Here is a 53,572-nt window from a genome sequence, read left to right on the forward strand (position 1 = left end):
AGTCCATATATCTGTTATCACAACAATGTAAACAAAATAAATGATTCTATTCCAAAAGAGATACTGTACTGTAATTGAACCAACAAATCCAGCTCCATACCATGTGCATGAGATATATTTAAATCATAATGACAAGAAATAAAGACTAAGCAAATACCAAAAGAAAGCCTGTGTAACTCTATTAATATCAAACCAAAGAGACCCTTAAGGCAAAAAGCGCTATTTGGGATAAAGAGAATCACAACATATATATAAAAGAAATAATTCTCTAAGAAGCTATTTTGCTAAAAAGCAGAGTTTTGTCTATAAAGCTTTTCTCCAAACTTCAATTGCACCCTTCAGAGAAGTAGCCCTACTGGAAAAAGATAATAACACCTTCCTATCCCACCTCCCAAATAGATCAGCTCTAGAATTACTAGGTGTGGTTCTTTCATCTCTCCTTTTTCATTAACCCCACGGCCATCGAAAGGGTTTAAGGACACTTGAAAATTTTAACAGTGTCAAAGGAAACGGATCCATGTTGAGTGCTCGTGTTATTCTAGTTATTAAATTCGATTGCAAAGAGCAGCAAAAGGAATTATAGATTTAAGTGGGGGTTGTTTGCAGGTTGGGAACACTGATTCCAGCGTATTAGCAATTATATTAAATATTAACTATTATAAAATGGACGTTTCCAGGCAGAACAGTAGGTTGTTTCAGAAACTGCATTCCTCTATGCCAGGTTTCAGATACATTTGTTATAATGCACGTACAATACAATTAACTTTAGTTTTTCTGTTTGTGAAAGAATATAATTTCACTATATATAAAATAGAGGCAATAAAACTTGCTCTATCTAGTGCAGGATTATTGTGAGAATAAAACAAAATAATGCATGTGAAAGCCCTTTGCAAACTTTTTAGTACCATGCAGATATAAGGTATTATGCATCCATGGTCATACGATGAACTGTTAGTATTAAAAAGCTTTCCCCACCATTTCTTGAACAAGCCTGCAAAATCTCAATTACCTGTTATTGTGCTTTATCTAATCTTCAAAGTAAAATTATTCCCATTTTATATATTTACACAAACATTAGCAAATCACGGCCCAGTAAAACAGTTCTCACCATTCGCCTTTCTCTCATGGGACACACATGGCGAAAGCTGTATATATGACCAAAGCGGAGGAAACTCATTTCAGTGTTTAGCTTAAAGAAATGTATTTTCTTAGTAATGGCTTTTCTAGCTTTTGTAAAGATGACTAGAAAGTCTTGCCATACTTTGCTACAGTGTGATCCATTACTCTTATTTAGGTAACCCTGAATTCTTGAGATGGAGACAATGAATCTGGAAAAAAAAATAGTCAAAATTGCAGTGTAAAGGGGATGAAACAGAATATGCAGTGAACCTGATACAGCAATGCTCGCTCCAAGGCCATGGCCTCCTTCGCCTGGAGAATCCATGGCCCCACACAAATGTATCTACAGAAAGAGCAAGGGCTCTGGAGGTGGGCAGACCTGTCAGAAAGCTGAGTGAATAAAGGCAAGTTCCTTCATCCCTCTGAGCCTCCATCTTCCCATCTATGAAATACAGGTAAGAAAGTCTACTAACCGGAGTCTTCAGTCTCCTGCTCGGTCTGTCCGCTCTGGCACTGCAGGAGGTCAGGACCTCCTTGTAAGCTACCAGTGCGGCCTCTGGTTCTCACACTTCACCTATAACTACTTGTTCCCAGCCCTCAGTTTCTCAGACCTCTGCAGAATGTCAATCACCTTACAAGTAATGAGCCAACTCTCCTGTCTTTGTATGCATCCCTTTACCCATATCTTCCAAATGCCGGAATCATCCAGGATCATCAGAACTGCACTGGCACTCCTACCACAAGGACACTTTCCCAGGTCACCGCCAGTGAAATCTTTGGCAACTGGGCCACCACCTTGTATCTGTACAGCACCTGCCACTCAGGACGGCATCCTCTTTGCCCACCAGCAACGAGTAAACCAGTCCCAAGTTTCTGTTTTACCACTTGTTTCCTCCTCCCTCTTTTGGTTCAGACCCTCCAAGAAACAAATGCCAAGACAGGATTGGAAATGCAAGAGAATTTTTTGGGGGGGACCCGTGAGGGAAAAAGGGGAGTGAGCAGGGGAGGCAGGGAGGGCTGTCAGACTGCGATGCAGATCTGATTACAAAGGAAAGAGTAAAAGATGAAGCACTGGGTAGGAGAGTCTTAGATGCAGCACAGTGCTCAGAAGGATTCAGCCAGATTGATGGGGAGTCCATCGGAGGGGTCTCCTGCCTGGCAGGACCGGGCCTGCCTTAGGACGGCTGTTGCGTCACTTGCTGGCTGAGAGCAGCCAGTGGGAGTGGGCTCTCCATGCAGGATTAGAGCACAGCAGCTGGGCAGCCAGCAGTCATGCTTCTCCCTGCAGGAAATCGGAGCCATGTGCTTTCATGGACACCACAATGATGGAGAAACCAGACAAGATCTTGACTGGGCAATCAAAAGAAATATCACCCATGAGGGGCACCAATGTCATGTGCCTCTGGATATGATACCCTGAGAAGGACACTACAAGGTTTCTGTGGGATTCTGGCCAAAAATGCACTACCTGAATCAAAAATCTCAGGGTCAAAAGACAAAGAAAGGCTGAGGAAGTATTCCAGATGAAAGGAAACGAAGGAGGTGTGACAACTAAATTGAGCAGTGGCCCTGGATTGGGTCCTGTACCAGAGAGGAAAGAATGCTACAAAGGGAATTATTGAGACAATTGATAAAATTGGATTCCGGGCTGTAGATTTGATTAAAAAATAAATAAATAAATAAATAAATAAATAAATAAATAAATAGGCATTGACTCAATGTTAAATTCCCTAAATTTGATTATTGCACTGTGATTTTATAAGACTATTCTTGATCTTAGGAAATAACAAACTGAAGTAGTAAGGCATAAAGGGGTAAAATATATTCAACCTACTTTCAAACGGTTCAGAAAAATAAATTAAATACATTAGAGAAACAGAATACGAAGGGCATTTTCCAAAAGGTGCACTAATTGAGATGCGCATACAATTGCTGACTTTGTCAATGATCAAATACTGCACTGAGGCATGAAAAGTACATGAGCAATATTAAAACACATTATTAACACCCACTCTCCTGGCTTCTAGCCAGTGAGCTGAAAGAGGTGCTGGGCTGAGGTTTTATGGGGTGGCTATCTTTCTTCAATCACAACCATTTGGTGATTCATTATTGCACATGCCAGAAACTCCACCCCAGTGGATGCAATTATCTGGGTTTATTTTCCTTTCCCTTTCTTAAGAAGCAGACTAGATAAGATTTTAGTTGTGGGCATGTTGACTTTGATTTATTAATCAGCACTACCAGGCTGGCTTACACAAAGGGGGCAAAAGGAATCTGCTAGTACACATTTTAAGCTATAGAAATTAAAACCAGATAGTAGGTCAAGGAGGACATACCCAGACATCTGAGACGCCCCTATCAACCTCTGGCTTTCACAATTCTCCCATTAAAAAAACCCAGGCTTATAACTTCATCTCCATTCACCAGTACTTCCAGTTTATAACTTTCAGAGCTTACTTACATCCATCATCCCCTGGACATTACATCAACCTTGTGAACTGTCCAGTTCTAAAGATGGACTGCTTGGGTCTGAGCCCCAGCTCTGGTGGTTGCTATTGCATGACTTTGGCCAACGCCAGTTCTTCAGAATATGTGCATGGGTAGGGTAGGCGGGGAGGGATGCTGCAGAAACAGAAAGTTTTGGATAAGCTTCTTTTAAATATGTGGGATGGAGAACTGCTCGTGTGATAGAAATACGCATTTACTCCATTCATCCTAATACATATAATTCTCATTAATAAAAGTGATGAAAAGAGACCCCTCCCCCCAAATGCATAGTCCAAAAGCATGAACTCCCAAGAAAATGACAGGGTATTTAGAAGAAAAATCTTTTGATAAAGAAAAAATATGTATGTGCAGATAGATAAAACATATATGTCAGATCTGGTACACTCCTCAGAGAGAGTTTTCAGGCAAATTTTTCATTGCGTTTGTTATTGTATTTACTTACAGAGCTGTAACATCGGTCTTTTTTTTTTTTTTTTTTTTTTTATCTGGATGATTGCAGCAGCTTTGTAACTGATGCTCCTGTGTTTAGCTCATTCCACCCCATCCACCCTTCACAGTTCTGCCTTTTCTGGTCATGTAGCTCCCAGGTCTAAAGCCCTCCCACGGTATTCACAGTCCTTGTGGCCTGCCTTGGTCATTTCTCTAGTTTTCTATCATTTCCCCAAATTATAACAATCTGTATTGTAACCATCCCAAAGCATCGTTTTCTTAACTGACCCGGTTCTCTCTCGGATGTCCAAGCCTTTGCCACAGTGTTCCCTTTATCCAGAAAGCCCTGCCCCCACCGACACCTTGGCCATCTGGTCAAAAACAATATCTTATTCAAATCTTATTTCTAGCATTGTCTGGTTCTCTTCGAGAGGCCTCAATTTATACTCCAGGCAGGCAGGAGCTAATTCCTCCCAAAGGCAACCGAGAGCGAAGACCCAGCTCCCTGTCCTGTTACCACAGACGACACTTGCAAGGTGGCACGAACGCAAGGTGCTGGGTCTGACAGGCATTATTAGCAGCCTCTCCCTTGTAGACCTAGCACGGCAGGCTCACAGTGAGGATGTAAATTCACTTTGTCAGAGCAAACATTCCTCTTGGGGGACATCCACTCAACCTCCAGGAGAGAGTAATGACCGCAGCCCACAGGCAGCGGGGGATGAGTAATTTACTGCTGCTAGGCAATTAGTGTTGCTGGGGGAAAAAAATTGCTTTCATTTAAAATTCTCTTTAAACCATATGTATCATGGCTCATGGGATAATTTACGTATCATTAGAAACTAAGAAACATACATCACACTAATAAACTGTCTCTCCCATTCACCACGGTCAATAGCTCCCAGGGGTCTTTAAAAAGTCAGAGTTTTGCTGCCCTTGTTATGTGAGGTGGAGAGCAAATGTTTGTATGTAACTCATTTAACTGCTCATTCTCTCCCTGGTTCTCTGGCACAGACAGATGGCAGGAGAAACATTTGCCATTATTTTTACCCACTGGTTTGCAGCAGCATTTGCTGTAAATGAGCCCATGGTCGGACAGCCGTGAATCGTATTGCTTTCCCGAACAACTTGAGTGTCTATTTTGAGATCTGGTTGATTTGAAGTCTCCCAGCGTTAATCCACTATTTTCTCCAATACACAGCATGTTGAGCAATTCTACAGGTTCCCACTCAAAGACCGGCCTTTCATGCTGAAAGCAAATGTCTGCAGAGAGCTGGGAGACAGCGCTGGAATGTGCAGCGTGTGGAGCAGGCCCCCAAGGACTTCACCGTGCAAGGTCGGAGGTCACATGGCAACTGGGCAAACATGCTTGAGTTTAAGAGATGAACCACCTGTAGCTGATTCTCTGTCAAGGGAAAAACATTAAATGGAAAACCAGAAAGTGATACTGTGGGGTAGGGCACAGGGGAAAAGGTGAGCCTCCCAGCCTGCAACCTCCCCATGTGTGCCACATGGAAACAATATTGACCAGTATCTCCAACTTTGTGAGATAAGCGGCAGCTCCACAGCAACTCCACAGCAACTTATTTGTGAGAAAAATGGTGTATTTATTCCAACATGTCAAATCACCAGTTTCCTATCCCCATGCCTATGGGTCACTGTCTTCCTTACATCCTGAAATCTGAATGGGGTGCTTAGGGGTTTCATGTGTGAGGGCCTCAGTCACCTGCCTCAGAAGAGCGACTTCATGCATTTTTTTACAAGTAGTGTGAAATTCTAGATGTTCGGTAGAGAAAGACTCAGCGTTACTGGAAAACTGTGCTTGAGATGTTCAAATTTCAAGTCAGGGGTAGCAAAATAAAATTTGCTCAAGTTATATGAAAATAGGGGAAAACATTTAGCAGTAAAATGGGGCCCAGTCATCTAATTTTACTAGAGTAAGTAGTGGCCACAAGTTAATTGTTCAGATATTTGGAATCATATCTTTTTTAATTGAATTTATTGGGGTAACATTAATAGGATCACATAGGTTTCAAGTGTACATTTCTATGACACATGGTCTATATATTGCATTGTGTGTTCACCACCCAAATGGAATCATATCTTTACGCATCACAGCTCTTTATATTGACAGGAGTGATCTGTGGCCAAGGCCATCATAGCATTTCATTGAACATACTTCCCCAATGGCTGTAGGACCCCCTGAATTTCAACAGTGCTGGGTTTCTTTTATGGGGAGGCCCTCAGGCACTAGAGGGTGACAGGCTATTTGCCCCTAGATTGAAAGACTGGGCTGCTGTGCTTTTCCTAACCCTGAGATTCTGCGCCTCGGCCTCCACTGGGTTAGGCACGCCTACTGTTAGGATACTGGCTCTCAGGAGGGTTGGAGAGTGGTGACTAGAAGCCCATGAAGAGGTTTTCCTGAGCACCCTCTCTAACCCTTTTTCATTTACTTTCTCAGATTTGGTTAAGGCAGTGGGTTTCTAGTAGAGAATGGAGGATCTTGCCAGGGTGAAGAACTGGGGTTTTGACAACTTGTGCGTCCTGGAGACCTTAACCCTCCCATCAGGACTGACAGCTTTGCCCCTAATGACAGGGTACTTAGGCTGCTCATGTCCATGTTGCTCCTCCACAGTTAAGTGCAAGCTTCTGATTATTGCCTCCAGAACAATTAGATGTGAGATGTTTGCACACAGAATCCTAACTGGAACAAAGTCCACCAACGTGTGTGGTGAGCTCAATACAAAATAAAGATCTCCCTAGCTGGTCCAGGTGAATAGATCTGCACATTTGTAGACCATGTAAGAAAAGCTTTTTGAAGGTCTAATATTCTTTGAGCACTTATGACTCATGACCTGTTCTATACACTTCATGTTTTGATATTTAATCCTCACAATCTCCATTTTACAGATGAGGCAAACAAGGACCTGTGTGACCTGTGCAAGGAGATGCAGAGAGTAGAAGGAAGACAGGAGCCCAGGTAGACAGGTTGCAGACTAATGTCTTCACTATTCCTGGACAGATGGAATCTACCTACTGACACAGCAGAAAATCAAAAAAAAAGAGTGGCTCAGGTTTCATTTCAACGCCAGGCTTTGCATGAGTTATTTGACCTAAATGCCAATCCCACCACCACTTCCAAGCAGAAAGTAACTTGCCAGGGGCCACAAAGCTAAAGGGTGAGTGGGATTTTAACTCAAGTCTGTCTAGATGGCTTCCACACTCATGTTCTTTTCTACCACCCAAGACAACAAGCTTACGGATGTTGCATCTGGCTTTAAGGGTGTCACTGACAACCCAGAAGGTACATCCTACAAGAGTTGGAGATCCCAAAATGAAATCAGTAGGTGGACAGAGTGTCTCCTAACTTACACAGTGAACTCTTCAAGTAGAAGCCTAGGGTGGAAAGAGAAAGTGGTTTGTCCCAGATGTGTCTATTAGCAGAGTTAGGAGAACAACATTGTTCAATAAAATCTAAACAGATAATATAGTTGGTAAAGTGACACTTGTTTAAAATTATTAAAAAGAGAGAAAACAACGTTTTCACAGATCCAGGGTAACCTTGAAAAAAAGATTTTTCTTCCCGAAAGTATTCTGTCCCTCTGGAGGGAAAAGAAATAAAAGGAAACATGAAAGCCAATTAAAGAAGAACATAAGCACGAAAGGCCCTCATTAATCTTCCATTCAAATGGCAGTCACTGCTGCAGATTCCGCAGGTTTGAATAGCAACTCTATTCAGAGACAAATTAAGTATTGGGGATACACTTGTAAGTAAGTGATCTAACTGCATACCTGATTCTGGAGCCATGAAGCTGACCCCAGAAACACCAGTTAAATGATCATTAGTTTAAAAGTGAAATATAACTCTTGACATTTTTTGTAGGAAAAGAAGTTAATTAAAATTCTAATTTTAGCAAAGTGTTACGTATATGAACGAGTCAGTCACTTTATAAACTTTAAGGGTATTAACAGCATGATTTTCCCGGCCTAGACTTGGTGCAGGGACATGAAGGAAGTGTGGGGACAAGCAGAAAGAAAGGAGACACAGGATGGAAAATCTGGTAGGGGCTTGGCAGGGCGGGCAGGAGAAAAAGAGAGCCCTGAGATGAGGGTCCTGCTTAATTAAAATTCTACTCCTCATCAATAAATTTAAACTAGTTGACCCCCGAGAGAGCTGAAGTATGAAATAAGCCTATGCATGCAGTGATCTTAATCTCTGAAGTCATTATTATAAATATTTATTGAGTAACTTCTATATACTAGTCCCCATATCTCCTTTGCTGCTTTTAAAAAAAGTGGAAAATGCCTTTTGGAGACCAGAGAATTAATAGAGATGTGACATGAATTTTTTACTAGGTAGATGTTAAGAGGTTCTACATTTTAAAAAAGTACTAGTAGTTCCATATGTTATGATAAAAATAAATTTATTTAGGTAAAAAATACCATCTTTTCTTGCTTGACAAGGGTAAGTTCCCACCATGGTGGAGTCCTTTGGTGAAAATGAACATGCTCTGCTATAGTTTATTTCCACCTGTCATGTGTACACAATCAACAATTAGCACAAATGATAAGGTGTTTCCCATTCATCTCATCGACTATGCCAGCAGTTGCTTCATATCATCCTGAAGAAAACCACAGGAAAATAGGCCAAGAAATGTCCACAGCAAGAGGTCTTTCTGTTCATTCAAATGTCATCTTTCAATGGCCTAACAGTTTTCCAGCTTGAGTCTCTATTTTGGTATTGCAACCAGCTTCTTCTCTGTGCAGACCATGAATTAACAAATCTCTTCTAAGCCAAGAATCACTTTTAAAAACAAACACTTTTAAATGTGTGGTTTTAAACACCATTGTTTTGCACATTCAGAAATGTGATTTTTTTTGCATCCCAACATTGTCATGTCATAAATTAAAAGAATTTCATTTTCATTATCTATTGCACTAATGCCCAGTAATTGACTGTGGTCTATGCCTCACCATCCAAGTATATAAAAAGGAGCTTTGGAACTTCAGTTGTGGTCAGCCAGCTGACAGCCAGTCCTCTTTCCCTCTCCACATTAACATCAGTATTTTCGGACATGTGGGTCCAAGCCATTTGGGGCCCTCTGCATTGTCACTGCCTGAGGAGGCCTGAAACTTGATTATCTTTGGTGGAAGAATTTTAGTTAGTAAGTACCAAGTGGTCATCACTTTCTTTCCTGCAACAGAAAGGGGGGGAGGGGGGACAGCAATGACTGAAAAATCTTTGGGAAGGAACAGTAATCCACAGTCTAGGCATACACGGGTTATCAACACGCTACGTGGAACATTACAAAGAAAGAAATTGAGAAAGACATTTGACATGATTTTTGGTTTGAGTAGATGCTTTTGGCAACTTGGAGGAGCTTCCCACCTCTTTGGGACCCTCCACCTCCCTTTGACAAAGCCTTCTTAATGCTTTGAACAGCAGACTGTCCTCCTTCGATGCAGTAGACAAGGCGAAAAGTCAGCCCTGCATCTGTTCTACCAAGTGCACCTTCCCAAAGAACCACATTACACTAGGGCTGGAAGAGGTGTCAGAGGTCATCTGTTTACCCTCACAACGCTGAGGAACCAAGAGGTTTAGGAGAGGTGGTGGGACATATTCGGTAACAGGCAGGGTCCAAAATGAAAACCCAGGTACTCTGACATCAGGCTGGAGAGCCTCTGTCAACAGTTTGGAGGAGAATCAGTCTGTGGTGGCTGCTGGACTGCTTGGCTGAAAGAGAGCAACCCTGTCTGTGTTCTGGGGATGGCAGAGCTGTGATAATCAGGGCTGTCTGTCATGGGCACTGGAGAGGTGGCCCACACACCAGCATCTGCAACACCCTTCCTAATTCCTCAGGTTCCTCAGTGAGGTCTTTTCCCAGTATTTACTCTTGATTCATAGCATTCCTTGACTTTATTCCATTCTTTGGCTCCTTGCCTGTAAACGCAACCAGGTGTATTTTTTTCCCATTGCTTTTCAGAGAGAGTGGAAGGGAGGGAGGGAAAGAGAGAGAAACATCGATGTGAGAGAGACACACTGATTGGTTGCCTCCCACGTGTCCAACCAGGACAGGGAGAACCTGCACCCCAGGTATGTGCCCTTGACCAGGAATCGAACCCTCAACCCTTCAGTCTGGGGGCTGACACACTAGCCACTGAGCTAAACTGGCTAGGGCTGTACTTAATTTTTATTTTTTTAATCTTCATCTGAGGATATTTTTTCCATTGATTTTCAGAGAGAGTGAAGGGGGGGGAGAGTGAAAGAGAGAAACATCGATGTGAGAGAGACACATTGATTGGTTGCCTCCCATACTTGCCCTAACCACTGGAGCAGGGGATAGAGCCTGCAACTGAGGTACATGCCCTTGGCTGGAATCGAACCCAGGATCTTCAGTCTACAGGCTGATGCTCTAACCACTGAGCCAAACTGGCTAGGGCTGTACTTAATTTTTGATGGAGTCAAAGTCATCACTTGTTCTCAAGGCCCAATACAATCCATTTTCTTCATCAGGCCCTATGACCTTCATTTGCTCTCCACAGGGTCCATCAACATCTACACCCCCCCCACCCCCCCCACCCCCCCCCCCGTCAGCTAGAGCTAAGCTTTGATCTGTTTGACTGAAACTGTTCTAGCAGATTTTACCCACAACCGTCTTTGGTAACAGCCACTTCTCTTTTTATTTTTGATATCCAGTTTTTTCAAAACTTTCAATATCCCAGTTTTTCAGTTGATTTCCTTTGGTGGACTCTTCTGGTCCAGTTAATTCTTCCCTTAAAGACAGGCCTGGCCCCCCTTTTGCACCAGGCATCTCCTCCCCAACCCTTAGCGCATCTTAGGGCGAACTGTCTGCTGATATTGCTCCCCAGCACTCAGACCCAACTTAATCTCCAAGTCCGTCCCTTACTGCTTTCACTTATCCCACACGCTGCACAAGAAAACACCTGACAGCCTCCTGGGGCTTTGTATGGTGCAGACCAAGGTTCAAAAACCAAACACCAAAAACCCATCAGTTACCTTCCAGAATTCACAACCACGTTCTAAGATGATCTTTTTTTGTTGTTGTTCTTTACAGTTAACTACATATTTGAAAAGCAACTTGGAGAGACTTTCCTTATACAAGGTGCCTCTTAGGAAGCAGCTGCCTATTAAGAAAATTAATTTCCCTTTATCCCAGTTTCCATGGCAACAATTTAATGCTCTGAAAGGCTAAAATGTGATTTTAAAAACTTAACTCTTCTCAGAAGACCTCATTTAATATTTACCAGACATTCTTTGGAAACGCTTCAATCAGATCATTTCAAATCCCAAGATGCGGCATGAATTGATTAGCAGGAAATACATCCTGTGGTTTTAAGCAGCAATTATGTTCCCTCATTTTCCTTCAGAAATTTGGTTTAGAGAATCTCTCAAAAAAAAAAAAATGGGCAGGGGATACTTTGAGTTAACAACCCGCTACCCTGACTGGAGATGAAAACAAACATGGGTACAAATTAAAAATACTACCCTCATCTGACCCCATTCTAGTCCCCAAACCACTATGTGGAGGCTTTGCCACTGAGTCTAGACCAGTGACTTTCAACCCAGTGAGCCACAAGAATTTTTAAAACATGCAGTACCTGACCATCTAGGCAGGGGTGCTGACCTCTCTTCCCTTAGACTGTCAAATAAAAAAATGACAACAGCTAACACAACAATAGCCATCCAGGGTGATGAATCAAAATTATGCCTTTTTTTTTTTGTCAGATGGGCAAAAAATACATTTTTTGGTGTGCTACAGAATTTTAGTAATTAGCTTATATGTGCCATGAGATGAAAAAGGTTGAAAATCACTGGTCTAAACCATTTTCTTAAGCGTCCTGATGAACAGCGAGCAAAGTGCAGTCGATCAGCGAAGAGCTACTGATGTGCCTTTCTAACCGGGGCATGCACAGCCTCTTCTCAAGCAGGCCTCCTGCTCTGCTCGAGCAGTTATCTGCACTGCATATTGTGAAAAGGGAACATGCCCTAAAATTAAGAGCTTTGACCTCTTTGGCCACTTAAAGAGTTCACCCTCTTGACTTTAGGGATGTAATTCATGCTTTCTCATAATAGTCTCATAATATCCCCACGAGGGTTCAACCACATCATGTAGCTTGCTGCCCTGTTCTATAAGAATTCCTTTCCCAAGCCGATTTCAGTGGGAGGAAAGAGGGATTCTTTCCCACAATAAGCTGATTTCTGAGTGTGGTGTTCACGTTGGAAGTACTCTGCTAAGGCGTCCAAGCAGCTCCTCTCAGGAGCATGGAGACCTGATGAAACACAATACCGACCTCCTCAGACAGCAGATGCAGGACAGGAAGGCTGAGGACTCCTTCGGATACTCCTCTTGGTTGCTACTTTCCTTCAGGAATTCCTGAAGATCCGTTGCAGGAAACCCATTCTGTTGGTATTTCTTTAAAAAGTACACAGTGTTGTTACCTTATTTATAAAGCATGAGAAATTTGCTCCCTTTGTCAACTAACCAGACCCAGGTACCTTTGCTAAAATAAAACTCTCCCACACTGCTAGCTCAGATCCAAGAACTGATATTAACAATGATGAATCAATGTCAGTCCCAGAAGGCGAAGCCAGGGCCACCGTGGAACACAGAACAATCCAAAGGAAAACACCAGAGAGAAAGCCAGGGTCAGGTGGGGGAGGGATGTGTTAGTAAGGGAAACAAAAGAAATAATCAAAAGTCTAAAGTTTTAATGCCAATGCAAGAACAGATAAGACCCCCCCTTCCTCTCCCTGCTCATGCAGAATCTGCCTGAAAAGTAAACTCTATTCCCTCTACTTTTATGGAAGACGGCCACTTAGTGGGGCAGAAGGCAGTAGGCTCTCTCAAGCAGACACAAGGACCCCAAGACCCCTCCCCTCATGCTAAGTGAGGTCATCCACCACGTCACTAAGACTTGGCCCACTCACGAGGACACTGCCACATCAAAGACAGGGAACCACACGGCAGAAGTGTGCAGCAATTCTCTATGCCCAGCCCTGCTCTTAGAGCCAATCACCCATCCCATGTGAGAACTAATCTCCCCCTGCACACACAAAAATGTGCTCAGGAGTATTTCCAATAAACTAGCCTCTTCTGAGTTAGTTTGAGAAGGTTCAAGAAGAGGAAAACACCCCAAGGTTCTCACATAGCACCCCGGGTTGCTCCAACACTGGGCCTGAAACAGGATTTTCTGAGCATGACTATCTGCTGTTAGAGGGGTCACCGCCGGAAGCAGCAGAGCTCCCTTCAAGCTACAACCCAGTTAAATGGACCCAGACTGAAAGGATACAGAACCCACCAGGTGGCTTAGGAAGACAGGAGACGAAACAGCCATAAAAGCCTTAGCTTTCATAATTTAAAGGAAACCTGTACCACACCAATGTCTGTATCATCCAGTGTACAGGTGTTCCAATATCTGAACAGTTGTCAGGATGGTGGTCACCCCTTATCATTGAAACTTACCACTCAAAGCCTAAGTTCCAGGACATGCAGGCACCCCTGTCAATGCTGAGACCAACAGCCCGACTACTCGTTTTACCAAACTCAGCCCATCCTTGCCCATCGCCTTTCTCTTTCCCACCACACCTCCAAATCAATCCACCTGATCTGGGTGACAGGGACAATGTCTTAAACGCATATTTAAAATTAACCTCCAACATCCAACAAGTGTCTTTTCTTCTTTTTTTAAAATACGTTTTTATTGATTTGAGTGGAAGAAAAAAATGGAGGGGGAGAGGGAGAGGGGGAGAAAGGGGGGGGGGCATCAATGTGAGAGAGAACCATCAATCGGTTGCCTCCCGTATGCACCCCGAAAGGGAACCAAACCTGCAACCTGGGCATATGCCCTGACCCGGACTCGAACCAGTGACCCATTTGGTACACAGGATGACATTCAACCAACCGGGCCAACAAGCCAGGGCCAACAGGTCTATTTTCTACAAAACCTCAAAATTTAAGTAAAGTGTAGTATTTTAAGAAAAAAAATGTAGTTTTTTTTCCCCCTATGTTCCAATCTATGCAGAATTTACAGTGTTCTTGGCAGGAAATATTGATAATTACTTACCTTAATGGTGTCATAAGAATCTGTAATAAGTGCAATGAAAAGGCTGAGAATCATGTATATGAAAAGGCTGATGAAGGAATATAAGTACAGGCGACTGAACAGCCACACCAAGAGGCTCTTCTGCTGGATTTGAGCAAAGGTTGCAAACATATCGTCACCGTTGACCAGAGAAAACAGACACTCAGAAACTGTATTCAGAGCTTCAAACTGAAGGGGGGAAACCAAAGTGAGTCTGTGAGATACATCATCCAAAGAAGCAGAGAAGTATCTAGTTAGCTTGTTTTGTTGACGCTGTTGTTGGCATTATTATTATGAGTAACATTCATTTTAAGATGGCCAGAATACCGAAGCAGGAAAACATTGTTCAAAACCCCCTTGTACACTCACCATCTCTCGACATTTCCCTCCGTTTTTTCCTATGCACTTTTTTATATATTCGTAGTCATGTTATCTAACAATTTTAGATCTTTTTTTCTACTTAACAGCCTTTTATTCACACTTACAGAGCATGTGTCATATAACAGACCATCCCTTAGAAATGTCAAGTTTAACTACTTCCCTGTCACTAGACATCCCAATGATGTCTGCTATTATAAAGAGCAATGTAATGAACTTTCCTAAGCATAATGTTTTTTCCCTGTTACTGGGTCTAAGTGGTTCACATTTTCAAGGCTACAATCCGCTTTCTGAAAAAACTGTCACAATTGTATTCCACAACCATCAAAGAAGGAAGTGCCTGACACACGGGATAGGCTCAAGAAAATTTTGCTCAATGAATGGTTTCACTGTAGCCTTTCCAACCACTGGTCTGGGTGATTTTAACACATTAAAAACTAAAGATTATCAGCGATGGGAGAGTGAAGGATGAACGATCATGCCCAATGCTTTCTAGGGAGTCCCAGCTAACAGAGGACAGGCCACAACCACCGTATATGATGACACCCTGTGTGAGAGCCGGGGTGGGCTGTGCTAGGAAAGTGACCCTCGGAATGAGCGCTGAAGGCTGAGCTCACCCGTGAGAGGAGACAGGGAAGGGTCTGCCGAGTGAATGTGGGAGACAGTGCAGAGCCCAGGGAGCAGCTGCAGAGGCGTGTCTGTGCCACAGTGCAAAAGGCCGAGTTTGGTCTTCTACATACTTCAGACTATCACAGGCCAGAACTGGGAACCAGGAAACAATTTCAGCCAGAAGAGTGATCTGACCTGTTTCTAATGGGCAACCAAGATCTCCTAGAACAGGAAAAGCCCAGGGCAGGGATGCCCCGGAGGGATGAGTGCAGGAGCTCAGGATTGCAAGTCCAGGTGAGACTGGAAAAGGAGGAACTTCGGAGAAAATAAGTCTGGGAGGGGGCAAGGAGAAGGAACTACAAATGGACTCAGTTTTAGGCAAGGCAGCTTGAGGTGCCAGGTAGAAATGTTGATATGAAGCAGTTGGAGGTAGACCTGGAGTTCCGGAGCTGGGCTGGGGCTGGGATCCCACCGCAACCCCACAGCCGGCATCCCAGCTCCTGCCACATCGACTAAAATCAAACAGCAGGTGCTTAATAAACTAACATCTCTAGGGCCAGAGGGTTGACATTAGATGAAAGCTTCTAGGTCATTATTAATGACCTAACAGGCAAAAAGATAGTATGGTTTCCAGAAACACAGAGGGAACAAGTTCCTGTAGAGTTCTGAACCAAATTCTGTCCTTGGAGGTGGGGGCCGTAAGTCCACTAAGTCAGAGTGGCTTTGGGGACAGCGAGGTCCTTGATGAATGTCCATGGAGCATCTCCACTTGGAAGCTGTGCTACTACATCACATGCAACAGAATGAAACCTCTGCCACCCTAACCCAGAAACTGGGCTTTCCTTCCAGATTCCCCCATTCCTGTCAGTGACTTCAGTCTCCTACCAAAGAAACATTTACTCCAAATAATCAAGTACTTAAAACTGTGTGCTGAATTGATTACCCTCCCCCTCTCTTCGATCTTGGAAGGTCTGCTGCTCCTACGTTTCTCTGATCCAGTCTTTCGACTCCACTCTCAGGCCCACACTTACACCTGGATTTATTACAGAAACCTCCAAGGAAGGCTTCTTGACTCCAACCTCTCCACCCCCCAGTCCACACTGCAGTACAGTCTAGGCTTCGTAGAATGCAACCTTCTGGTCATTTCTCTTGAGTAAGAATATACCAAGTCTGGATGCAGAGTAAAAATTCAGACCACGAAGGCTGGTGTAAGGTCCTCCTTTGCATGGCCTCCTTCTATCTCCTCACTGTCAAAATTGCCCTGTGCTTTTCTCCTCCCACAACACCAGACCCACTTCTCCATCTTTTCCTCATGGGGTTTATTCTTTCATCTGATATCTTCTTCTGTGTCCACTGAAGCCAACGCTAAAGGGCTATTTCAAAATCTACCCTCAAGACTGTTCACTTCTGCAGCTCTAGTCCCTTCTCTGTATCAGTAAGAAGCCCAGCGCAAACTACGGTTGGCCTTCTAATGCGTTTTGAACATACTTCTCTACACCCCAGCTGGATGGAAGCACCATGTCCAACCCTCCCTTCTCCATGAGTGGATGCCGGGGATAAAGTCTGCAACCAGGGCAGTGGGCACAAACGTAACCCCAACAGGGACCGTGCCTAGGCCTTTGCTGCAGCAGCAACAGCTCTAAAGCCGCTCTCCATAGAGACCTGGAGGGAACATCCAGTTGAGCAAATCACAACAATATGCAAATTATTACACAGTAAGACAGGCCGTTCTCAGAGCAAATATTTTCCATCCCCACCACCAGCCTTCCGACAACAAAGTTAAAGCTGGTTTCTATGGATGGCAATTACAACTCCAGCAGCACCATTAATAATTCATATTTCTCAAAGTTTCTTTTGGAATCTGGCCAATTCCTTCCTTTAGTTTCAAGAACCCCTAACAGTCTTTGCTTCAGATTCCAGAACTGCAAATAGCTAGTTGGTCAGTACATGTCGAATTCATGTCTTCGTTTCCAGTGCTGTGACTTAGTATCGGTCTAGACGCAGTACCTGTCTCAACATTTATGCTATTTACAACCATTATGCCTCCCTCTCTTCTATGCAGGGGAGACTTAATTTAACCCGCCAAAAAGTTAAACAGAGACTCAATAGGGTATGAGATTAGAATACACCCTGTCATTTGTACCACAAGTAACTAGGAGCCAGTCAGTTTCAGTGGCCAAAATCCACAGAAGTGAACATTGGAACTACCCGTGGTGAGGGGAAATAAGGTCCTAATGTGCTTCCAGCCCAGAAGGACTGCATTTATCGGGAGTTGCTTTGGTTCTTAGGAGCTTGTGAGCCCCTGGAAAGCAGGTACGGCTGTCTTTCTGTTTTCTTGTTCATGTAACAAACTTGTTGAATCCCTACAGTGTTCTGTGCACCGTGCTGGACACAGGGAATGGAAACAGCAAAAAGCCATAGTCACTGCCCTCCAAGAACTCAGCCTAGAAGAACCTGACAGCACTTGGAGCAGGGTAGACATTTAATCAATATTAAATGCGTAGTTCCATAAAGAGGCCCCATAGATCCTACGGGACCACCGTGAAAACCCAGGCATTTGTTTCACAAATGATATTTCAAAATCAAACCAGAAAGAACTTTCATTTAAATGAAAACATTACCTGCAACAGCTTATGTCAGAGAATGACATAAAAACTGGCTTCAAGAGCAACATTTAGGTTAAATGTTTTAACTGGTTAACAGTTCTTTTGAATAAGAGAGGTGTTTGACCAAAACTAGAGGCCTTGAGAGCATGAAGACGTAATGCAGGTTCTGCCAAACTTGTACCCCTGGCATCAGCAAAGCCCAACAATTTTCCAATGCCCTGGTGGTGTTCTCACTTGCAAAATGGGGACAATGCAAGACTATGACTTATTCCTTACAGCAAGAAAGTCCTCTGGAAACGTAAAAGCCACATGAGAGTAACGGTCTTCCGAACCTCATCTTGAATTATTAAACATCAACAGTCTCTAGCCCTCTGTGCCCAGACAATTGAAAGGGTGCTGTGCCAAAGTCCATTAGTGCTGGCATTAACACCGGTGGGGCACTCCTTGTATCTCTACCCTCTCTCATCTGCACCATTGGAATCCAATGTCTACCAGGAAAACAGGAAGCAAAATGTGGGCCCTGCTGCCAAACAGCAGTGTACAACTAGTTTCCCTGACACCTCCTATTTAGAGTGTTTGGTATGTTTAAAGAAAGAGTTAGCTTCTGCACCCAAAGTTGCTATGATTCTAGATCCTAGAAAATGCTTGCTGTGCTGCCCAGCTTTTGAAGGCTTCAGGTAATACTGAAGGTCTTCTGATTCAAGAGACTGACTAGCAGAACCTGAAAGTTTTGACAGTTGGAATTAATCTGGGGGTAGAGGCACAGGGGGCAGAAACATTTCTAACTTCAGATTCAAAGCAGCAGCAATCCGGAGAAAGAAAGCACAGAAGTCTTGAGTCAGACTGAAGATTTTCTCCTTCCACTGACTAGTGCATTCACTAAATTAAATGAACTGTGTATTTCCCCAATATATCAGCCTGGGTAGAGATGGGAGACAGATGCCACGAACAGACCTGCTAGGCAGCCCTCGAGACAGCCTTTATCCCTCTGCTCCTGTGGGGGAGAAACAAAGGCTGACCCTAAATGAGAAACACAGACAGGAGGTGCATCATATACCAGGGTAGCCACCAGCCACATGTGACTATGGAGCACCTGATGTGTTGTCAGGGTAAAATACACACTGGATTTCAAAGATTTAGTACCAACCCCCTCCCAAAGGAGTGCAGACTATCTCAATGTTAAAAATATATATATAATTAAAATCAATTTTATCTCTTTCTTTTTAAAATTTTTCAATGTAGCTACTAGAAAATGTTAAAGCACACATGTGGCTCTCATTTGTAGCTCTTATATTTTTATTGGACAATGCTGGTCCAGAGCATCCCAGTCTCACCTGAATCCTTTGAAAGGACAAAGCAAATAGAAATAAAACTGGTTATGTGGCTCTCCTCTCATAGTTAATCTATTCTTTGATCAAACTAAATGCTCTTTTTTAATGGTCTGTTTTAGATAATACTAAGAAAAGCCCTACTGGGTACTGGCCAAAGCATGTGTACTAGGGTCAGGTGGACCTGGATGTGAATCTTCTCTCTGCCATTTACTAGCTGTGTAGCCCCAGGAAAATTATCTAACATACTTCTAACATACTAAGATCCCTATTTTCTGTAAAAATATAATATTTCCCACACAGAGCTACTGAGAGTTAACACAACGAGGGAGTTAGAGGGAGTTAAAGAACTTGGGTCCCATAGCTATCTAGCACAGAGCATTCAAGAATGGTAGCTATATTAGTAAAATTCAAGCAACATTATCTGAGCACCTTCCAGAACAATAGTGGGGTAGGGAGACAAAGGGCAAAGGAGATAGGACCACTTGTCCTGAGGCCTTGGAGACAGTGAATTAAAGCCAAAATCAGTCAACTTGGTATTTATTTCCCACAGTGCAACACTGCCCTCTAGTGACAAAAAAGTTGGAGTAGCATTCAGAGGAGGTGGCAAGTAAGGAAGAAAAATGTAAATTTTCCTGGGCACTAAAACAGTAAGTTCTCCAGATCAGAGAGATCATATCAAAGAACAGTTTTTACTCATGAGTCGCCTTTAAAGCAGTAGCATGGAATTGAAAAAGCAATAATATTATCAAGATTTATTATTAACCCAGAGATGGTCACTTGGTTAACTCAACAGTCTCAAACAGGAACACAGTAATTCTCTTTGGATATATTAAATGCAACCCTGAAAGAGGAGACAGCTTGGGCATGTGCCAAATTACTAGGATCTATTCAAGGAGGACAACACAGAAAGCTTGACCTTTGTGGATTGCTCACTTTTGGGGAACAGTTTATAAGCCAGATATAACCACGTTTTGTTTAATGCAACAATCAAAGTTGAAACTTAAGGCTGAGCAGTAATACAAGCTTCGGTGTAATCCTTTGCATTTTATCTCTTTTCTTATTGCAGAGCAACTAAGCCAAGATGACAGGACCATGGGCTCTTGTGAAGATTAAACAAAAGAGGAGACAGAAACGCTAAGCACAGTGCCTAACGCGCAAGCACCCAGTGTCAGCTGCTGTTAATTTTATTTTTGTTGTTTCTGTTGTTCCAACTGCCAAAGGCCCATGGAAGGAAAACTAAAAGATGCAATAACTCCTTTTACCTTTTTGGTTTGAAAACAGGGCCTACCTATTTTCATTTCCTGATGTTTCTACCAATCAAAGTTATTATTATTTTAAAACAAGAGGATCTGAGCCATAACTTTGATGTCCCTGAGATTATGATGCTGACTGAAGCCTGGCACTGATCCAGAATTCAGATACTGATCTTTAATAAGGCAGAGAGGATGCTGTCATCAAAACCACCGTCAAAGACAAGACGTGCTATCATTTTAATCACAAACCTAATATGGTCCATTCTGGGCACTCTCTGTTCACCTTCATTCTCAATTAATTTCGATGAAAATCCTAAAACTTTAAGTTAGAAAGATTTTGTAATAATTTCCCCATACTATGTTCATTTTTATTATATGATCTCATGTACAAACATTTCTTATTTGACGGCTGTCTGGGTGGTAAGTGACCCATAAACCAGTCCCAGGCAACTATGAAATGTGCTCTCCAGTCCCTCACAGTAGTTCCAATATCCAGAAAAGGAAACTGGAAAGAAAACCAATATAAAGATATGGGCTTGCTGACATCAAGGGTATGTGCTGAGGGAAAGTGCTGGAAGCCCACTTTTCAGGGTCCCAAGTGCCTAATTGGCAAAAGGAAGAATCAGCGCTACACACCTTGTTGTGGTACGGGCCTAAGACGATCCAGCCACAGAAGGTGTAACCCAGGTAGATCATCCCGGCACAGGCGCAGAAGCGAAGGACTTTGGGCAGCGAGGCCTGCATTGTTAAAATGAGCACCTGAAAAAACATCAGAACGGGAGAAATTAAAAAGGAGCTTACTAGAAACCGAAGAAGAAATGAATCTCAGCCCCAGTGCCACATCCTTACATTATATTTTTGGAAGTAACCCAGGTATCTGATGACTCCAACCCAGACGAGAAGCGTGGACGTTCCGAGCAAAATGCTGCACAGATCGTAGTTGGTGATATTCTGAGGAATGAAAACCAGATGTGAGTAACATATTCTACTCCACTCAGGTTATTAATCTCACTTTAAACTGACTGGTAAAGAACGGAATGCCTGCCTCTCTATAAGTGATACTTAGGGCTTTTGAACTGACGAAAATAATAGAGATCACACTTCCAAGTGCGTTTCTCATTTCCTTTTAGTATTTCGATAGGCTGAACTGATTTTTTGATCAAATGATATCCTGAAATAGAAAATGCATTTACGTAGGCATCAAAGAATATAAACTAAAGGTGTTGGTTAAATAGGAAACAATTCCCGTCGGCTACTTTGAAAGGAAGCTCAAACGTGATTCGCTAGCACAGTTCCTGCTCTCAAGGATTTCTAGATCCGACTGAGGAGACAAACACACAACCAGGATTTTAATATACTATGCTAAGGGCAGGAAGAGACACAGCACCTGGCTTCTCACAAAGGGCTTCCCATGGGCGCGGCCCGAGTGCAGCTGGGCCTGCAGGACAGGCTGGGGGAGAGCCTGCAGGTGAGCGGGCCGAAGGGAAACCAAGGCCCGATGCTAAGAGCCAGAACGACGTCCTAGAGGGTCACCGTGGATGGATCAGTGAATCGAGGGCGGAAGAGGGAGGCAGAGCTAGATGCTGAGGACCCTGGAGGCCACTTCACCCAAAGGGCTTCCCATCAGAAAGGATTGAACAGAAAGGCAGACACTTCCAGAGACTTCCCTTTGGCAGCTGCGTGGATGGATCTGAGGGATGTAAGGCTGAAGGCAGACAAGCATCTAGGAGACGCCGTGCAGGCCAGGCCAGAGGGAAAGCCCCCTGAAGGGAGTCAGAGGTGGTCGGAATGGACCAGAGGAAGGTCCGTTAGGCAAAGCCGGTCGGACTTCCCGACTGACAGCCGCACAGCATGGAGGGGAGAACAGCAGGGTAAAGGAGTCAAGACTTTGTCATCGGATTAAATCAGTGAAGTTACACGTAGTGTCAGGCACCTAGCAGACACTCTAATGCCCCTGCCCTCACCCCCACCTGTCAGGGCACCCACTGGTCGGGGATGGTCACCACTGGCTCTTGACGAGGCTGATTCATGGGTCAGCGGCTCCTTCTGTGGCTTAAAAATAATAAATGAAACCCACGCAAACAACCCATCTTCTCAAACTTCAGTTCCTATTCTCAAGAAGCTGCCAAGTTTCCTGGGGAATATCTGTAGGAATGTCATCTCCCACAGAACAGCAGCTTCCTTCTTTCCCTTCACGAGGAATCGGGCCAGAGGCGGCTTCCAACATACGGGCGCGAGAAGAGGGAAAACAGGACTCTAGTCTCCACAAGGCTTTTATGCCCTAAGGGACGTGAGGTCATCCAGGACCGAAAGAACAGCAGACTTAAAGTGGGTGGCCCCTCACCTTCACTTGAATTTCCATTTTTAGTATGGATCCGATTATTGTCATTAGGTCGCTGATAATCACCAGGACGTACCACCCGTTGATGAACTCCCACTGGTCAGCATTACACACATGTCGCTGGTACTTCTCCAGGAAAAAATTCAGAAATCTCTGCAGCAAACATTTGAAAAAGCATCTTTTACAAACCACACTGCCCTCTGGAAGGGGAAGACAAGTGCAAAACGGTGCTCTCGCCTGCAAAAGAGTACGGCGTTACCTTTTCCAGGTGGACGGATCCACCTCAGGGCTGGGGGCTCCGGCCCCCACTTCCCCCTAATCTACTCAGATAGACTTAAGCATGCAAGTGCCTACCAAGCGAACTCTAACACTATACGCTTATGCTCTACTCCAACAGACTCTTTCTGTGTTGCTGTTGTTCAAAATATTACAGATGTCCCCTTTTATCCCCATTGACCCCTTCCCCCTGCCTGGGGCCCACTCCCCTCCCCAGGCCTTCCCCACACTATTGTCTGTATCCATGGATTATACAGATATGCATGTAAATACTTTGGTTAATCTCTCCCCACCCCTACTTTCCCTCTGAGATTCATCAGTCTGATCCATGCTTCCATGTCACTGAATCTATTTTGTTCATCAGTTTATGACGTTCTTTAGATTCCACATGTAAGTGAGATCATGTGGTATTTGTCTTTCTCTGACTGGCTTATTTCACTTAGCATCATATTTCACAGACTCTTGTAAGAGCTCACACATAGTACATCCCAAATACAGGGTGTTCTCAAAAAATGTATACACACTGTAACAGCTGATAGCTCAATTTTGAAAATGAAATATTTTCATAAACACTGCCTTTATAATTATTCTAAGTGTGTGCATACATGTTTTTGGGACACCCTATATTTTACATATTGTCAGCTCATTCAACCGGACAGCACCCTATGAACTACGCATTCATTATAAGCCCGATCTTCCGGAGGAGAGAACTGAGGCGGAGAGGCGGAGCCAGGATTGGAGTCCAGGCATCTCAGCTCCAGGGTTGTGCTCCCAATGCCCCCTCCCCGTTGCTTTGACAGAACCAGGACCCTGACCTGGGATCAGAGTATCAGGGGGCTTGGCGGGGGGGGGGGGGGGGTGCAGTAAGAGAAGCGGATATTTACAAACTAAGTTGACAACGGTGAATAAGAAGAAAAATAGAATGTAGACTGTTTTCTTGCTCCACCAATGGTGTTCTGATGACTGTGTGCACTTGACCCCAGTCTGCATTTCCACACATGCGCAAACCAGAGTAAGAATTTGTGGGGAGCTGGGATATACATATATGTGTGTGTATACATATATATTGTGTGTATACACACACACACACACACACACACACACACACACACACACACACGAGCCCTGAGAGTAAAAGGGTAAAATGAAACTGAGGGGAGAATTTTCAAACTAATTTTAAAAACAGAATAAAGTGTTTTATGCTTCATTATAACCCATTTATCATGCGCCCCCCTGTCCAAATGAACTCTGATTTGAAGACAAACAATGAAACCCACATGGCTATTATTCTGATCCTAAGATTACTCCTGAATTCAAAAGGGTCTCATTTATTCTGCAAACATGCAAAGGCGTGAGAGCTCACCGCTGTGCACCTGTGCTTCTTAGCTCAGTTCTAAGCAGAATAATTACCTGATCCCACCCGAAGTGGTGGGAGCTTGTACTCACCCTACGCACTTCAGGCTGATTAATGCCTTTTGGGGGACAATCACTGAAAGGGCTGCAGACAGGGCAGGATGACCCAACACCAGGGAACACTGTTTGGACAAACCAAGGGCGGAGGCCAGGAAGGGAGGGAGAAACTTCGAGCACACACGTACCTTTCGTAAACGTAGAGCAAGAACAATTGATCTTTTGCACAGAACCAGAGATGCCAAGCAAATCACAATGACAAATGCATCGAACACCAGCACATACTGAGTATTTTTCTGAACTGAGGAACAAGAACAGAATCCAAACGTTAAACACACCTCACTTGGGAATAATTTCTGAACAAGATGGCAGTTGAAAAAGAAGTTCAAATGATGAGTTCTTAAACATCAGGAACAAATCACAATGCACTCACTCAGAAATCTACAGATAAGGTAGAACATCCCCTGATGTTAAGAGTTATACATTTAAAAACATGTAAACTCTTAAGAAATGTACTAAAATGTATTTGTAAATATTTACTACAGAATAGAATTTGACAGAAGGTAGTCCATTTGGACTTCATTCAAAAGAGATGAAACTACTGACATCCTCTGCGGTATTTCACACAAAAACACAAACATCAAGTTCTCCATGAATGAGGGAACAAATAATTCAAAATACCTCCAACTCAATCCCCATTTCTGCTTCTCAACCTTACTGTGCACTTTCCCAGCCAAGAGTGCCATTCAATATGCTCTTTCTGCACATGGAGAAAATAACCTCTTGGAATGGCAGTAAGAAGGAGCGTAGTAATCAGATTTATGTCTTGGGACACAGTTGCAGGGGGGAGGGTACTGTAGGAAGATGAAATTGTAACCGTAGCTTCTCTCAGGCTTCATGGAATTGTCCGAAATCTCAATGATGGCTCTCCCCTGCCTGGCCCCCTGCCCAGCCCTGCAGTCTCATCACCTGCCAATCGCTTCTCTCCCCCCATCTTCTCTACCCTGAGGCCACAGTCGTCTTCCTCCTTCCCAGCTCCTACCAGGTTCTCTCTCTCTTTCCTCAGGGGCTTTGCACATGCTGATCCCTCTGCGTGGAACAGCACCCTCTCCATCACACACGCGTAGATTATTCTTTTTCAGCCTTAGGTTTCAGAGTGAGTGTCTTCCTCTCAGAAGGAAACTCCCTAAATTCCCATCTTTATTAGCCCCTCCCCTACTCTTTCATAGCACGCTCCATAACTGTACACACCTGTAGCTCCTCTGAACTATCCTTCGCTTGATGATCACTGAACTTGAACTTGAATCTTCAAAGAGAGCACAGCAAGGAACAGAGACAGTGTAACATGGGAAAGGACATGGCCTCTGGGGCCCGAAAACCTGGGTCTGAATCTCAGCTCTGCACTCAGAAGCTGAGCAGCCTTGGGGGAAGTGACTCAGTTTCCTCATGCAAAAAATGAGTAGAATAAAAAATACCTAAGCCACAGGGCTGTTGTGAGGATTAAATAAACTCATATATGAAAGCCCATGAAACAACCCCAGGTAAATAACGACGGCAAACACTCATAGTGGTTACTATGGAATCATTCAATGTCCATCTTTCCCGTTGAATGATTGGCTCTGGGAGGCAGGAACCATATGTATTTTGTCAATACCACAGTGCCTTTGCTTAGCATAATGCTTCAGCATGCTTACAAGTAAATCAGAGAGACACTCCAGCAGAACACGAGAAGAGCACTGAATAATCTAAGTTAGGACTTGTGGAGGTTGAGCTAGGTTAGAGGGAGAGGAGGCATGGAAGGCAAAGGCACAAAGTGGCAAGAGATGAAGCGGAGGAGGCCACCTGGTCTCCACTGGGACTCAGGGAACAAGGAAGGGGGACCAACCAGGGGTGACTCCTGGTTTTCTGTCTTTGGTAAACTGAGCTCAGTCTGGATGTTCATGACAAGAGAGGATGACTCGGTGGCAGCTAAAGCCGAGGGAGGGTGTGGACACAGACACTCAGAGAGACCACAGACAGAAAAGTGGATGGTGGGGCAGGGAGTAATGTTTGAGAATTAGAAGAGGAAATGAGCTCGGGAAGGAGATGAAGAAAGGCCAGAAGGGAAGGAAGCAGGACTGGGGACAGGCAACCTTCTGAGAAGTCTCGTCGGAGTGCTCCTCAGAGACACCTCTGCAGAGAAGCATTTAAGAGACAGATCGGAGTGTCCACAGATTTACTAATAACAAGGGAGTGAGCAACAACAGCATGAGTGTCTGAGAGCAAAGCTGCTCACCCAGTGGGGTATGACCACAGCCAGCTGATAAATGCCATTCACTGAGTGAATTATTTAGCCTCTCGAAGCTCCAGGTGCCTCAGCTACAAAGCAGGGGAAGCAACTCTGCCTGCTTCACGGGCTGCCAGGAAACCAGGTAAAACCAGCTTGTTAGAGCCGAGCCTCACACCTAGCACTGACATTTACCTTTAGCCATTTCATACTTCAGATGTTTAGGTAAGAAAGCAACTTAACTCTACTAGAAACCAAGACCTTTTTCCCTTTTGGACCCACGGAACGAGGCAGAGGGAACAGAGGCAGTTCTTGGGAAAATGAGACCGGAGATCTTATACAATGCAAGGACAACACCTAGTGCCTTCCTTTCTAACACATAACTAGAACAAATCTCTACGTTTACCTGTGGTGGGAAAACTGAGGCCCAGACCTAGAAAGATAAACCATCCTTCCTAACAGAGAAACAAGGATTGACTTGTTTTAATTTGATTTATTAGGAAGAATAGTTTGGTGTGCTGCAAAAAATATTTTACGAACGTTGTAGTTGCTTTCTTACTCCACTGAAACTCTGTTACCCCTATGGGAACATTTCCCAAGCCTGGGCTTGTAAAACACTAGTCCAGAGAGATGCCTCTGCCAACCTGGTTAGAGAAGTCGTTTAGACCACCCAGTCCTTTCAGAGGCCCTGAGAGGTCCCCCCCACACCACCACTGCCCACTCGTGTGGCTCTAACCCAGGGCCTCCCACAGTCACTAAGCTCCCTTTCCCTGTGACACCATTACATCACCCACCAGTGGGGAGTGCTGCCCACCAATACCTCCTCATGCCCAAACTGCTACATTCATAAAATCAAGTTAAAGGGAAGATTGGTGGCACACTTGGGGATGAATATTAGAAGGCAAAGAAGCATTTGGTTTGTAGGTGAAATGAACACACCTTCATATTTCGCCTTGTGATAACATAGGTAATGAAGAAAGGGTAAGTGTATGAATGTGAATGAACTCAGAACTTTTTGGAAACGGTGCAAGGATCACGTTACCCTTGGCTTTGTCGCGTTTCCTGTCTCTCCACTTCCCCAAAGCCAGGGCAGTCAATCCACCAGATGGAGGAGAGGGGGGCTCCATTTCCTAAGCTTGTTTCCAAAGTTCAGCTTTTTAAGTTTTTCACATCATCACATCATTTTATTTTATTTTTATTATTTTTTACATCATTTTATTTTAAATTCACATTTTCCTAGTGACAAAATCTGGTTTCTTAGGATAAAGCTCTGAAAGCCTATAAAAATGTTAGTGATTCTCCTCACTGGCCACAGGAGGGAGCCAAACCTCCTTTCTTCTTTTTTTACATTTTTTAAAAAATCATCTTATTTTTCAATTATAGTTGACATACAATATTATATTAGTTTTAAGTGTAAACTGCAGTGATTTTATTGATAACTTACTCAGTTATAACTTACATTTTATAACTTACTAAGTGATCATCCTGATAAATCTCACACCCATCTGAAACCATACATAGTATTACAATATTATTGACTATATTTCCTATGCTGTACTTTACAACCCCAAGGCTATTTTGTAATGACCAGTTTGTACTTCTTAATCCCTTCCTCTTTTTCACCCATCCTCCCAAACTCCTTCCCATCTGGCAACCATCAAAACATTCTCTGCATCTATGAAACTATTCCTGTTCTGCTTGTTCATTTATTTTGTTTTATTAGATTCAATTGTTGATAGATATGTATTTATTGTGATTTTATTGTTCATATTTTTAATCTTTTCTTCTTCTTCAAGACCCTTTAACACGTCATGTAATACTGGTTTGGTGGTGATACAAAAGGACATGGAAACCATAAGTAAGAAAGAGTCAGAAATAAAGGATACACTAACTGAAATCAAGAATAATTTACAGGGAATTATCAGTAGAACAGATGAAGTTAAGACTCAAAAAAGTAATTTGGAATATGAGGAAGCAAAAAGTACCCAATCAGAACAGCAGAAAGAAAAAAAGAATCCAAAAATATGAGTATAGTGTAAGGAGCCTCTGGGACAACTTTATGCATACCAATATTCACATCATGGGGGTTCAGAAGAAGAGAGAGGGCAAAAAATGGAAAACCTATTTGAAAAAATAATAACAGAAAATTTACAAGTTTAGGAAGCACAGAGAGTCCTAAACAAAATGAACCCAAAGAGGCCCACACCAAGGCACATCATAATTAAAATGCAAAAGGTTAAAGACAAAGAGAGAATCTTAAAAGCAGCAAGAAATAAGCAGTTAGTTACCTACAAGGGAGCTCCCATAAGGCTGTCAGAAGATTTTTCAAAAGAAACATTTCAGGCCAGAAGGGATTGGCAAGAAATATTCAAAGTGATAAAAAGCAAGGACCTACAACCAAGATTACTCTACCCAGAAAAACTATCATTTAGAATCGAAGGACATATAAAGCACTTCCCAGACAAAAAAAAGCTGAAGAAGTTCAGACCTCCTTTCTTCTGAGTATAGGCAAGGAAAACTCCCCAATGTTCTAAGGACCCCTGTGGGGAGGAAGGAAACCATGTTCTGCCAATATGTTTGACTGACAAACTCATTTGGTCATAATGACTATTCCAAACCATATTTCATATGCAGCAAAGGTTAGCTTTTTTCACTTAAAATAGCTCCAACCTGTACTTGGACTTGGAAAATATGCATCTGATCTGTGCATTTCTGTGGAAGAGAGTGTCTGCTAAGGAATAGTAACCACCTTTAAACAGAAACTAAAACCACATATTCTATTTAGAGGCTTAAGTGAGTTAGCGGAACTTCGAAACCAAAACTTCAAAATCACCAGGGCGTATCATCGAAGCAAGAGGCCATAAATTGAATCTATTTTAAAACTGACCTATTCTAGTTAGGAACCACGGGTATTTTACATTTTATTTTGTTCTGGTAATCTGGTCAACAGCAAATTCAGTTAAACAAAACTTATAAATTAAAAAATACTGACCATCCATCATTAACATCATTTGAACTCTCAGGGAGAACAGGCCCTGTGTAGCCCAATTTAAACAATGGATCAAGAGGTGTTTTCTGAGTCATGACTGAGTAAACGACCCTGTGTTTGTACAGGTTGCTCTCTGGGCTCTGAAGGCCTCGATCCCTCTCCATTGTCAAAGGCTCAGATCAAAGCATACCTCCTCCAAGAACCATTGCTAGATTTTATTTCTCACTCTGCCCCAGTCAAAATTAACCTTTTCTTTCTTTACCTTCATGGCTGTTGTCCTCCACCACTTATTGCTATATGTGACACGCTGGAGATTTTATAAGCATGTCTGTCTCCCTCACTAAGGTGTTTCCTTTCTTTTCCAGAGTGCCTAGCAATTACTTTGTACCAACTCTTATTCTCAGTGCTTTGCTTTACATTCTAAGTCATTTAATACACAACACACTGGCAGGTAAGTACTATTACTGCCCTCATTTTGAAGAGAAATATACTCAGACATAGAGAAGCTAAATAATTTGTCCAAGATCACAGACATAGTAAACAGAACCAAGACTCAAACCCAGGCAATGTGGCTGCCAAAGCTGTACCCCTAACCACCAGCCATACTACCTCTCCTAAGAGGTGTGTAATTAATATTTGCAGAATTGGACAAAAATGTAAAGCTTTTGGCTGTGCTTTACAGAATAAGATACTCAAGATGTGGTTTTCTGGAGCCCTTTCTTCCTATCACCATCCAAATCAACCATGTAAACACCTGAATCCCAAAATAAAATGCTAAAAATTATCCAGTGGGGAAGCATGCAACATACTTACCAGATCCAGATATGCTTAAGTCTTTGCATTCTTCAATGTTAGCATCACTGTCAAAATAGATTTTGATTTTGCCACTGTGAGCTTTGTTGTCGAAGGTAATCTGGAGACAAATGTATGGAGAGCAGAAAGCATGCCTTGTTAGATAGACTCTGCTTAAATTTTAATGGCATCCAAACAGCATGCTGATCGAAACAGTGTACTAATGAAAATGTCCTCATCACATGATTCCTTCACAACTTTCATTAATGAAAAAATATGGTCCAAAAGCTGAATGTATGAAGCTCTACTAAATCCCCAAGCAGGTTCAGAGAAATCCCAAAGCAAAACAGCGAACTAGTCCCAGGAACAAACACGAGACTCACCAGTCTTTGACAAGAGAACACAGTGACCTCATTGATTACACTGAATGGAATTTTAAAAGCATTTGCTTCAATTTAGTCCTTTGGGTATGAAATTCTAGGTTTCTACTAGGTTGGAGATTATTTTTCTATTTACCTTAAGTGCTACATGTAATGCTTTCAGAAATGGCAAAGAATGCTCCAAGGCTGAGGGCTGAACTTAAGATTTCCAATGCCCCATATCTTCCACATTACGCTTCCATCACTTACAATTTGTAAGTGAAATATGCTGGGTATTTTAGGCCTTAAGAGAGTTATTTAGGGGTTTTCTTGGGGGCGGGGAATGAGACCTTGAGTGCCAAGGTTAGTGGAGGTTTAGTCATAGTTCAGAGCTATAGAAATGAGGCCTGTGGGTTGAATTCTCAAACCTCTGGTTTGGTCATAGTGATATTCTTGAGTTACACAGAGTGTGACTTGTGTTCGGAATTGCCCAATGCTTGTGGGTTTACTCATAGGTCAGCTACACTTTCAGCTCTCAAGTTCTTTGCCTGTGAATTTTCTTAATTTCATCATGTGTTGTGTAATGTGTAGGTCACACCAGGGCAGTTAATCATGTTCCTCTCTTCCTTACCACAAGTCACAATTAATAATTATTTTTATTTCTTGGTTTACTTGTTTTTCTATCTCTTCCACTAAGCTGTAAGTTTCCACAGCACCTCCAGAGCATGGCTATGTCTGGCGAGTAGCAGGGACTCGTTAGTATTTACTGGCTGTTGGATAAAGCACTCTTCTGTGTTGCTAAAACACAATTGTATACAACTTTCAGCTCAGCATCAGTTTTGTTCTTCCACAAATATGAAGGAAGGAGGAAAGGAGAGAGGGAGGGAGGTGGAGCATGAAATTCCATGCAAATGAGAAGACAGGTTATTCTCCCCATGAAACCGAACAGTCTCTTCTACTGCTCATGCCTCCTCCCAAAATAAAAGGGGCAACACCCGATCCTTTGCAGAATGGCTTTCAGTTCTCAGGTCCCGGAGGTTTGAAAGCATTTGCTACATTTACAAAGACCTCCCTTTATAAGTGGGAAAAATATTATAAACACTTAAAATACTCGTCATAAACTTTTTAAAAATGTATTAGAAGAGTAAGAGGTGAAAGCCAATTTTGAAAACTTCTCTTTTCAATGTAGAAATTTAGTCTTTAAGAAATTGCAAAGGGCTTTGCGTCATTTTCATAAGTAATGGTGTCTGGATCCACAATGCTATAGTGCCATTCAACTGTTTCAGACACAGCTGCACCTGACACGTCTACAGGCTGGTGTGTTTTACTCTCTGCATCTACACAAGGAGGACAGAAACATAGCGAAAAGTGGCTGAGTAAATGGACACTTGCCGTATTCTGAAAGACGTAACAGTCTGGCAACTCTCGGGAAAGCATCGTCTGCAGGTCAATGCCTTTGAGGTGAAAGGAGATTTCAACTTGTAAGAGCCTGAACAAAATACAGTACAAGGTATAAATTGTCAGAGTCTTACTATCCGCTCTTCTTTCCTCATTCCTGTCTCCTGGGGAATGAAACTTAAAAAAACTTATTTACCTATAAAATTCCAGCCTGAAGAATGGTGAGTTCTTCCAGTCCTCAGGGTCCTTGGAGAGGGCCTGGAGGTCTAAGTGAATACAGTCTAGACCAACGAAGAACAACAATTGTTTCAGGCAAGAATCAGATGCTAAACCAGTGAGCCGAAGGGCGATGAGAAGCTGGACACTTCCAAAGCATCTCCCCACAAAATACTTAGGAATTACAACAGGAAGACTGGTAACTTGACAGTGGAGAAGCTGGCAGATAGCAGCACCCTGCCCAGTGATAAAAGTTAACATCACCAGTAATGAGATAAAGAGACATCATATACCTCCTGAAATAACGTACTGTTTGAGTGGAATTCCCACTAAAACGCATAACCCCAATCTAGTCATAAAGAAACAGAAAAACCCAAACTGAGGAACATCTTACTCTTTAAAAATATCAAGGTCAGCCCTGGCCAGTGTGGCTCAGTTCCCATGCACCGAAAGGTCGCAGGTTCAATGACGTGTCAGGGCACATGCCCAGGTTGCAGTTCGATCCCCGGGAGGCAAACATTTCTCACATCAATGTATCTCTCTCTCTCACTCTCCCTTCCTCTCTCTCTAAAATAAATAAAAATATACTTTTTTAAAAATGTCAAGGTCATAAGAACAACAACAAACCAAGGAACTATTTTGCTCCAGCTTAAAGGAGACTAAAGAGGCACAACAACTAAATGCAGTATGTGAGCCCGGACCAAGGAGGCTGAGGTGGGAGAAGCCTCTCTTTTGCTATAGAGAACATGAGGACAATTGACAAAATGTGAACGGGGTTTGTAGATGACAGTGCTGGGCCAACGTGTATTCGCGCTGCTGAGCACTGCGCAGTGGTGATGTGGAAGATCGTTCTTGGGAAACACACACTGGAGTGTTTACAGGTAGAGACATCATGTCAGCCTCTTATCCTCATACATTTCAGGAGGAATATTTAAACATAGCAAGAATGAGAAAGCAAATGTGGTAAAATGTTAGCATCTGGGAAATCTAGATGAAAGGGATACAAGAAAATCTTTGTGCTATTTTACAACTTTTCTGGGTTGCCTGATATTTTTTTCAAAATAAAAAATAAAGAGAAAGGAAAGGAACTTAGGTTGTATTCAAATAAAACCATATTATGAGCTGTAAACTATAAAAGAATGATTCCAAGTGCCTCCCATAAAAATTCATTATTGTGTAGCCCAGCACCTTGGCAGGAACTCGAGGAGGTCTAGAGCTGGTAAAGGCCTTTCAAGGTCGCGGAGCCCTCACAGACAGGACTGCTGTGAAGTCAGCCTAGCTGACTCTTACTCAGGCTGTGGCTGCCTTTAAAATGGGACCGCCAGGGCCTGGTTCTAAGCAGGTGCTCCAGAATCTTGATAGACTCGACGGCTAATTCTTTAAGAGTTTTCTCCCACAATTGCAATCCTCAATTTGCTTATCTATCCTCTCAACTAGAGGATAAGATCTTTGAGAGCAAGAGCATACTATGTTGTGTAGTTAACCCATTGCCTGGCATATGGCTGACACTAAAAATATGGCCCAATATATGGGACACACAATTTGCGAAAATTAGTTTTCCTGGGCCAAGAACAAGGACATGAGCTGAATGGACAACTCAACAGGTGCAATATTTTTTAAAAAGTGGGTGTCAGAGGGGGTACCTCCTTTTTTTTTTTTTTTTAGCAAATAGACTATTAGCGTCAAGAAACAATTTAATGTTGGTTATCTTGACTGGATCTTGATTAATATGGTGAGAGCAGTTAATCAAAATAAACTTGTTCTCTACAGGAAAAGACTGATGATGATAAAAATAACAAAAATACATCAGGCACTTACCCTGTGCTAGGTAGGCACTGTGCTAGGAGCTTTGTATGTTCTCTCACTTAATGCATCACCCTGTTTAATCCCCAAAGCAACCTTGTGAGATAGGTACTATTGCTGCAGTTTTACAGATGGACAAACCAAGGCACAGAGAGGCCAGGAGACTTCCTCAAGATCACACATCTAGCTGATGGCAAACCAGAATTTAAACCCACATGTGCTCAGTTCCAGAGCCTGAGCTCTTCACCACTACACTGATGTCAAATTTGCCTTATAAAAGCCCATTTGGTTAGTCAAGTTTTCTAATCGTCATTATAGGGGTACACTTTATCAAATACACATGCAGAACTTGCTAAAGTCTAGCTGACATTATGCTAGAGTCATTGCTAATGAGGCCACCAAGAACCTGGTGGCAGCAAAATCTAAGGCTGAGACATTTTAAAAGGATGGCAAAAGCCCTAAGTAAAACATCAAACCTCAGACAGAACAGACTGGTATTAGAGTAGCAGACTCATCACTCAAATGAACCTCATTTACAGACCAGAATGCTCCAGCCAGTGAAATAGCAACCGTCTTAGAGACAAGTGGAGAGTGGATTATATATGTTCTTTAAAAAGCTGGGGAAACAATGAAATGGTCATGATGCCTCATGCTAAGAAAGGAGAACACAAGAAACTTAAAGTCCGTGTTACAGAAAACAAAACACTATATTAGAATGAGAGTTATCTACATGTTAAAAAAATTTTTTTTTAAACAGGATTTATAACTCCCCAAGTAAGGCTGAACTGTAAAGCCACAGGTCTGAAGGTAGGAGTGGAGGGATAGGCCCACAGCATGAATTAAAGGAAACCCTTAACTCAAACTGCACAGGTGCGTAACTAAATATTAACCTGCAGAGAAAGCGGGCATGCAGGTCTCTGCATTTAGCCCACTGAAGGGTGATTCTCTCGGTAGGAAAGAGAGCGCACATGCACGCATAAGCAATGTAGAACAGCTTATGCTAAGTGACTTACTAAACTATAAGGCCACACAGCTGAAGTCAAACTTGCTTCCTGTTTATACGATCTGTAGGCTTTGTCCAATGTGTCCAAGAAAGGCTAAAATCCAGTGTCAAGTATTTAATACTATTCTTTATACATTCTGAACAGATACACCAAAACATTTTCTTTGACAAGTTACATTTAATAAGTTAAAAAATAAGTTCCTGGCTGGTGTAGCTCAGCAGTTGAGCATCAACCTATGATCCAGGAGATCAAGGTTCGATTCCCAGTCTGGGCACATGCCCAGGTTGTGGGCCTAACCCCCAGGGGGGGCCTGCAGGAGGCAGCTGATCAATGACTCTCTCATCATTGATGTTTCTGTCTCTCTCTCTCCCTCTCACTGCCTCTCTCTGAAATCAATAAAGATATATATATATTTTTAAAAAGTACAAAGCATTTAACACACATTATTTCATTTAATAAATACAGACTCTTTTTCCGCCCAGAAAGTCTAATCGTCCCCTCATGGAGGAGGGAAAAACCTAAATACACAGGAAACACCTGGGCATTTACCCCAAAACCAATAACCTTGAGTTGCACCTAAGAGATCCACAAATTCCCAGGTCTATTACCATAAACCTGCAGTTTCCTGAGCCAAAATCCTCTGTAGGCAAGTGTTAAAGTGACAGCTTACAACAGATTAACAGTCGTAAAGCAAGGTTGAAGTTGTTCCACTTGCCAGGATATGAGGGCATTTTTGCTCTTACCGCAGAAGATGATAGAGGTATGTAATAAAATGATCCATTACCTGTTTCAATGTCACTGTCAATATTCAGTGTCTCATTAGAAGGAAACATGGTCCCTTTCTTATAATGCTGCTTACAGACTTTTACGCCGATTCTATTCCCTTCATTTTCTCCATAACTTAGAGTTCCCAGGGAGATGTTCTTTAGACGATGGTACTATTAAAAATAGTTAAATATAAACACTTATGAGCTTTCAAGAGTTTAATCAGAAGTTATACCCTATAAAATACATTTTAGCTATTTTTTATTGTTTATATCATATCCCTCAACAGAACTCCCCAGTGTAAAATACCAGGTCATTTTCTCAGGTTGGGCAGAAGCACACCACCTCACAGAAATCAAAACTAAAGTGAACGGACAGACCTCCCACCTCACTCCGAGCCCAAGCTCAGGTCATGCCCATCTCTCCGACCTAGCAGCAGGCCATTGACCCTTGGTTCCACCCCCTACCTCCTGAAGCCACACTGGCCTCCAGGCAGCTCCCAGGCACACTCCTGCCCATGGCCTTTGCCGCTCCCTCTGCCTAGGACTCCAGGTTTGCTATCTGCTAGGTACACTGCTTCAGCTCTTAACTCAGATGTTAGCACCTCAGCGAGGCCTTCCTGTACTGCACAAGTGCAAACATCCATCACCAGCATGCAGGCACCACCAGGCTCGCCCAATCTCCCCCCTGCTTTATGCCGCAGCAACTATCACTTTCTGACATACCACTGACGACCCAAACCTTCCACACCCCACAGCTTACATTAACATGCCCTACACTAGTTCACCCTGCCTATCTGCACTAGCAGGGCTTTGCTAGCCCTCATCTTCATTAATATGACTTTATTATTCCAAGAAACGTTTGCCCAGGAACATAAATATTGCAAATAACTGTACTGTTTATTTCAGTAACATCCCCAAAATTCACTTAAACGGTCAATTTGAAGATTTACTTTAATAACCCCAAGACTCTTTGAAACCACCGCCAACCCTCATCTGCCTGTCCACCAATCCTAAACTATTATATATCATGATCTTTACCTAATTCAAATCAAGCTCCCTCACATTGAAAGACCTACCCTTTCTCTCTTAAATCAGACTTTGGAATCTATGTCTGGATTTTGCCCCTTTCACCCAGAGCACAACTGAGAATGGTCAAGATAGCCCCTCAGTTTTTAATCATCAACATGCTTTTTTTGGTGGTGTTTTCAGGGAACCAGCATTCAATACTATACAGTTCACTTCTTTTCATCTGTCTAGGTCTCACCTCTAGAACTATGTTCTACAAGGACAAAGTTTTGTCTTTTATTTATGCTGTATCCCCAGTGTCTAAAAGAGTGCCTGGCACATATTAGGTATCCAAATATTTATTGAATGGATGGATGGATGGATGGATGAATGAAAAAGGAAGAATAACAATTTCTCTCCCCTAACTGCTTTCTTCAGGTCTACCAATCTGGTTTCTAAACACCTGCCTAGATCCAACTATATCATATTACACTCCCTAGAATCTCAGGTTTGGTATCTCATCCAGCAAACCCTCTGAGATTATAAATCTGCTTGCTCTTGGCCATCTGATCTGGGGTAATCTTCCAAAAGTAGTTGATGTGAAGGGATAAATAGAAAATGTAAATCTTAAGGAAAAATGTAAATATGCAAAATCTGCTGCATGGGAATGTAGCTAAAGAAATAGCAACAAACATTCTTTGGCAGACTACGCAAGTTTTAATTAGAATATTTTAATATATGCATAATTTTCTTTTTTTGGCTAAGACAACAAGATCAAGTATCAATATATTCTTAAAATACAGGTCATTCACAACAAACACTTGCCTGATTAATAGCGTAAAATATGCTCTCGTAGGCATCCTGTTGAGTATACACACTGAGACTGTAGTTATCTTCGTCTATGCCAGAATAGCCCTTTAAAAACAAGTACTTAAAAGCAACGGCGTTTTCTTCCTTGTAGGCAACCACGAGCTGGTTACTTAAACCAAAACGAATTAGCTAGAAAAGAAAATCAAATAGGCATCTATCAATTTTCCCATTTAAATGCTTTCTTATCATCATCAGCCCTCACATGTAAACATTAGCAAGAAAAATCTCAGCACTTTGGTTTTTACTAATCACATCAATGTCAAAATACAACTCCAAAAGCAATTCTAAAGAGCACAGAATTAGAAGAAGCTACCACTGCCAATGACTAACGGCCCTGCTGGCGTGTGTGTGTGTGTGTGTGTGTGTGTGTGTGTGTGTGTGTGTCCCTTTATTTGCCTAAGTCTTCCACATACTATATGTTGACCATTGGTTTCTTCCAGCACCCCTGTGACATAAGTAAGCCTACTGGCCTTGAATGAAGGAAAAGAAAGGAAAGAATCCAAATCAGTTAAGTCTGATTCCATTTTTCTTATACTTAGATTTCAAATGAATTGTTTTAAAAATTGGTGTACTTAGTAAAGCAAGAATTCATGTCCTATTGATTTAACATTCAGAAATGATAACCACTATCTAAGATCACAACAATGTTTTGCATGTGGCTTTAAGAATGTTTTTGAAAAGTGGCCTACATACGCTTATGCCCGCTTCCAGGAGACAGTTGTGAAAGGAATTCAGCTACTCCAGTTCTGCAAGATCTCTTCTCTAAGATTTACACCTAAGAACTCCCTCTCCCAGATCCACAGCATTGAAGCTCCAGAAAGAACAGCAGGGCTCACTTTGCCTCCGTGATGTCAGACCCATTCACTGTCATCCAACACCTACCTTCTCTGATAAAACTACTACTTTTCCTCCCTTAACACTGCACAAAGTTAGGCACCAAAGGCTCTCTGTATCCGGAGTAAAAGTGTTCTTTCTGCCCCCAAGTTTTCTTCTTGTAATCCAATAAGTGGGGGAAATTAGAAAGCACTAAAGGTTTTACCCCCAAATCCCAGGAATTACACACACAGCTACACACCCAAACCACTTTTTTTCTCAGTGACTCTCTCACACACTCTCTCACATGCACATACACACTCTCGCACACTTTCTCAAGCATTCGCATGTACATACACTCTCACACACCTGCACACACTCACTCTCTCCCTCCCTCCCTCCCTCCCTCCCTCCCTCCCTCCCTCCCTCCCTCCCTCCCTCTCTCTCCCTCTCTCTCTCTCTCTCTCACACACACACACACACACACACACACACACACACACACATACACACACACACACACACAGTGGTGGGAGAGAAGTCAAGCCTCTACAAGCCCTGTCTCACATACCTTTCCCCATCTTCCCACTTTATCTTCTCACCTGCTACGTAAGACAATAAGTGTCTAGAAAATTTGCCCCAAATTCTCACCCTGCTAGTTATCAAAACCATTTGGGACTCTGTTTCATCATGTGTGAAATTAGCATGTTCAACGAGATAACCCTGACATTTCCTTTATTTGCTGTCATTCCGTGGTTCAATATGATACACTGCATGGCACTAAGACATCAACTATGAACCTTTCATATGAAACAGATGTGCCTGGCCGGCTCCACGGTTAGGCTCGACCTATGACCCAGGAGGTCGTGGTTCGATTCCAGGGAGGGACATGTGCCTGAGTTGTGGGCTTGATCCTCGGTGGGGGGCAGCAGGAGGCAGCCGATAGATGACTCTCTCTCATCATTGATGTTTCTTTCTCTCTCTCCTCTCCCTTCTTCTCTCTGAAATCAATAAAAACATTTTTTTTAAAAAAAGAAACAGATGTTAATACGCTTATGCAAACTTACATACTTTAAAAATATGTTTTAGCCTTTAAATTTTGTTTGACTTTTTTTTAAAGGCTGCATGATTAAAAATAATAGTTACCAGTCTACTACAGGTGCTGTACTAACTGCTTTACATGCAGTCTCTCATTTACTAACATAAGAAAATGTTACTACTCTTTATCCTTAGCTAGCTTTCCAGAATTGCATCTATTGTTTGAGAATGTAAATGGATGACACTCATTAGTATCTGAGCCTCACCAGGTCACATTCCTCAAATACCAAGTCAAAGGACTGAGCAATGGCTGAAACCCAGCTGTTTGAGGAAAATATCACGTTAGAAGTCCTGCATCCTCCAACCTGTGCTGAAAATCAAGCAACAGAAGCTGAAAGTTCTTGGCAAGTATGTGATGTCTGTCAACGGTGCCTGTAGGGGATGGCAGAAAAGTCCTGTTGCTTTTTGAAGGTAAAAAGGGAAACCAGGGAACCAACGCATATGGTTATTCCAAGGTTTTGCTTAAAACACTGGCACACAAATGAAAAAACATATACAGGAATTAATTTCTTCAGTCAAAGTTTGCTGAGTGCCTGCTCTGTGCCAAACTGGGGTACAGTGTGGGCAGGATCAACACTGCTTGGTGTTGAATAACAACTCTTATCTGCTGAGTGCCAGGCACTGTGCCTAAATTTTATAATTTTTATTTTTTATTTAATTCCTCAACACTCTATGAGGGAGATTTGACACTGGGGTCCATAAAGACAGAATTATTTTTTCTTTTTTTCCCAACTGATACATATTCAGGAAGTGGAATAGCGCCCATCACAATGTCAGAGTCAAATACTGAATCCGTTGAATATAATTCCACTTTATCCATGTATAAACTGAAGTCCCATGACATATACAGGTTGGAATAGCTAGAAAGTGTCAGAGTGAGGATCCTAACAGGTCTGTTTGACTCACCTGTTCATTCTCTTGACCACTTGTTTACACTACCTCTCAAACAAACGCTGACAACTTAACTCTAGAAGCAGTGATAGGAGACCCACTCCACCCATGCTCAAGCTAAAAAACTCACACACAAAAATCTGAAGGGGGGGATGGATAACTTGACCAGGAATGTGGCATACAATTCACTGATATTTTAAGCCACCACCTTAATTAAGCTTAACGCTCATCAACTCCACTTTGGGAATGAGAGACCTGGAGGTGTGATCCCTACTTGGAACCACTCCTATTTGGCATCAGGAACAAGACAGTTCCTCCATTCTCTTGTTCATAGAACAAACCCACCTGTATAGCCTGGCATCAGGTAAGCGTTGGGATTTTCAAAGCATTTCTCAGTAGAGGAGAGAAACCCTGAAGAGGAGTGAGGCCTCCTTCCTGCTATGGCAGAATCAAACACTCCCTACAGAGTAAGAGTAAGGAGATGATAGGATCGGCCAAATAAGTTTATTTTTAAAAAGGAGTTGACAGAAAAATTCATCTTAGCCCCTCTAACTAGATCTTAAGATTTGCCGAGAATATAAGACAGGAAAAAAAATTACTTAAAAAATTAAGTGCAACCTGGCAAAGATTATGAATTTAAGATGTGATTATGAAATCAATCAGTGTAGGAGAAAATATTCTGTACCAGGTAAAAACAAGATACCACTTTCATAATGTACAAAGAATATGGGAGGGAAACACTGGATTTAGCAAAAGAATGTAGGCACCTCTCTCAAGATTATAAATTACTGCTGAATGAAGAGTAGGAATGTCTGAAAAAGAGTTTCCTTCTCATCAACCCTGATAAAATGCCACCCATTCCATTAGAATTTAGGATGGAATGCTAAAAGAGACTGAATTCTTTATCTATTCTGGAAATTAACCCCTTATCAGACGTATCATTGGTAAATGTGTTCTCTCATACAGCGGAGTGGGATCCCTTTTCATTGTGTTGATGGTTTCTTTTGCTGTGCAGACGCTTTTTATTTTGATGCAGTCCCATTTGTTTATTTTTTCCTTTGTTTCCCTTGCCCCAGGAGATGTACTGGCAAACATATTGTTACGAGAGATGTCTGAGATTTTGCTGCCTATGTTTTCTTCTAAGATTTTTATGGTTTCACGACTTACATTTAAGTCTTTTATCCATTTTGAGTTTATTATTATCTATGGTGTAAGTTGGAGGTCCAGTTTTTCCCTTCCCTCCCCTCCCCTCCCCTCCCCTCCCCTCCCCTCCCCTCCCCTCCCCTCCCCTCCCCTCCCCTCCCCTCCCCTCCCCTCCCCTTCCCTTCCCTCCCCTCCCCTCCCCTCCCCCTCCCCCTCCCCCTCGCCCCCCCTCCCCTCCCCTCCCCTCCCCTCCCCTCCCCTCCCCTTCCTTTATTGAAGAGACTGTCTTTACTCCATTGTATGCTTTTGCTCCTTTGTCAAATATTAATTGAGCATAATGGGTTGGGTTGATTTCTGGGTTCTATGTTCTGCAGGAAGAGCCTCAAAGACAAAATTTTCAACAGAAGGAAACTGTGTAGCGTAATAAAAATTACTTTAGAGTTAGGTTTGACTTTCATTCTTGTTTGGTGACTTAGGACAATTTAATGAGGCTAAATATCAATTTCTACATAGGGAAAACGGAAATAAACAGTGGTAACGTTGTTATGTTAGTAACTGAGAGAATGCATGTAAAGCAGTTAGTACAGCACCTACAGTAGAATGGTACTGTTATTTTTAATTACTCAGCTTCTTTATGCTCCTTTTAGTGCCAAGAGGTTAGTGTTTACCCAGAGCACTCAGCCACTGATGAAAGGGAAATGTAACATTCTTGAAGTCTTTAAGTCAAAATTGGAAATTTTAAAAATATATTTAAATAAGATGTGTTTGGATAAAGATGAGAAATCTCAAGAGCAGAAGTCACTTTGGATTGAGCAGCCTTCACCAGCCTATGGGCTTCATTCACATATAGAAACCCACACCCTGAAATATAGGTCCACTCTCTATCTATATTTAAAGTACCTGTGGAAACAGGGTGCCCTAATCCCTTACTAAAACAAGGTCATCATGTAAAACGAACTTCAACCTATACTACCTGCCCTCCAGAGTCAACGTAATTTTACAGTTTTATGAGCTTCAGTGTGTACTTCCTAGAACAAAAGTCAACTGGCAGAACATATAAAAGCAGTTTCATCTTGGGGTAAGGAATAAACCCAATGAGTTCATCCTATAAATTACCTGTGCGGTGACCATGAGTATCTTCAGAATCTGTAAACCCAGTTTCCATGGAATCTGGTGTCTGGCCCGGTATTTTTCACAAGGGTTCATGAAGTAAAATCTCAGGTCTTCCCTCAGACACTCCTCTCTCACGTCAGAATCAAGATGAGCCATTGCATTGCTGCCACAGAAGATCAATTTTTCAATACACAGAACAGCCTGTTCATCAGAAAGCTCCTAAATGATACTTTCTATTCACATGCCTTACCCATTCTTACAAGCACAACTCTCTCTGCAACCAGGAAACCTGTTTCCACTTGAGGAATCTGAAAATTATTCAGGACCCTCTATTATTCACCTTTCCCCATTGCTACTTGTCTTATTCAAAATGGCCATTTTCAAAAATTATAAGAATAAAATTTTATTTGCAAAACTCATCAATTCCTACACTTTAACATATAGCACTCACCTGTCACTGAACTATGAACAAAAACTAGATGGGATACTTTCATGTACACCAAATGGGAAATCTCAAAAATTGGCTATAGACTAATGAAATGAAATTGTTACAGAAACAGAAAATCTTTGCTCTATTACTTTGTACTGAATGAAGGATTATGTCCCTCTTTATTGGTAATATATCAGTGATTATAAGATCCTAAAATATAAATATCTTTAAAAAGTTAAAATAACATCCCTGTATTTATGCCTTGTCAGATATCTGTGTCACTTTAGTAAAATTTGTTTTTACTGTTTCAAGGGCTCTGGACTCAGGAGTGGGCATATGACTCAAGCCAGGCCCAAAAGAACCAATGAGATGTGGTCACAGGACTGTGATTATAAATGATGGGAGAGATCTGGTCTTTGTACTAAGTAGTCCCCAAAGTGGGGTGTGCAAAACAAAAAATTGAACTCTATTAATAATTAATATAACATAACATATAGAATAATAGTGGTATATAGTAGCATATAACTTATAAATAAATATACACACATTAGGGATATATGCTTAACTTCTACTGCTGGATACATAATCAACCACCTTTGGAAATCATAGACATAAAGCATAGGCTGTGAGTCTGAAGTTTTTGGAAGGCATCTTGCCATCATAGGAGAGCTCGCCAGAGAGTGGAGCTAGCACAGAACAGAGAACACACAGACCCTAGACCTAACAACAATGTTTGAGTTCCTGGATCCAGTTGTGCCTAAAACCATCATCCCAATACTTTCAATTTGAGCAAATAAATACCCTTTGGGGTTTAAGCCAGTTTGAATTAGATTTGTTTCTTACAACAGGAAACATCTGGATGGTAAATTTAATAAATAAATTCTATTAAGTTCAGTTAGTCATTTTTATAATTGGTGGTCATTCTTGGGGACCTTTACACCTGAAATGTCTAAATGATATATTTTTATACTGACTTATGATCTGTGTTATCCACCTTGACTATCAAGTTTAAAAGAAGCACAAAAGGAAAATACCATTTTAAGACTTAAGACCTTTTTAAGACTTGTATGCAGTTGTTAATAATTTTCTATATTTATTTTTTATTGTTGATTTTCTATTTTTAGATAGATTGTTTTTTAGACCTCTTTTTTTCCAGAATTACTAGCCTAGGTTATTCAGAATTGTCTTGCTGGGAGGGAGGGAGGGAGGGAGGGAGGGAGGGAGGGAGGGAGGGAGGGAGGGAGGGAGGGAGGGAGGGAGGGAAGAAAGATGCTAAATAATATGCATCTTTTTGGGAGGACTGCGTGGAAGAAGTACCTTGTAAAAAAAAAAAAAAAAACCAACAAAACAGCAAAATGGAGGTGATATGTCAAGAGTCTAAAATGGAGCTGGGAGGCCTCCAGGAAGTTGAGTTAATAAACCTCACCACATTTGAAACCGAACTTTTGAACTTGGCTAAACCAAATGGCTACATCCTGATATAGCTCTTGGAACAGACTGATTCCCTGAACTCTCTTTTAAGAAATAAATTTTTCACCTAGCAATACACATAAGCAATTAATCATGTATAGCCTAATGCAAGTCTTCCTGTGAGCACCAATCACAGCTCTTACTAAGCAACTTGTGTAACTCCTTTAGAAGGTCCCCTTTTTCTGTCTTGATAAATTCTGCACCCTTCTTTCCCCTCAGAACACAGTTGGGATTCTACCCAAATCTGTATATCCTGGATTGCAATTCCTAAACAATGACGCCCCCCCCCCCCCCAAAGCTTTTGTTTGCCTTGCAGTTCTTGGTCAAAATTGATTGACAAACTATAAAAAACTGAAGAGCTAAAAGCAGACAAGTCCTGGGGATCTAATGCACAGTATAGTGCATATAGACAACAACAGTGTATTATTGCTAAGTGACTAGATCTTAATTATTCTCAGCACAAAAAAGAAATTATAATGATGGGACATGATAGAGGAGCTAACTATTGCTACAATGGCAATCTATATCAAATCAATCTGTTGTGTATCTTAAATTTACACAATGTTATATGTCATATATATAGTCCATAAATTCAGGATGCTTCTCCATGGTCATGTTATCGAAATGGAAAGGAAAAAAACAACTAAAGCTACATGATGGAATGAACCCAACATTTACCTCCCTCAAGTTGTCTGTGCCTCAGATTTCCTAGGGCAAACTCGGGTTTCCATTCATTCTACTCCACTGAAACGGCTGCAGATTCCAAGGCCACTTCCCGGGCCTGGACTTGGTGGCTCGGTGGCATTTGATACAGCTGACCACTATGTCCCTGAGACACCCTCTTCTCTCTGCTTCCACAACACCCCACTCCCCGATTTCCTTCCTGCTTCACTGGCACCTCTCAGCTGTAATCCCCCATCCTGCCAGCGGCTTTCCACCCTGGCTGCACAGGAGAAACACCCGAGGATTTTCAAAGGGCTCAGTGCCTGGCTTTCCAGCCCTAGACGTTCGGATTCAGCTAGTGCCCAGGTCTGAGGTGGGCGTTCAGATGTTGTTAAGCTTTCCTGTGATTCTAATGTGCAGCCAAGTACAGGAACTTTTGCTCCAGAGTCAGACATTGATTTCTCCTTTTGCTCAACCTCATATCCACTCGACCAAATCTTACTTCAAAATACATCATGGAGTGGTCCCGGTCTCTATATCCACTGTCGCCTCCCTGGTCCACGCTCTGTCATCTCTCCTGACGACTGCCATAGCCTCCCAGTGCTCCACATAGGAGCCAAAGAGGTAATTCTTGACGAGGAAGTCAGACATCAGTTTCCTGTTTGAAACCTTTCAGTGGCTTCCCCCTCTTCTCAGACTAAAATCCAATCCTTCCACCACTGTCTAAGTCTCCAGCCCACAACTTCCCATGCCCCCATGCCCTCCCCCCCCTCACTACCCCACAGCCTCCTCCTGACCCACGGCATTTGTATTTGCAGGTTCGCCCATCTGTGGCGGTTCCCCCAACTCTTTGCATGTCTGGCTTTCTCATCCTTTACCTCTCAAGTGTCACCTCTTCAGAGAGGGCTCAATGACCACTGTCAAAAGTGACTTTCCCCATTCCCTCTCTTATCACTTAATTGCCTTCATAATTGAGATCACAATCTGTATTGATTTCTCCTACAAGAGAACTTCAAGAAGACTCAGTCTTGCCTAACATTATCTCCCGCAGCACACAGCAGAGTACCTAACACATCATAGGTGCCCAATGAGTATTTGTTGGAAAAAAGAAATGAGTCAATGAATGAGACAATAGCCCTGAGTACATGAACTTTTTCTTCACCAGTGCCATTAAGATAAAATAATAATAATAACAATAATAAATAACAACAAATATAATAAAAATAATACAGTAATAATAGAAAGTCTAAAATGTTGATATGAAAACTGAATTTAAAATATACTGAAATGTATTTAGGTAATTTAGTTGTTTCAATTCATATTCCTAAAGTTCTTCCAAAGAATGAGTTAGTCAATGAGTTGTTATCGTGAACATTTGGAACCCACCGGAGACAGAGAGTTCGAGTCCTCCCTCAAACCAAATACAAAAAAAAACCAAAAAACTTAGACACATCAAAAAAACAAAAGCATAAGATACAGGTTTTTTTAAAATGTGTAATTTAACATGCCTTTCTTAGCAAGACAAAATTCAGAAGCCATGAAAATGACTGACAGATCTTAACACAAAAGTCTGACTTCAAAAAATTAAAAGACATACTGGGTAAAAAGGTCTGCAATATATTTAAACAGGTAAAAGTTTACTATCTCTTACTTGTAGAGAGCTCCAAATTATTAATAAGAAAAACACAACCCAATATAGTAACACAAAAAAAATCTGAACAAACCAGTAAACATTTAACAATAATGGAAAAAAACAAATCTTTATGGAAGGAAATATAAATTTTTGAAGGGTACTTGGGCAGTTTCTAGAAGAAGATCTGTGATCTAGAAATCAAACTACTATGGAATTGTCATAGACAGTCAGACAGACATGAGTAGAGCAAGGGCAATGGGACAGTTACAGGAGTTCACCAGGGCAGAATGTCCCAGACACCAAGCAATGGGAAAAACTGGTAGAGCAAGTATTGGAGATAAGTATTGTTAAGCAGGATCTCGCCTCTAAGACCCCCTCTCCACCCTAGAATGCCTCGGGTCATGAAGGTCAGATTCTCCTGACCTTCTCCCCAGACATGTGGTTAAGCCACAGGGTAGATCCCCACCCTTAGAAAACAAGGGGGCTGAAGGAAGCCCCATCTAACCTCCATACAAGGACAGAAGATGACTGGACAGACCAATGGGTCAATGTGAAGAGGAAACCAGCTCATCCTCACTTGGAGGGGTTAAAAGGAGCCTTAGCCCACTCCCTAGGCGGCTCTTTGAGCGGCCTCTAGCAATTTCTCTTCCAGTGTACTTTTCCTTTGCTAGCCTAATAAATCTTCTCTAGTGAATTTGAGTCTTGGCTCTGAATTCTTTTCTTAGGCGGAACTCAAGTACCAAGGTTGTTGAACCCAGGTCTGGTCAGACACCTGGTGCCTTTCCCGCCTCCTACAACAGAATTATACTACAAATGTTAAAATAACTAGTAAAAAAGATGATTACAAAAACATTTACTGTAACTTTGTATTGACTTAAAGATGTCTATGACATATTGTTAAATTTTTTAAAAGTTATAATGTAAATATATTGAGAATCCATTTTTCAAAAAATGTTGACATTTATATCTATATGTAGACTTTTTAAAAGACTAAAAGTACAAACCAGGGGGGGAAAAACACTTTGCTACTCTCTCTGAAGTAGTATTATAGGTCATCTTAATTTCTTCAAGTTTTCCGTATTTTCTTGATTTTTAACAATTAACATGTGAATTCTTGAGTTATTATGAGTTAAAATAAGCTATTTCAGAAAGAAAGAGTCTAATAATATGTATCAAGTAATGAAGTACTTCCCTCCCTTAGGGTGTAAGTGGTGGAAGGGAGGTGGAATGGGCAGAAGTAAATGCAGAGACTAAACTTCAGTGTTCCTACACAATGACCATGTTGGCCCCAGGGTGACTGGCAATGCAATGTGGCAGATGAAAGACTTGATTTAGACCAATCTCAAGCAACTCCGATGTCAGTTATTTACTTATTTATTCCAAATTCCTACAGTAGACTGATTAGCTCTTGGTTTGCTAATCTCACAAAAGAGGGGGGAAAAAGGAGAGAGAGAGTGAGGGAGCGAGAGAAATGTCCAGTTCACTGAGGTTCTGGGGTAGTTGGGCCCCAATTAAAGGAAGTTAAGAAAAGCCAAAGAAAGAAACCTTAATTACCTTCTCAGCACAGCTCTTAGAACATTAAAAAAAAAAAAATCACATAATCTCACTCATATGTGGAATCTAAAGAACAAAATAAACTGATGAACAGAAGAGGTGCAGAGACATAGAAGCATGGAACAGACTGAGGGATCTCAGAGGGAAGGGGGGGGTTAACCAAAGAACTTACGTGAATATATGCATAACCCAGGGACACAGACGACAGTGCCGTGAAGGCCTGAGGGGCGTGGGGGGGGGGGGAAGAAGAGGTCAAGGGGGGGAGAGGATATCTGTAATACTTTCAACAATAAGATTTTTTTTAAGAAGAACATTAAAAAAATCAGTCTTTCCATTTCTGAGAAACAAGAAGAAAGACTGCAGGGGCTTTTCATTTCCCACCAGAGCCAACCATAAAAGATGAGCAGGCTACAACTTCTAGGAATTTCCCTAATGACAACCATGCTGCTAAATTCCCATCCCCAGCGGCTGCCTCGGGCCGGCACGAAAGCAGAACTAGAGCTGCCCATTTTAAAAGTGCTTGTTCTGAACAAGCCTCACTCCCTTTGAAAACACATCCTGAAGGATCAGCTCTCTGGGTCAGAAAGTAAAGCAAAACCATTTCTCGGCAATACAGTATTTCAAACTTCAAACGCAGTTAAAGCTGAAGATTGACTGGAATTATGGCATTTCTTACAGTTTTCTTTCTCTAACATTTTCAATAAATGTCCAATTTAACAGGGTCATGCTGATGACTCTCCCTAAGAAAACATAAGATTAAAAGAAGTTATAAAGTTATAATTAATATTTTTTTCCTCAAAACACTGACTAAGTTTACCTTATTTTTGGACAGGCCCACTTCAGTATCCATTGTGAATTCCCTAGAGTCACCCTATTCCTAACAATTCCCTCTAGTTGCTATAGGTGATACAGTTTTCTTTAAAATTCCACCATTTAAATTGGGGGTCTTTTGGAATTACATACATCAAGGACAATTGCCCAAAATCCTTAGCCTCACTAGTCACCTGTTATTGCCTGACAGATAGTTTTAGGCTGAAACCACCAGATTTATTCAAGGGGAAATGATAAAATACAACCTTCAGAGGAAAATAAAGGAAGCAGTTCCCCCTGCGAAGGGAAAAGAAATAATGGTAGCATGCCCCCAAAGCTGTCTTATCACACTAGGGAGGAGGCAGAGGCCCAGCCTCCAAAGAGAATAGAGAAAGCTCAGCTACACGTAGGATGAGCTAAGGTGGAAGAAAAAAAACCCAGGTGACTGCCAAAGCAAGCAAGCCAGCAAACAAACAAAGGCTTTAAAACACTTGACAGGGAAAAGAATATTGCAGTTTGACAAAGTGAAGTCTTGGAATAAAATTACTTTTCTCTACAAAGCCCGTAACAGGTGATATAAGAGCTCAGAAATGATCTTGGATGCCAGGCCTCAGCTAAAGGAAACAGTCCAGCCTAAGGGAAGATTCCACCTTTAATCTTCATAGCCAAAGGGGTTTTACTTGACCACTATTTTTACTTTGAAAATTGTAGCCAGAAGAAGCCACCTGTTATCCCACGAACTTTTAAGAATCGTCTTATTTTGGGTTTCACGTTCCTGTTAGAGACCTAGCCAAAGAGATTAGCTGGTGAACATGACAGCCCCTGACTGCGTTCTTCTGTGTTCTCGGCCACTCTGTTCAAAATTTCTCTCCATAGTCTTTGCACTTGCTTCATTAAGATATTTCCTATATATTATATTGTTAAAAATAATACCTTTGATATGCTCCTCCTTGGCGGAAAAGAATGAGGCCTCTTTTAACACTTCATGGGGATTTGTCCATTTTTTAAGTGCCGGCGATTAAATTAAACTGGCACTACTATGACAGCCTCTGCACGGGGACAGTCAGGGGAAGTTGGAAAATGTGCCTGGTCTTAAAGGGTCCAGGCCACAGAACTGGGTTTATAGAAGGTTCTTATGAAAGGAGAAGAGAAGTTTCGCGGTAATGGGAGTTCAAAGTACGAAGAGGAAGATGAACTAAAATCTTGAGACTGCTGGCTCAACAGGAGGAAGCTGCCAGATTCCCCCAAACTCGTGTCGTTTGGTTAGCACATCACAAAGGTGGTGAGCAGTTCCTGAAAGTGCAAAGTCCACATCCCTCCTCTGGGGAGAAGCAGGCAGTTGGCCCTTCAACACAAAATACCAGAATCTGCATCCTGACAGCCAAAGACAGCCTCTCCTACCTCACTTACCGACCCCTTCCCCATTCTCGGTTTACAGAGACACACGATCTTCTGTTTCCCACTGGTATAGTACAACCAGGCATACACAGGGTGTCCCCCAAAAATGCATACACGCTTTAATTATTAATTCCAATGGATTAAATCTGAAAAGAAACAGCAATTGAGCTATCAGCTACAAAGGGTGTGTACATTTTGAGGGGGACACCTGTATATGTATTTCAAATTTGGATCCCTTCCAAAGTTATTTATGTGCACACCCAAGTGTGTGTTCTCCCATGCTGTAAGAATGGGAACTTCTGAAGATACTCAGTGGATACAATAAAACCAACCGTTTAAGTCCTAAGGAAATGTGCTAAGAAAAAAATAGAAAGGTAATAACACCACACCCACAGGAGCACAAACCTGTTTATCAATGTGAGCAGAAGACAGTAAATGAACCGAGAGTCTCTTTGCTCCTTACCTTTTGAGGACAGCACTTTTAGGGCTAAGGCAGATGGAAGGAATGTATAACTTCTATCCATCTGCCCCATTAAAACAGACACCTAGCATTACAAGAGATAGTTTGTAAGTTATAGGATACCTGGTCATTTTGTTGTAACTTACAAGTTGCACCAAAGTTATGTCTTCCAATTGGATATTAGTCTTTCAAAAGTCTAAAAAGTATATGGCACACTTGCTTGGAATTAAATACTTACCTGGACAGCCTCCAAAGAGCAAGTAAATTCTCCTCTTGAATTCTGACTTTCCTTGCTAGCTTTAAGTCCATTTATAATATTGAGAGGGCCATGCAGAAAAGGCAGGAAAGTCTCTCTTCTATTTTAAGAAATGGCCCACCACTATATTTGTTTTGCAAGCAGTGAAGGGGGAGCCAAGGCCCAGTTGGTACTCATCACCCCAGGCCCAGCTGCGCGGCTGGCTGGTTGCAGCTTTGACCACTGATGTGGGGGCCCCTGGCAGGGCCACCGGCTGAACTGTGCGCCTTTTCATGAAGGCAGAGGAGTTGAGGTTAACCACACTGCAACCCTCCCACCTGAGGAAAAGGCCTGTTTGTTCCGGAAGGCAAAGCCCAGCCTTACTTAACTCACTGCTAGCAGTTAACATAAGCGTTCCCAAGGCAGCAGGAAAGCTCGAGTCTAGAACAGAAAAGCCACCAGGGTTTCCCCGGAGTCCCATATCCCGACAGACGCGGCTCACGCGCCTCCCGGGACGGTTAACCTGCAAAGACCTGATCCTCTCTCTGGCTTCCTGGCCGGAGGAAAAGAGTAGGACGGCAGGGCCAGGCCTCCCCCTTCCAAACTTCCCACGGCGCTCGGGCTCGGACCTGGAAAACCCGCGGGGCACACGCAGGTCGGCCTCGCCGGGACGGCCTCCCCGCAGCCGGAGCCCTTCCGGCGAGTCCCCCGCTCTCAGCCCTCGGCTCCCGCCCTTCCCGCCGGCCGCGGGGCGCGCAGACCTCGGCCCGGGGCAGAGGCGGGGGGGCGGGGCGCGGCTGCGAGGCTCGACCTGCGCTCGCCCGGCCGCCGCGTGACCGCCGCCGCACCGTCGCGTCCCTCGGCGAGGAGACGTTTCCCCGGAGGCTTTTCCCACGTGTCTCGAGCCGGTGTCTCGGGGCCCGCGGAGGCGGGAAGCAGCGAAGCGGCTCGAGCAGCGGAAGGTGGGAGCCGGCGCGGAGGTGCGGGAGCGGGGAGACCGGCGGGGGAAGGCAGCCCGGGGAGGGGGCGGCGGTGGCACCTCCGGGAGGGGCCGCGGAACCGAGGGGGGCCCGTGGCGCTCCCGGTAGACGGCGCCGAGCGCCCCGGACACTGACCTGCGGCGCGGACCGCCGGACGGGGCTGAGGCCGCGCTCCACGCCGGCAGGTCCAGCGCCTCGGCTCCGCGGGGCATGGCGCGGCCCCGGGGCGCGGCGGCGGGAGGCGGGGGTGGGCAGCTGCACCTGCCTCGGCGCGGCGCCGGCCTCGGGCTCCCCCGCTCGCGTCTCCGCGCCCTGCGCGCCCTGCTCGCTGCGCCGCCCGCCGGGGCGTCTGCCGGGAGGTAGGGCTGGGGAGCAGCGACCTCTAAGGGGCCGGGGCGGCCCGCGCTCCCTCCACACTGCCCCCGGGCGGCGGGGCCGCGCACTCCCGGCCCTCGGGCCTCTGCCTTCCTTCCTTCCCTCCCGAGTTCTCCGCTCTTTCCTCGCTCTCCCCATCCGTTCGCGGGCCCGTCTCTCTACCCGCTTCTGTTTGGATGCATTCAGGACACACTCCCTGAGTGCCGAGCCCAGCGCGGGACACCGTGGGTGCAGGAAGAAAGGAAGAAGGGGGGCCCTTTCCCTCCAGGACTGCACGTTAAACTGGCAGGTGCCTTCGTGGCAGCGCGGTTATTTGGTTCGCTTTTTCTGACGTGCACGATCGCAAAACTCCGTGACAAGAGTCATGTTCCAGAGATGTGAGACGTGCCACCGGCTCGCAAAGGGAAGAAACACGAACCGCCTTCTGCTTGCGCGGGGCAGCCGGGTCGGGCCTCGCGCGCGGGGAGCGACCGCGTGGCCCCGGGGGCGCGCAGGGGGCGGCGCCGCACCGCCCGAGCCGCGGGCTCGCCGAGCCCGGCCCCGCGCAGCCGCCGCTGGTCCCCCCGGCTGCGGGAGGCCGGGCGGGAGTCTGAGCGATGAGGGTCCAGGACCACGTTCAGCTGAGGGTGTTGCCGACTTGGCAGTTTGGACCCGGCAACAGGCTGCGTCCGAGGGC

At 43.1% G+C, this 53,572-nt stretch overlaps 1 protein-coding gene across 1 annotated transcript; it reads right to left on the minus strand.

The window, feature by feature from the left end:
- Window positions 1-8,459: 8,459 nt before the first annotated feature.
- MCOLN2 (mucolipin TRP cation channel 2) lies at window positions 8,460-52,819 on the minus strand. Its single transcript, XM_081144558.1, has 14 exons — window positions 52,657-52,819; window positions 42,892-43,051; window positions 37,786-37,959; window positions 35,973-36,126; window positions 32,362-32,446; window positions 32,160-32,256; window positions 30,430-30,529; window positions 24,550-24,662; window positions 22,679-22,828; window positions 21,184-21,285; window positions 20,971-21,093; window positions 14,140-14,346; window positions 12,367-12,488; window positions 8,460-9,248 (listed from the first exon to the last, which is right to left on the minus strand). The coding sequence occupies exons 1-14, from the start codon at window positions 52,731-52,733 to the stop codon at window positions 9,212-9,214; spliced, it is 1,701 nt and encodes a 566-aa protein (XP_081000684.1). The 5' UTR covers window positions 52,734-52,819; the 3' UTR covers window positions 8,460-9,211.
- Between the last annotated feature and the right edge of the window lie 753 nt (window positions 52,820-53,572).

The sequence above is a fragment of the Miniopterus schreibersii genome (genome assembly GCF_964146895.1).
Source record: "Miniopterus schreibersii genome assembly, chromosome: 8".
Taxonomy (NCBI): Eukaryota; Metazoa; Chordata; class Mammalia; order Chiroptera; family Miniopteridae; genus Miniopterus; species Miniopterus schreibersii.

What these genes read in the sequence shown, in the direction of transcription:
- MCOLN2 (XM_081144558.1), bottom strand. Translation starts at nt 52,733, where the DNA reads ATGCCCCGCGGAGCCGAGGCGCTGGACCTGCCGGCGTGGAGCGCGGCC. An exon ending in TACTCATGGTCACCGCACAG is followed by an intron (nt 37,960 to 42,891) that starts GTAATTTATAGG and finishes TTTCTTTTCTAG; the next exon opens with CTAATTCGTTTTGGTTTAAG. An exon ending in GTTACGTCTTTCAGAATACG is followed by an intron (nt 30,530 to 32,159) that starts GCAAGTGTCCAT and finishes ATTTGTCTCCAG; the next exon opens with ATTACCTTCGACAACAAAGC.